At 47.4% G+C, this 67659-nt stretch overlaps 1 protein-coding gene, 3 long non-coding RNA genes and 1 other non-coding gene across 5 annotated transcripts; 4 read left to right on the plus strand and 1 right to left on the minus strand.

Annotated features, from left to right (window-relative positions):
• Positions 1 to 10256: 10256 nt before the first annotated feature.
• On the plus strand, positions 10257 to 27178 carry LACTBL1 (lactamase beta like 1). Its single transcript, XM_068171466.1, has 8 exons — positions 10257 to 10466; positions 11080 to 11167; positions 14391 to 14535; positions 16341 to 16450; positions 19114 to 19271; positions 20658 to 20905; positions 23986 to 24091; positions 25928 to 27178. The coding sequence occupies exons 2-8, from the start codon at positions 11147 to 11149 to the stop codon at positions 26904 to 26906; spliced, it is 1767 nt and encodes a 588-aa protein (XP_068027567.1). The 5' UTR covers positions 10257 to 10466; positions 11080 to 11146; the 3' UTR covers positions 26907 to 27178.
• TRNAN-GUU (transfer RNA asparagine (anticodon GUU)) lies at positions 20141 to 20214 on the minus strand. Its single transcript has one exon. It is a non-coding gene; the product is annotated as a tRNA-Asn (tRNA).
• A 35-nt stretch (positions 27179 to 27213) lies between the features above and the next one.
• LOC137461753 (uncharacterized) lies at positions 27214 to 29344 on the plus strand. Its single transcript, XR_010993475.1, has 2 exons — positions 27214 to 27593; positions 28838 to 29344. It is a non-coding gene; the product is annotated as an uncharacterized lncRNA (long non-coding RNA).
• Positions 29345 to 56868: 27524 nt separating this feature from the next.
• LOC137461756 (uncharacterized) lies at positions 56869 to 61021 on the plus strand. Its single transcript, XR_010993476.1, has 3 exons — positions 56869 to 57243; positions 57609 to 58201; positions 60934 to 61021. It is a non-coding gene; the product is annotated as an uncharacterized lncRNA (long non-coding RNA).
• Positions 61022 to 61278: 257 nt separating this feature from the next.
• On the plus strand, positions 61279 to 62481 carry LOC137461883 (uncharacterized). Its single transcript, XR_010993522.1, has 2 exons — positions 61279 to 61359; positions 62081 to 62481. It is a non-coding gene; the product is annotated as an uncharacterized lncRNA (long non-coding RNA).
• Positions 62482 to 67659: the final 5178 nt, after the last annotated feature.

The raw sequence follows: 67659 nt of genomic DNA on the forward strand, positions 1-67659 counted from the left end.
TTCCTCAAACACCATCACTCCTCTGGCCCTGGTTCCAGTACAAACTGGGCTGCCCTGCACTGTCCCTACATAGCCACTGGAGACCTTGTTTGTTCTCAACAGCAGACTTGAAAAAGCAGCTGCCTGTGTCAGCCCAGCTTCTTGAAAGGGCCTGTTGGAGACTGGGGGAAAGAGCAGGTGGATCAGAACATCAGAACTCAGGGGATAAAGACAAGTTGGCCTCTTTCAGTCACACTGAGATGATTCACTGTCCTTCTGCCCCATGCAGCTCACTGAGCACCTGGCACCATAAGCCAGCTCCAGCTCTGGGCTCGTTCTGAGCCCTCAGCCTGCTTTCTTCCCCAGTGGGACAGCCCTGCCCTCATGTTCACCCACGATCTGCCATTATTTTCTCCACCTCTCAATCCCCACCCCTGCCTCCCCTGCTGTCCAGTTGTGTCCCATGTCCATACCCTGATGCTCAAGTCACGTCCTTTACCCTCTGACAAATAAAAGTCCAATTGCATGCAGTGACACATGAAGAGCTGTGTTGTTCTCTGTTTACCTCCAGAAATTGAGAGATTTTGATCCCTGGGCTTAACTGGCACGTTGCTGTCACAGAGCTCTCCCCATAGCTGCTGGGCTCTGCGCTGACCATCGGGAGCACAGAGAGAGGTTTTGGGCTTTACACCGAGTCCCCAGAGATGGGTTTGTAGCCCTGTGGCCCACAGTGGTGTCTGGGACGTGTCCCTGTGCACATTTAGAGCAGTGGCATCATCCTCCCAACCCGGCTGGTGCTGCCTCGTGGCAAGGCCCACAGCGCATGAGGAGTTAATGAAAACTGCTGGATTAAAATCATTACATTGTCACTGGCAATCCCTGCTGTTAGCCACGGGGAAGGGCCTCGTCTGCAGCTCCCTTACAATAAAATGAAGGGTAATTTCATCCAGTCACCTGCTGCTGACCTATTTAAAGTACCCGGAGCAGGGCAGAGCAGGTCGCTGCTGCCTCAGCCCATGGCAGCCGGGTCACGCTGCTGGTGACACGTCCTGGGGCCACCTCTTTGGGGCACAGGGCACCCACAGCACCCTCTCAGTGTGGGCAGTGTGAGCAGGCAGCTGGTGCCGCTGGCATGGCCCCAGGCAGGCTCTGTGCTGGGGTGCCAGAGGTGCCTGGGCAGGGAAGGGGCTGCACAAACATCTGAACTCCAGCCCAGGGGCACAGCCCAGCACAGAGCCCCTCCTGTGCACCCAGGCACGGGGGAGCCCTGTGCCTCCCTCTTCTGCCGCTGCCCAAATCCCCCCGTCCCCCTGTGGGCTGAGGAAGAGGAAGCTTCCCTGTACTCATTGCCACCGGAGCCACAGCTTTCCAAACTGGGCTTTTAAGACTTGAATTAAGTCTTCTTTCTTGCAGTGATTTGGGTTGCACAACCAAATCTCTGCAGCAGTGACCTGCATGCTGGTGTCTCTTTGGTTTGGAAGTCAGGCTGGGAGGCACCCAGACACCAGCTCTGGGATATGCCAGAGGATACAGCTCTGCTGCAAAGAAGCACAGCTGTGCTGAACTCCCCTCCCTGGGGTCACGCTGGTCCCCAGCAGGGACTGCCTGGCTGGGCTTGGTGACTCTTCAGGGAGACACAGAGCTCCACTCTATGGAGGATGTACAATAATATTAGAAGGTTGTTACATCTCTTATAATATTCAGTCTATTCCAGCTCTTGGAGTCCCTTGGTGACTATGGGAGAAATGCTGCTTTCATTAAAAGAATTCAGAAAGCTCTTGCAGCCCCACTGGCACAGAAAAAAGCAGTGGATGAAAACCCAAGGGCTCCAAAAGGCAGCTGCAGGGGGAAACACTCCTAAAACCTTCATGGCCCTAAGCCAGTCATGAATCCACCAGTACCTTCTCTGCTGGTTGCCCTCAGCCCTCTCCATGCACACCTTCCCCTCAGGCTCCCATCTCCCTCCCAGCCTGGAGCCTCTCTAACCATTTTCTCTCCACACAAGCAAACTGATATTCCCCTTTTCCCAGGCCACTCCATAGCTCCAAATTTTTCTGGTGTCTCCCCCACTGGAGACAGGGTGGGGGAAGGCAGCGCAGGGGAGGCAGGAAAAAGGAGTTCCGGGGTGGCTGATACTGGGCACATGTGGGGTGATGCCACCACCTGTCACGGGGACATCTGGGACCACTTCCAGTGTTAACTTGTCCTGGCTGGAGATAGTCAGGGTCTTACCCAGCTCAGCCTGATCATGTACAAAGAAGCTCCAAGAAGCCCACTGCTGGCCATGACAGGGGTGATGGAGCTGCTGGGTGGGTAGAAATCATGCACTTAATTAATTAACTCATTAATAATTCATATCATTAAGGTTGGGAAAGCTCTCTAAGATCTCCATGCTCAACCATCAACCCAGCACTGCCAGGTCTGCTCCTAAACCACAGCCCCAAATACCACATTGAGATTGTTTTTAACCCTTGCAGGGATGGTGACTCCACCACTGCCCTGGGCAGCCTGTGCCAGTGCCTGACCACCCTTTCTATAAGGAATTTTACCTGCTATCCAACCTAAAACTCCCGTGGCACAACTTGAAGCCGTTGCCTCTATTCCTGCCACTTGTTACCTGAGAGCAGAGCCCAGCCCCCAGCTGGTTCCTCCCTCCTTAATGCATAAAAAGGCCTTTGTAGTGGCAAGATGTGTATTTTCTTAAATTGATGGAGAAGGAAATGGTGAGAGCCGGTGGCACAAAGATCACAAGGACAGGGCTGAGTGGAGCTGCACCAGGGCTCCCTGATGGATCCAGGGGAAGATCACTGAGACGGATAGAGGTACCCATCGGTACCCATGAGGGGAGAACCCACCACACCTTCCACTGCCTGAAGGGGCTGGAGAGAGGATGGAGCCAGATTTGGGTGTGCAGAGAAGAGACAGTGACAGTGGGCTAAGGCTGCCCAGAGCAGCTGTGGCTGCCCCATCCCTGGAAATGTCCAAGGGCAGGCTGGATGTAGCTTGGAGCAGCCTGGGGTAGTGTAAAGTGTCCCTGCCCGTGGCAGGGGAAGATGAAATGAGCTTAAAATCCCTTCCAGCCCATACCAGCCTGGGATTTGGGGTTCTGGATTACTGTACAGTGGGACACACAGGAAAACTTCTTTAGCTTGGATGTGGACAAGCACAAACACAGAGTGCCAAAAGTCTTTGCTGCAGGTTATGTGAAGTGAGTCCTGTCCTTGAAAACAGGCTTCAATTTTTTTCTTGTGAGAAAGATTAAGACCTTTCAATTTTTAAAACACATAAAGGTTTCCTGTAAAGGTTTCACATGACTCCATGAAAAAAAAATTGAAAAATATTTTTTAATATTTCAATATTAAATATTTTATATATTATATATATTATATATTTAAATTATTAAATATTTAAAATATTTTAGAACTCCAGTATTTTGAAACGTTAAAAATTGCTGTGCCAGGCCAGGCCATGTCATTTTAACACTTTTGTGATTGTGTGTGTTTTCCTGCCTTACCTGCAATGGGAAATCATCGTTTCCGAGGGCCTTTGCTAGAGGCACAAGGTGGATTACCAGACCTGTGTCCTTCGTTTAGGAATAATAGCCATTAAACTCCTTGTTGCTATGGGGCTGCAATTTCCAGAGGCGATCCCCATTATCGGAGAGCTGGCTGCTGGCAAGCAGTTAATGAGAGAGCTTTGAAATGGCTCAGTGCAAACCCAGCTCCCTGCAGGCTTCAGAGCAGCAATGAAAGAGGAGAGGGAGCCAAAGCTGGGTCCAGCTGTGACGGCCCTGCTGAGGGGTGGTGGCAGCCTCGCTGCTGCTGCACAGACTGAGGGAAGCCCCTGCTGGAGCCAGCACAGGGGATTTTCTGCGGAGATTGATCATAGAATCATAGAATTTCAGAATGGTTTGGGTTGGAAGGGACCATAAAGCTCATCCAGTGTACCAGGGGCACCTTACACTATCCCAGGCTGCTCCAAGCCCTGTCCAACCTGGGCAGGGGCAGCCACAGCTGCTCTGGGCACCCTTCTCCAGGGTCTCCCCACCCTCACAGCCAGGAATTCCTTCTCAGTATCCCATCAATCTCTGCCCTCTGGCCCTGGCATTCCAGGCCCTTGTCCCAAATCCTTCTCCAGCTTCTTGGAGCTACTTTAGGCACTGGAAGGGGCTCTGAGGCCTCCCTGAAGCCCTCTCCAGGTGAGCATCCCCAGCTCTCCCAGCCCTCAGAGCATCTCCATGCTCCCAAAGCCAGAGGCAGCCTGGAGCTTTTCAGTGGGGCAAAGACTGAACTCTCTCCTGTGTTAAAGACCTGTGGATAATTAGGGAGGTTGTGGCATCCAGGACAGGTCTGTTTGCCCTCTGGGTGCAGGTCCAGGAGCAGGGAGAATTTTTCTCTCAACGTGTGGGCAAATTGAGAAAGATAAAAAATATGTGTTTTCTGTACATGCATTAAGTAAATGAAATGTATAGAAAGAAAATGTATGCAATGAAATGTGTATCATGAAATGCACTCTTGTCAAGGAAACAGAGGGCTCCATGCTTCCTGAAGGACCACGAGCTGGGAGCCAGGGATGATGCTGTGGCCAGAGAGTCAGGGATTCCCCCAGCCCCATGGCACCTGAGCGAGGGGAGCAGAGCAGCACCAGCCTCATGGGGAGAGGCAATCCAGAATCTTCCTCATCAGGGGCTGGGGATGGTGAGGCAGATCCAGCATCAATTCACACACCAGGGTCAGGATCAGTGGAACCCACAGCCAAGGAGTGGGCATGGCTGCACTGGGGAACAGCAGAGTTACAGCAAATCCCAGGTGAGGACCAAAGGCTCAGGTTTGGAGTTAAACACAGCCCTTTGGGCCAATAGGCAGGGCAGGGAGGGGGAGGCTCCAGGTGAGGCTGGCCCGGGCCATTGGTACTCCCAGGGCCTTGGCAAATCCTCCTGGAAATGAGGCATGTCCAATCCTTAGCAGGGAGCAGTGTTCCCTGTTTTGTTTGATTTTATCACCAATCTGTTTTCAAAAAAACCCCAAATCTTTACGTCTAGGGATCATGACGTATGAAAAAAAAAAAAAAAAAAAAAAAAAAAAAAAAAAAAAAAAAAAAAAGTAAAACCATTGTGCCTCTGTATTACTTACTTTGAATAAAGCTCTGAAAACATGTCCTGGCTGCCTCCAATACAGAATATTTCCTCTCAGGCTTCTGAATTTTGCTTCCTGATGCCCTGAGCAGGGCAGTGACAGCAAATGGCACTGCTGGCCACTGCCACCTGAGCCATGCCATTGCCACTAATCCTGGACACAGGAACATGCAGCTGGAGCCCCTCTGGAACTCTGCTTCATCTTTTGACATGAAAGCTCACTTCAACTACACAAAACCATCAATAAAATGAACCAGCTGGTACCAGGACACAAAGGCTGACAATGGTGCCTGGTAGGACACAAAGGACACCCAGTGGGACAACAAAGTCCTGGCTGGGCTCTGCAATGTGGGGCCATGGGAGGGGGGGAGCCCCCCTCACCCCCCTCCTGGTTCAAAGGGCAGCAAGGAGAGAAGGGCAATTAGAGCTGGCAATTGCCTTCCCCCCACAGCCCCTGTCACTGAGAGAGACTGACAACCCAGGGAGGAGGGGACAGTGCAGCCAGCCCCCGTCCCTGGGACGTGTCACTGCTCTCCTGGCATCCATCAGTGCCTGCACTGCTGAGAGCCTCCCTTGTTCATGTACTAGTTCCTTCTTTAACTGCACAAGCATCTAGGCCTGATTCATCTGCTCAGACTGTTTTGTTTGAGGTGCTTTTTCTTCCTGCCAATAAAAAAATCTGACTACAAAATATCCCCATCAGTCCCCTCTAGCCAGCAAAACCAGACCTTGCTATGTTCCCTGTGTGGGGACCTGCTCTGAACCAGGGGCTGGGCAGCAGCTGGGGCCTTCCTGAAGAGTTATAGGTGCATCTTTTGGCAGGAAAATGGCAGGGATACCCTGCAAGGCAGAGAGATTGAACAACAGTACTGGGGGAAAGCCTTAGAGAAGAGCTTTTCCTTGTGTGATTGTGGAATCACAGAATCCCAGAATGGTTTGAGGTAGAAAGGACCTAAAGATGATCTCATTTCAACCTCCTGCCATAGTTGTGGTGATGAGAGAACCTTGGGTGAGCAGAACTACCATCCCAAAAAAACTGAGGGAAAAAGGGCCGAGAAAACTCATGGGCTGGGATAAGATGGGGAATTCAGCAATTACTGTCACAGGTTAAAACAGACACAATTTGGGGGAAAGTAATTTAATTTATTGCCTTAAAATTTGGGTAGTGGGAAACAAAAGGACAAGCATCAAACCAGCATGGTTCCTCCTCACTCCCCAGTGCTCTATCATATTCAGTTTTACTTCTTCACTCCAAACTCCCCTAATCAGCCCCCTCCAAAAAAATGGTGCAAGGAACATTGAGGGCAGCAGGTCAATGTCAGGACAAAGTTTCTTCCTCTTGCTTCTTCCTCTTCGCCTTTCCTGTGCACCAGCACAGGAACCCCACAGCCCTTCGGGAAAACCTCGTGCAGTGTGGTCCTTTGTGGGCTGTGTTTTCATCAGGAATATCCACTTTCCCTGGAGTGGTTCCTCATGGGATGCTGTGTGAGCACCTGCCATGGCATGGTCCCATCCACATCTGCAGGGAACATCTGCCCTGGTCTGAGTCCTCCTTGGGCTGCAGGGAAATCTGCAGCCCCATGGAGCCCCTCCTGCTCCACCTTGCTGCTCCTCTTTCGCTTCTCACTGTGCTCTTTCCTTCCTCCCATCTGGCATCTCCTTTGATGTCGCTGTTGAGGCAGGACGGGAACAGAGGAACTCCAAGATCAGAAGGCGAGAAGAAAACTCTATTTCAAATGCACCTCTCTATTTATAGAGAATTTAATGCAGACTGATTTCATTGGTCTTAAAGTAAAAACATCTCACACCATTGGTGCTCTGTGAATGACGCACAGTGGCAGAACAGATCTATAAACAATGTGAACAACAAGAGAGATAGAGAATTATTTACATTCCTTTCCAACTCTCTCCCAGCCCCAGCCTGGTAGAAATGTCTCTTTTTCTCTCTGACTGAACTAAGAATACCCATACTTCCCTTTTTGAAATGTTTTCACAGAGGCACCATCAGCTTCACTGGTGGTTCAGCCTTGGTCATGGAGCTGACTGGGACCAGCCCCCTGAGGGGGCTCTGCTGACTGGGACCCCTCCACTGCAAACCTCCCCCCCCTCCCCAGATCCTTCCTGTGAAAGGCCATGTGGGATGGCAAGCTGCACCCCCAAATCCAGCTAGGGAAATGGGATGGGAGAGGAACTCAAGAAGAAGGAGGACTTTCTGGAGGCAGGAGAGGTGTGGGGGGCCCAGCAGGTGCTGCAGGAGGGAAGGGGCTCTGTGTGGGGGGAATTTCCCACACTACTGATTTCCAAAGTCTCTTCATTAGTCACCTTAGTGCCAAAGGTTGTTTCTGTGCAGGGATGGAAAAATAATTCAGCTGGAGAGAGCCTGATGGGCATTCTGGCTCTCTGCTGCAGGACAAGCTGTGTAAAACACCTGGCAATGCAGCGTTCCTTGGCTGGCAGTGGAGACAGATGCAGCCAGACCAGGAACATCGGGACCTGGGCAGATCTTTGTGTTGATCTGCAGCTCAGTGTGGGGAGAAGCCTAAACAGCCCCCAGCCAGCTGTTTGTTTTGGTCATTCCCTATCCCACTGACTCCTGATCAGAGCTATTCCACGGATTGACCTTTGCAGCCCTTTGGTGTTATGAAACACAAAATCCTTTGGCTGCAGTGCCTGCCTGATGTTCCCTCCTGGCTGCGGCTCCCTGGGTCACAGGGATGCCCTGAGAGCAGGAGGGAGAGGCTGCCCTGGAAACCACAACATCATCTTACGCCCCTTCTGAGGTTTCTCTAAGCTGGGACCCAGTGGAAAACCATTCAGTGGAGGCCACTGTCAGGCGCCCCAAAGATGGGTTGAGAAATATGTGTTGTTTGACTTAATAAGTAAGTTTTAAGTCAGAATAGGTCACTTAAGCTATAACATTGTGGTTTTAGCTGCTTGCTTACCTTTCCTTTCTTAGTCTGAATAGCTGGATGTGCAGAAGCCTCAAGTCACAAGCTCTGAACTCTCACCCAGATGTGCTTTTGGGTGGAATGGAGTTCATTTTCCCAGTAATTTTCCTTGTAGCTGGTACAGAGCTGTGTTTTGAATGCAGTAGGAGGACAATGCTGCTAACACACTGATGTTTGAGCTGTTGCTGGGCAATGCTTTCCCTAAATCAGGAAGGGTTTGGGCTCCCAAGCTCTGCTGGCTCAGCAAGTGCTGAGGAAGCACAGAGCAGGAGATAAGGAGGCTCCAGCCACCAGTGGAAGCTGCAGCTCCACAAGGTAAGAGAAGTCAATGGCCTGTGTGCGTGGAGACAGAAAGAGTCCGATAAGGTGTTAGAAGACTCCAGACCAAAAATCAGCACTGGAGGCATGAAGAGCATGTGCACAAACTGCGAGGGTAGAAAAGCCCAGGGATCTCTTTTTTCAGGGTCCCTCTGCAGAGATACCTAGCTCAAGCTGTTCCCATTGCTGTAGCACTCAAATATTTCTTTCTTTTTTTTTTTTTTTCTGGAATAGGCTGTCTGAGATTCTGCTGCAGGGAGCCAAGGGCGAAGAAACCTTTTTAACATTTTAGGTGGGACCCAAGACCACAACCTTGGATCCTTTCATCTCCAAAGATCCATTGCCAGCAATGTGTGAGCTCCCCTGGGACCTTTGGCATGGGAGGCTGTGGTGGTTTAGAAATGGAATTCTCCAATTTAGTGCTCCCATGCTGCCCCTTGCTTCCCTCTCACCCTCTACATGTGGGGGGCTGAAGAGGATAACTGGAGGCATGAGAGATAAAGATGGTGGGTTGAGATAAGAACAATTTACTGGAAACAGCGTTGAGATGAGAAAATGAACAGTAACAGCAACAATACTAAAGACAAAGGGTGTAAGAAATTATTCGCTTGGAGAAAAAATACCCAATAATAGACAATACCCAACCACTTCCTCAATTGAAAGGGACCCCTTTCACCCTTCTCCCAGAAGAGTCCCTTTTCCCGGTCCCAGCAATTCCACAAGGTGGTACAGAACAACCTCCAGGTCCTGGTCATGCCCCTTCCAAGCTACTGCAAAAATTAACACTATCCTGGTCAGAACCAGGACCAAGGCACCAAAGGATGAGTGTTAAAATTCCTTCAGTAGATTTGGTGAAAATACTGGAGTGAGTTTCTCTGTACTGGGGGCTGGGGGGGTTGAACCCCTCTCCCCAGGCACAGCCTGGCCAGCACAAGGCACAGACAGAATAGGCTTTAAATCCCTCTTAGTTCCTGAAAATGACAGGAAAATAGACGCAGCACTGAGAAAAGAATGCCTTTAACAGAGGTACTACAAAACTGGGAAAAGAGTCTTTGCACAGCAGGTCTATCAGAAATGCACGCAGATACTTCATATGGAGGAGACTCGCCATTTATAACCAGAGATGAAGCCCCAGCAGAGCAGTGGCCACCACAAGGGACCTTTGACAGCACAGACTCGCATTTCTGAGGCATTGACTGTATTCCCAGGACCAAGGGATTGTTGGTATGTGTGGGATAACTGGCTATGAGGCCACCATAAAGAACGTTGGTAGCAGGGACATAAGAAAATCAGAGTTCCCAGAAATGAGAAACAACAAAACAATTAGCAAGGAGGTCGTCAGCAGCCCCATTCACCAAAATTTGGGCACAGCTTGGGGCACAGGCACATGGCTACACAGGCGCCACTGGATATTTTGGGCACTGTCAGATTCTGGGCTGCTATTGAAGATACAATAAGGAAGGGATGGTACTGGGGAGAATGCCCCTACCTGTGAAGATCTGAAGAAGGAATAGGATGGCAGGTCCCCTGAGGTGCATAATCCCCTGGATCTGGAGCATGACTGGGTGCATAACCATGGCTTCCTCTTTGGAGAGCATTTATTATGTACTTTAGAAATAATATTATAATATATAACATAATATTATATAACAAATTTGTATATAATACAAATATAATAATATATTATGTCATTATATTATATAAAGTATAAACATATAAACATATATAATATGAATATTTATATTATATTATATTGTATTATATTATATTATATTATATTATATTATATTATATTAATAGCAGTCTAATATCAACATTTCCAGCTCATAGTATGTTATGGATGCCCACACCACAGCACCCCATTTTCCACTCTGCAGTACCACTGGAGCCAGGAAATCACCAGCAATCCTCCCTCTGGCTGCATCGCTGGACAGATGCTGTGCTGCTTGTGGAGGGTGAGGCCTGGCCCATTAATCTGTACTCAGAGAGGCTGGCAGCTGGATTAGTGCTTCAGATGCTCTTAACATCTGCAGCTGCAGGACAGCCCCAAATTCCTCAGCTGGAAGCCGGAGGTAGCAGCAAGGCTGGTAAGAGCTCTTTTTATGGGGCTGGGGATTGAATTGCGGCTGCCAGGTAGATGGATGAGGGAGATTTTATGGCAGATTTTGTAGGAAAGATGGTGGTGGTGCTCTTATCCTGGCACTTCCAATCCTGTCATGCAGTCCCTTGGCTGTGGGTGTGATTCCCAAGCATAAGGGGGTGTTGTTGGCTGTGTAGAGGGAACCAGGCGAAGGAGCCTTGCAGGGGGCTGGAAGGATCCAGTGGAGGAGCCGCAGTGAAAATGTGCCAGCCCTGAAGGTCTCAAAGCTTGTTTCTTGTGTTTGGAGGTGCGGTGAGGATGGTCAAGGGAAATGGGAAGTCCCAGAGCTTGGGAGTAAACATGAAATGCTACCAGACCAGAGGCAGAGAGAGGAAAGGTGCTGCTGAGGATTTTTGTGGTTACTGTGGTTTATCTCATGGAATTATTTGGGTTGGAAGGGACCTTTAGGACCACCTCATTCCAATCCCCATGTCCCCCCATATCCCTCATGACCCCAAAGCCAGTCTTGTACCTGCAGCTCTTCTTAGTTGAGCTGGGCTTTGTTACCTCTTTGTTCTGACTGCTTTTTTCCTGCACCAACTCTGTTTTCTTCATCACAGGGGTTTATAGGCTCTTTATTTGTGGGGACCAGCAGTGCAGGGGATGAGAAGAGCCTCCTGAGCAGCCATGGAGGGGTTACAGCTGCGGGTAAGGATGCCCTCATGCATCTCCAACTATCCTTCAGAGTGCCTGGCAGATAAGGTGGAAGAAATCCCAGCTCCATCTCTGTCCTGTGAGCCTGGAGCTGGGAATGACTCCCTTGTCTGTCACTGTGGGAGAACTCCAGGAGGCTGTTCAGGATTAAGCCCAGAGAGTGCTGAGCTCCCGGCTTAGCTCTCCGTGTCCCCTCCCCTTGAGCAGCTCCCCAGGCTGGCTGGAGGCACTCAGGGACTGGCCCACTCCTGCTTAATCACCTCCTGTTCCGATGTCAGGAGGAGATGAAGCTGCTATAAATAGACGGTGAAGCCCTCCTGGTTTCAGCTGTGATTCACACACATGGCACAGAAGCATTAGGAAGAATTAACATCCAATCTCTCAGGCACTTTCCTGTGCAAATGCCATGCTGTCCCTGTCACTTAAGCTCCTTTCCAAGGGGAGATCAGCAGCACTCTCTGGAGGTCCTGGATGGGCCAAATGGATGGGGAAACCCGGAGCAGGACTCCTGGGAAGATAAAGCTGGAGCAGGACTCGTGGGGAGAGAAAGGCGGCTGCTCCAGCCGGTGCCAGAGCAGCGCCTGCCCGTGACACAGAGCTGCCTTTGGGAGATGCCCAGGGCTCCTGCTCCCCCCTGCCCGGGGCTGGGGCTGGCCAGGATGGGGCTGTTGAAGTGCCCACACGCCTGGACGAGGAACAACAGCCTTTGGGACTGAGGCAGCTCCTGGAGGTGGTACGTGAGGGGCTGGGGGTCTTTCTGGCTCTCCCTAATCCCTGCTGAGCTGTGCAACCATGTGGGGCAGGACAGTGGCCTGGGTGGTCCATTGGGAATCCCCAGTTTTTCTCCCCATCCGAATTTTGCAAAGCTCAGGGGGAAAAAATATATCCTACTGCTAGGCTGTCCCCATGGGAAGCACTCATTCCTGCAAGTGTTTGCATTCATTTGCATGTGTTTAAGTGCTCAGTGTCCCCCTCCCCCTGCCTTGCTGTGTCTGCTCTAAGCTGTGACAGTCACAGAGACGCGGAGTCGGGGGAAACCAGAGGAAGGTGAGACCAGACAGGTCCTGGAGTGGGAATTGTGATGAGGGTTTAGGGGGATCTATCCATCTGCTTGCCTGACAGTCTCCCAGGTGCAGGGGAAAAGCAGTATTTTCCCTGAAAAGTAGTTTGGAGGGTAGAGCATTTCTTCAGGTGGACTAATATTTCTCACACTTCAGGTATCTGGTGTCCCATCAATAAGGGAGAGATCCATATCTCTAGTCCATGGTATTGCCAGGGTTTCTTTGCATTCCCACCGGATCACTGGGTAGAGAAGGAAAAAAAGCCTTTCAGAGCCCTCATGATCCACATGAAGTAAAGGGGAGTTTGGACAGCAGGATGAGTTTGGACTAGAAGATGAGCTCAAAGTCGGTATCTTTGTGTTCTCAGTTAGTGGCCCAGAGAGTATGGAGTCCATGAGATGAGGAATACACCAGAAAATAGTCTTCTCACCATGTTCTTTGGCACTCAGGAAGCAGGGCTTCGCAGTGAAGCAAGAAAAGAGGCAGAAAAATTGTCAGAGGAACTGAAAATTGGTGGAGGACTCAATGTTCTTAAGATGGGACTAAATCCAACAAAGGCACCCATGAGCACTCCAGGGCAGGGGGCCCTGTCCCACTCCTTGCTGCAGGAAAACAGCTCTGGGTGACATCCCTGAACACACACTGAGCCTTGCCAGTGTGAGGGGATTAAAGAGATCTCAGCACAGGCTTTTCCTTGGGTGATGGAATCACCTGCATGCTAAGGTCCTGAAGGAGGTTGGTTTATCCAAACAAAAGTGGGATTGGTGTTAGGATGGAATTCCCCTATTTAGAAACAAGTCACAGGCTGGAACAGGGACCTGGAGCGCTCGGGCAGGCTCAGGTGTGAGTGGGTCTGCAGGCATCTGCACAGTCTTAAGCCATCCTTGAATTTTAATTATGTTATGGAAGAGCCTGACATAAGCTGCTTTCAGAAATTCCCTATAGAAATGCCTGACCAGGCTGAAGGTTTTCAGGAAAAAATATGATATATTTCTGTTATTATGTAGAAAGTGGAACTGCAGCTCAGAGTTCCAGTGAAGGCTGGAAAACACAGCTGGATCCACAGAACCATGTGCAAGTCTGGGAGAGGCTCTACAGATTCCCTGGCTGTGAGTGACAAGGCTCAGTTGATTTGCAGAAGCTTTTGCATGAACTATCCTGTATCTCAAAAACAGAGGGGGAAAAAAGCCTATGTGGAAATCTAAAGGGAATATTTCAATCTGTCTATCCTACAAGTGAGTCCAGACAACCTGAAACAGCATAGGAATGTGGAGCATATTGGATGCAAATGGCAGGCCATATGTTTTATAACATTAATTGCCAAACTTTCAAAAGCACCCTCCTGACCTCCTGCAGGCAGTGAAGGAGCACAGCTCAGGCTCAGGCACCTCCTCATTTGTCATCTGTTCCTTGTTTTTCTTCAGCATTGATCTGGTTCTCTCACCAACCTGGATGGTCTCCAGTGTTGTGAGAGCTGCACACGCTAAAATATCAGGCAGTTTTCCAAAACATGGCATCTGTAAATGCCAAGCTTACAGATGGTACGTGATAGAATGGGATTTACAGGCACAACAGAGAAGGGGAAGGGCAGCACAGAGTGAAAAATTCCATCATTCATCTAGAAAAGCTGGATCTGCTCAGATGGTCTGGCTGGTGGCTGCCATGAACAGATGCTGGACTCTGGAAAAAGGGGCTGGAAAGATATCCAGGAATAAGTCACGGTGATTGAGAAGGGAGGAAGTGAGAGCTGTAACTGAGACTGCTGCCAGGCTGGGATGATGAGTTCACCTGCAGCAAGGGGAGAAGGTAAAAGGAGTGGTTGGTGTTCCACAAGAACCAACAAGGGGAGGAGAGTTAATGGCTCACAGAGCTCACTGAAAGCCAGAAAGTAATTTCTGGTTCCAGTTACCTCAGCATAGGCTGGTCTGCCCTGCCCTGGTGCAACAATGGTACTGAAAATATCCCAGAATAGTTTGGGTTGAAGAGACCTTAAAGCTCATCCCATTCCACGCCCTGCCATGGGCAGGGACACTTCCACCAGACCAGGTGAGTCCTGTCCCCACAGCAGCTTTGTTCTGCAGCACAGGGGCCTCTCTCCCAGCTGACACACCGAGGTGTTTTCTCTCTCTCCTAGCACATTGCTTTTCCATTCCCAGCAGGCACCCTGCAGCCGGAGCTTCCTCAAGCTCACTGCCATGGAGGTGAAGTGGATCCATGTCTTGGTCATCTTCCTCTTCCTGCTGTCCATGGCCATGACCGGCTGCTTCCTGTGGCAGTACAGCCTCCCCAAAGTGGAGCCCAGTGAGTAGGGGGTTTAGCCTTGGTCATGGTGTGGCACAGAGATTTGGAAGACTAATAAAAGCTACCTTTCCATTTCTCCCCAAAGAGCACTTTCCCCAACACAGATTTCCCCAGAAAGCAATAAAGCAAGGCCACAGAGGAGGTGAAAGCTGGCTTGATGGAGGCACCACATCACTCTGCTAGCGTCCAAAGAAGCTCCATCACTCCTGGCCTAGATTTGGACAATTGCTAAGGAGGCATTTTATTTTAGATCCCTAATCTTTTTTTTCCCTATTATTACTCCAGTTAGTTATTCCCGTTTAGAAACAGGTTTTTTAATACCTTACCATCTGCTTCAGCTTCAGGGTTTGCTCTCTTTCCTATTCCCCAAATCTTTGCCCTGGATTAAGCCTCCTGGTTCACACTAGAATTCATGGAATCACAGAATCATAGAATAGTTTGTGCTGTATGGACCTCAAAGCCCATTCTGTTCCACCCCTGCCATAGGCAGGGACACCTTCCACTATCCCAGGTTACTCCAAGCCCCATCCAAACTGGCCTTGGACACTGCCAAGGAGGGGGCAGCCACAGCTGCTCTGGGCACCCTGTGCCAGGGCCTCAGCATCCCCCCTCACAGCCAAGAATTCCTTCCCAATATCCCACCTATCCCTGCCCTCTGGCAGTGGGAAGCCATTCCCCTTTGTCCCTGTCGCTCTATCTCTTGTCCCAGGTCTCTCTCCAGCTATCCTGGAGCTCCTTTAGGCCCTGGGAGGGACTCTAAAGTCTCCCTGGATCCTTCTCTTCTCCAGGAGAACACTCCCAGTTCTCCCAGCCTGGCTCCAGAGGGACTCCAGCCCGTGGAGCATCTCTGTGGCCTCTTCTGTTGATGACAGGAAACTCAATCAATCCACTCAAGGCACTGCATGCACAAGGATTAAATATACACAGTGTCAATGGATCAGAGTTTTAAGTAGCTGAAAGGTGGAATAAAATCTATGATGAAGGTGCTGGAAATATTCAGAGACCAGGGTCTGGAAAGGTTTCAAACCTTTCTGAGTACCAGACTGCCTGTAGGCTGTGTGTATCCATCCCTGTCCATCTCCAAGATTTCCTAGTGCCATTTCTCTCCACATCCCAACTTCTGATGCTTCATGTTCACCTGGCAAGCAAGAAGATGGCATTTTGTCCCCAGCTGACAGAGCAGGGTAGCTGTGTTTATGAACACCTTGGGATCAGCTGAGAAAATAGTGCCTGCAAGTAAGGGAGTTTCCATCTCTCTCAAAGTTTAAAGATCTTTGCTGGCCACAAAAATTTAAGCTGCGGGATATGGAGGATGCAGCTGACTCAGGAAACAACTAATGGAGTGGGTGTGGGGCCTACCAGGTGGTGTTAGTGCTGGATTTCAGGTGGCCTTCACAGGTCATTCCTGGCCCCATTCCTGAGGTTATGATACAGGGATGACTCTTTGCCATTGTTGTCCTGAACCCCAGCTCAGACTTTCCTTTAGACATGGGCAGGCCCTTCCAGGGGGCTAAACCCACTGCCAGGCACCCCAGAGTCTTCTGCAGCCCCAGTTCTTTACTCTCCAGGCTGTAGAGTTTGTTGAAGTCCGTCCTGTGTCCATCCCATGTTGGAATAACAGGGCACAGTGCCCCTGCCAGCCCTGTTTTACATCAGACAGAAATCATTCAGTATTGTCCCTTCCCTATGCAGAAATTTCCCTTAAGCCAGTGCAAGCAAGAAAGCTCGTGGTGGCTGCTGGGTGAGGTTCAAGCTAGCCCACGTGTCTGCTGAGGTCACCTGTGTCACCCTAAACTGTTTTCCAGATCCATCCGTGATGGAGGTGAGGTCAGAGTCTGTGCAAATGTGTCCCCGCTATCCTGAGCCGGTGCCACTGGACCACCCTCTGCCCATCCTGAAGGAAGCACTGGAGAAGGTCTGTGGGGAGGAGGGACCAGAGGGGGACACAGCTCTTGGCTGCTGTTCTCCAGGGGTGCAGGGGAGATGATGGAATTTGCCACTGAACATCCTGAGGAAGGAGGTGGCGAATTGAGGAGGGGGAGAACACGCAAAGCTAGAAATGGATGTGTAAAGTCCTTCAGTGCACAGGTCAGTGAGCAGTTCTCTTGCCCAGAGGGTAAGCTGGGATGGACAAACTCCATCACTCGTCCATCAGAAGGTATGGTGAGCTTCCACCAGCAGAAAATAATGGCTCTTTGTATCTGGTCCACTATTAGGCATCCCTCATGTCCTGGAGAGTACCTGGCTCAGGTGTTCTCTGGTTCCAATTCATCAGCCAGTGCCAAATTTTCTTTTTGTTGGCTTTCCCCCACACCCCTGTTTAAAAATTTAAAAAGATGCTTGTACATAACGCCAGGGAAGGGAGTGGAGAGGAAAGGAAGGGGGAAGGGGAAGGGGAAGAAGATCTGTATCTGTCTGGAAGAGGGTGTGATACACTGTCATTATATCCTCAGTACGAGATGGATCTGACATTTTAGCACTGCCTGATCTTCTGGCAGGCTCCATGTGCTCTGAGGAAACTGCAGCATTGCTCTGACTGTGTGGACCATAAGGATAGTCATGTTCTGAGAGGACATTCCCTATTTTTAGCCCCTATCACCTGCTCTCTCTCTTGTCTCCTTCTCCCAGGTAGAGGGCAATCAGCAGTGTAAACAATACACAATGTGTAAGTGAATCAGGGTGAAAAAATTTTCATTGAGTGAAAAAATTATATTATCTGTTATATTTTATATTACTTCTCTAATAATCCCTTCTATTTTATTTGCCTTTTTGTCTGCCTTAAGGCACTGAGCAAATGTTTCCATAGGAACATCCACCACAGCCCTGAGGTCCTGCTGCTGAGAGCTCAGGATCAGGTTTGGGCAGTTTCCCTGCACACACATGGCTTTTTCCACACTGAATTTCAATTCCCATCACTTCACATCCACTTCACATCCACTTTTATGAAGTCTCTGCCTGTCTGCAGGTCCAGGCAGGTCTAAAGGTCAGACTCTGAGAAAAGGAGGACCATGATTGTTGACATGAATCTTAGAGTGACATGGCTTGGAAGAGACTTTAAAGCTCATCCAGTGCCACCCCTGCCATGGGCAGAGACATCTTCCACTGTCCCAGGGTGCTCTGAGCCCCGTCCATCCTGACCTTGGATGCTTCCAGGGATCCAGGGGCAGCCTCAGCTTCTCTGGGCAGCCTGTGCCAGGGCCTCACCAGCCTCCCAGGGAAGGATTCCTTCCCAATATCCCATCTAACCATACCCTCTGGCAGTGGGAAGCCATTCTCCCTTGTCCTGGCACTCCATCCCTTGTCCAAAGTCCCTTTTCATGGCCTCCATGCAACAGCCTGGTCAGAGAAAGCAAGCCAGATAAACTTTCCCAGGACTTGTTCTGGGGAGTTTAAGAAGGCTGAGACAAAGAATCATAAAGAGTCTTTGCAGCTGGTGTTTTGAACAGTTGTTTCTCATAATATGGTTACCAAAGGGTGGTTTCTCAATTAGCCAGTGGTGACAGTGTTTTGATTAAATGACCAATCAGGTCCATCTGTATCGGAACCGTGTATAAAAAGAATGGGTTTCCTAATAAATTGGATTATTAGCTCCTGATCACGTATGGAGTATGTGTCTCCTATCCTTCCCGTTCCTGACTCAATAGTGACATCCATGAGACCAGACCCTTCTCAGGAAGCGCTGGGGCACCAGCTTACACATCTACAGATGTACCTGATAGGCCACTGGTCCATGGGGAGGGAAAGCAATGGACCCTGACAGAAGGGTTGGACACCAGCTGGATGTTTCCACTTGTTGCTCTCAGTGCATTTCCCCTGGCCATTCACTGAACACATCCCAAGGACATGACTCATTTTGGCTTTCCTTGCCCCAAATGTTGGGTCTTAACCATGGTGTGCAAAACAAAACCTGTGCCTGAAAATGCAAATTACATGTGCAAGATGATGACATAGCTTTGAAAAAGTCCCAGAAGGGCAAGATTGATGCATTCTGCTTGCAGGAGGTAGGTGGTGCAGATCTGATGAGGAGTTCTGTAGAGCTCAGTGAGGAGTTCTGCACAGCCCTGGCACAACAGGGAGCCGGGAGCAATCACAGCCCTTCAGTTGCTCAGAGCTGTTTCTCAGGTTGTGGTTTAAACAGGAACCCAAGCTTCAGGGTGTTTCATGGCATGGGAAGTGTCATGGGATATCTGAAAAGTCTTTTTCTCATACATCTTTGACCCTAAAAATACAAGTGCAAAGAGCAGATGTGCAGAATACAAATTAAAAAAGAAGAAATTGAAATTACTTACATGTTGATATTTGGTTTTAATCAGAAATATTACAAGCATAAGCACCATATTTGTCTACACAGTGGCTATGTAGACTGAAAAAGGACACAGGATAATTCAACAGAAGCAATTTCAGAAGAAAGAGAAAAACAGTTAAAATACTTTTTTTTCCAAAGCACCGTTCACAGGATCACTCTCAAGTGAGTGGGAGTAATGAGGGCGGATGATCTGAGCCTTCTATTGCTTGGTACAGACTGGATGCATTGTAAGACTCTTCTTTTGGAAGTTCATGGTTTCCCTTTCTGCCCAGGTGGATCAGATGCTGCGGCAGAAGATGCACAGCTCCGGCCTCCCGGCCATGTCGGCCATCGCCATCTACAACGACACTGTGCTCTGGACGGGCAACTTTGGCAAGAAGAACGCCTCTGACCCTGCCTCGGGGGTGCCCAACGAGTACACCATCTACAGGTGAGACACCTGGCACAGATGTGAGATCCAGGAAAGGGCAAACACACCTATGGAGAGCTGGTACCTGGAATAGAGACGCCGTCACAAATTGCAGGTCCACGCTGGAAACTCTGCTGGTTTATGCTGGAACTTAGTGAGACAAAGTGAATTCCCAGGTTGTATATGCTGGTGGCTTACTGTGTTACTTTGGATTTATTTATGTATTTTTTCATTTAATTCTGACAATATTTTAAATTGGAATAGCAATGACCCTAAAGAACCTGAAAACATGCTGTTCCTTACATGGGAATGGCTTCATGTCCAGGGCACAAACCTGAAGACCAAGAGCTGGCACAGACTGGGAGAGCAGAGAGGAGACAGTGCCACAGGATTCAAAAAAAAAAAAAATATCAGTTAAAGAAAAACTGATGTTTGGGATGAATATCTGCAGAACACATAAAGTAGACCCATAAGCTTATTTATTGTTCCAGTGAAGTCAAACTCATATTTACTGTTATTTTTTAGTTTAAGATAGAATCAAGCGCTTAATGTGTGCTAATAACCAAAAACCAAGATGAAGAAAATGCTTCCTTCCTCTAAAGACCAATTTTCTGTGTACAATTTATTTTTTTAAATTTAAATTTTTTTCTGTTACAATTGTAACTGTGTTATCTAAGAAACATGAGCTGCACTCTGACTATAACGTTTTGTCCTTGGAATGAACAATTTTGGACAGTTTTGGCGGCTGCAATGATCTGTTTTTTCCCCATCTGTATAATGGTAAAATTACCTCCTGCTATTTTCCTCCAGAACCATTGAATGATTTGGGCTGGAAAGGACATTCAAGGCCTTGTTCCAAGCCCCCCACCACAGGCAAGGAGTCAGGTCCACGTCCCTGGGTGGGCTCGAACCACCAACCTTTCGGTTAACAGCCGAACGCGCTGACCGATTGTGCCACAGGGACAGCCTGGACAGACCCAAAAACTGTGGGAATCTGGTATTTAGGGACAGTTTGGTAGTGCTGGGTAAATGGTCCAACTGAATGATCTGAAAGGTCTTTTCCAACCTAAATGATTCTGTGATTTTAACCTTAAAATTCCAATAAACTACTTGAGAGTTTTTATGGTATTTACTAACCAGTAATTTACAATTTATGTCGCTTTATGAATGCTAAGTGAATAGAAAGAGGTCAGCAGCCCACTGCACTGCTGGGGACATTCAGAGGTTATATTGCAGTCTATAAAGATTCAGATTTAAGGATATTAATTTAAATTTCCTACCTGTATTTTAGCCATTCCCTCTGGAATGAACAAAGGTATAACATGTAAAATCATGGTGATCTCTTCTTTCCTCTTGATTCATGGGCTTCTTAATGCTAAATTTCTCCAAATGTTTCTTCCCTGACAGAATTGCCAGTGTCTCCAAGATCTTCCCCACCATTATGTTGTACAAGATGTGGGAGGAAGGAAAAGTCACATCCCTTGATGACCCATTGGAGCGCTATGCCCAGAACTTTGTTATTAAGAACCCTCTGGGGAGGTTCAAGGACTCAGAGCAGAGATACACAGCGGACGGCCTGGTGTTTTTGGAAAAAGGCTCGATGCCCCTGAAGCCATCCCTGGTCACCCTGCGCAGAATGGCCAGTCAGCTCTCAGGTGAGGCAGCTCCCTGCGTGTCCCTGGACCTCCCTGCCCTGGCAGGACACCTCAGAGAGAGCAGATCATATTCCAGGAATAAAAAAAAAAAAAAACTGCTGGGAGGCTGTTTCCCAGTCTGGACCCTGCACTGTGCACTTTCCAGGGATCAGGCAGGGCTCTTGGAAGCAGGGTGTCAGCAATTCCATGGAGTTCTCAAAGGGAACTTTTGTCCAGGACACCTGCCAGGAAAGGGGCTGAGATGAGGAGGTTTTTTCCCCTGCAAGGTGAACACAGATTCCTTTCAGGTGAACACAGATTCCTTTCAGGTGAACACAGGTTCCTTTCTCCTCGCTACCATGACCTGAAATCAGGTTCCAATTGCACAACTGTATTTTGTACTCCAGGCCCGACTGCTCTCATTTTTCTGAGATGTAGAGTTGAGGGTCAAATCTCTTTGCTTTGAATAGAAAGACCTTGATTGCTGAGCTAAATTTAGCTGTCAGTGTGGTTCCTGATCCGGGATTCCTGAGCTATTAATAACTTGGCATTTGCAGTCAGAGAAGTGTTAATCTGCTGCTACCTTCAGAATTGGGAAACTCATACATTAAGGGAGAAGGAGATCACAAGACTAAGAACTTTACCCTTTCTCTGAAACAAAGCTGCTAATACTTGACTGAGGGATTACGAAATGTAATGGACAAAGAGACTATGCTGATATCACGTGTGGTATTTTGGTCAATCTCTGTAACACTTGCATTTTTCCAGATTGGAATAAATGCCTTAAAATTAGGACCTAAAATCAAAATAGCATGTCTGCAACTTAAAAGATCTCAGGATGGGGTACAGCATCATCTGAAGTAAGCCAATATGAAAATGAGGGCTCCCCAAAATGGAATGATACTGAAACCTGGAAAGAAGCAGATAAACAACCCAAAATGGCCAGTGGCCACATCCCTGCCCAGCCCCTCTCCCTGCAGACAAGGTGTGGCTCCATCCAGCCTGATGTTGTCTGCAGGGGCACCATTTCTGCCTGGTCCTCTCTGACTGTCATGAGCACCTGAAGTTGCTCTGACTGCTCCTGTCACCCAGGGAGGTGTGACATGCACCCCAGAAATGCTGTAAGGAGCATAAGTCAAAAGAGTACCTGGTCATGGCATAATTGCTTGTACTGTGCAGCCTTCCATTGCTTCCATCACTGTGTTAGATTTGTGTCCCTGCTCAGCTCCTTTTATGCTCCTATGTATTTTTGGATTTTAGAATGTGGCCCAAATTTCCCAGAGCACCCCCAGAGGGCACACCAACCCTTGGACCCTGAAAATTCAGCAGAAGGAGATGTACAGTTTCAGAATTCCAACTGCAAATCAAAGGAATGTTCCGGTTCCACTTTACGTTTGCTGTGTGTCAAACCCTAAAAAGGAATAAGTTCTGCTTAGCACTGGGATCAAAGCCACTGCATGACACATTGAAAAGTGGGTTTCATCTAAATTCTTCCAGTGGAAACTGATCTGTAAGAGATCCTCATTATCTGGCCTGTCCGTTGCATATTACAGAAGTAACTCCAAAGGTTTTTTCTCCTCAGCACTCAATGGGCCCATTGCTGGAGGGAAGCTCCAGCTTGTTAAGACTGTGGTTTTCCAGTCCACACAAATGACAGGATGGGATGCGATTGTAAATTATTAACAACGTGCTTGTCACTTCAATTAGCAGCCCATGAGTTAGAAGTCAATGACTCTGGATTATATTATGCTCTGGTTTATCATTTCCAATGAACCTCAAGGAGACACTGCACTTCTGTCACAGAGCTGGTGAACTCTCCCACTGCTCCCACATTTTCTTTGCTGCCACTGGGGCAAGTATGTAATGAAGGAGCCCATTGTCCACTGGAAGGTGTCAGTGCATCTCTCATCTGGTCATGCAGCTGCACGAATAACCCCAGAGCAGGGGCAGAATGGTGCTCTCACTCCAGCCCAAATGCCAAGTTCAGGCCAGCTGAGAAAAACAAGTATTGCTGCCACAAGAGAATGGGGCCTCATTCAGCCTTGCCAGGATGCAGGACAAGAGGAAAAGGCCTCAAGTTGCACCAAGGGATGCTTAGATCACATATTAGGAAAGAAATTTTCAGAGGAAGGGTTGTAAAGCATTGGCAAAGATTGCTCAGGGAGCAATCAGTGGAGCCACCATTCCGGGAGGCATTCAAAAAATGTGAGGAGTGGCACTTGGGGACATGGGTTAGTGGTGGACAGGACAGTGCTGGGTTAATGGTTGGATTCCATGATCCTGGAGGGCTTTTCCAACTTTAGTGAATCCATGATTAAGACATGGTCACTGAGCACACGATTGTGAGTAATTTTTCTGTCAAAAACATACATTTCCCAATTTCCTTCCAAACATCCACATCGAAGCAAGTTGCAAATGGCAGCAAGGATTCCATTCCAAAAGTGATCCAAGTTCTGGCCTGGGCAAGCCATTGATACTGTGCAGAGGAGCTGGGGTGATTAAAAAAGTACTGACCAAAAAATTTTAGGGAATCCATTTTCAGTGAGGAATGAAAAGTGAAAAGAACTTGATATTTTCTGCATTTAGAAACCCTGAATAATTAAAAGTGGAATGAAGTTGGTTTTTTTGATATTCAGAAACCCTGAATAAAAATACTTTAGGCCAAGGCTGGAGTTGTCCAGGGAAGTTTAGGCCCTCTGTGGTGAAGTATGAAGAATGAAATCCTGTTAAAAGGAGCTGTTACACACATTTGTAGCCCAGAGAATGCACTCACATGGAAATACAGGGATTTCCCAACACCCCATCTGCCGCTCTCTTCCAAACCACTCTTGGGGATCCAGGATAATTTCCATCATTCCTCGACATGTTTTCACTGAGATGCAGCAGCCCAGAGTTAATGCTGGGGTTGGACCTATGTAAGCCAGAGTCAGGAGTCCATGACTTGATGCCATGTGCTGCAGCTGAGCAGGAACAGGCCCTTGCTGTGTCTCTGGAGCTCTCATGTCCACCACTGGTGCTTCCATTTTGCCATTGAATCTTGCCTTTGTCCTGTCTTCACCAGAGCCATAATTTCCATGATTTCTCTGTTTCCCATGGCACAGGTCTGCCCAGGAGGCTGCGATCCACCAGCCTGCTCTGGAAGGGCAACACACAGGATGCCCTCGCGCTGCTCAAAGACGATGTCCTGGTGGCCGACCCAGGAACCAGGTCAGATACATTCCTTTAGGAGCTTTTGGTCTGGATGTGTTCTCCACCCTCAGCCCCATCCCCAGCCTCCATGGCCAGTGGATAAAGGCAGCCATTCCCAAAGAGAGCTTCAGCCATCTCCCCACACGCCTGGCAGAGGCTGGGAAAAAAAGACTGTTGGAGGTGTCAGGGTTGGGTTTAGTATTTTAAGCCCAGATGGGCCAAATTAAACTGCTACAGTTCACTTTATGAGCCTTAAATTATGCAGGTTTTCAAAAGTGGAAAGGGACTTTAATTTAAACAATTTAAATCATCACAGGTTTCAGTTAAAATAATGCCTGTGGTGAGTTGTGTATATCTAAATTATCTAAAAGGTCTATGAATGTTTGTTTCAATTCCAGTAGCCCATTAAAAGTCTATTACCTGGGTTGCAAACATTCAAAAATATCATGAATTCATAGAATCCCAGACTGTGTTGGAAGGGACTTTAAAGATCATCTTTTTCCACCCCTCTGCCATGGGCAGGGATACCTTCCACCATCCCAGGTTGCTCCAAGCCCTGTCCAACCTGGCCTTGGACACTTCCCCACATCCTTCAATAGGATCCAGTGGACAGCAGATGAGGGAAAGAATTCAAACTAACTGGGAAGAAACTTCCTAAGACTGCAAAATTGTTTGGTAATTAATTACAGTCTGAAATAATTTACCCAGGATGGCTGAGGATCTAACTCTCACTTGTGTTAGTTCTGTCCCACATCATGTAGGAGGCTACAACAGATATTCCTTAAAGGATTTTAGGATTTTAATACCATCGTCTTCTTTGGTATTTTTATATCTTTATTGTAACTTATCTCCTATGGTATCTTTATTTTGTGATCCCCATGAAGATAAATAGGGACATCCCCCACAGTCTCTCAATGCCTTATTAATTATATGTTGATAGTTTTCACTCTTTCTCCCTGTTCCTGGTTATGCTTCCCAGCTAACAGATCATTCTTCCCAAAGGAAGTTCCCTTTCACTGATATAGATGTTTTAACATATTTTTCTATGTTGAAATTCAGCTCCATTTCAGATACAAGGTTTTACATACAGAATGTGCTTATTCTTAGGGTAAGAATATATACGCTCATCGTGCTTTTATTCAACTAAATGGTCTGGAAAAGGTTGAAGTGGTACCAAATTTATGATTTAAATAGGTCTCAATGAGATGTGTGGCATCACACAATTAAAAAAACCAACAGGGTTGAAAATGTAATGAATTTTGAAAACGTATTTTTAAAAAATGCCCCTTCACGTTTTCATGCCTTTAAACTTCATTCAATTCCAAAGACATAAATCACTTGATAAAGACTGGAGTACTCAAGTTTCTTTAATGATTCCGCATTGCTGGATGCTGCTTTGTGGGCTTTTAAGTGCTCTTTAAGTACTTTTACCATCTTAAGGTAGCTTAGGTATCTAAGTGATTATCCCATGGCAAATCCCCAAAGAGGTTTACCCAGGATTTTGAGACCTTTAAGGTGAGCACCTGGAACTCTCCATGCTGCTCTTAAAAAGAATGAATGGTGAACAGTTATAAACAGCAAGTCAGGTTATGCAAATATAGAGGAGTTGTTTCTTTTCCATCTTCAGCTCTCTCTGTATATCAGGGTTAAATAGTTCTGCTGATGTTCCTGTAAAACATTTCTCTTTCTTGATTCAACAACAAATCATGGCAGCAACATGCAGCTTTTCTCTGTCTCCCCTTCATCTGCCATTCCATAAAATCTGAATTCTTCCTTAAAGAAGAGAGACCCAGCCACTGATTTTTGCATATCACCGATGAGCAGCTGATCCCAATATATTCCTCTTCCTTCCAGGTGCCACTACAGCAACCTGGCCTTCTCCCTGATGGCCCACGTGCTGGCTGACCACGCAGCTGATGGGCACTACCAGCACTGGATCTCGGAGAACATCCTGGATCGCCTGGGCATGGAGGACACCGGCTTTGACATCACGGCGCCCATCCGCTCGCAGATGGCTGTGGGCTTCTACGGCAGCCAGCAGCCAGCCCCGCTCTACGACCTGGGCTGGTACCGGCCCTCTGGCCAGATGTACTCCACAGCTGCCGACCTGGCCAAGCTGGCCATGGTCTTCCTGGGAACTTACCACCGCCGGCTGCTCGAGCCCGACACAGTGAAGACGATGCTGACACCCCTGTTCAAGTGCTCCGTGGAATACTTTGCTAACAAGACAGGCACACCCTGGGAGATTAACGAGCAGTTGGGATATGATGTCATCAGGAAGGATGGGGACCTTGATGGTTACTCAGCAACGTTCTCTCTCATCCCCAAGCTCCGCCTGAGCTTCATTGTGCTGATGGCAGGGCCCAGACCTCAGGGTGGGGACATTGTGACTCAGACATACGAGTATCTCATCCCTGCTATGGAGACAGCGTTCAGAGAGGCCGACAAAAGCTTGGTTCCTCCTCCAAACCCAATCCCTTATGTTGGCTACTACACCTATTCCAACCTGACTTTCTATGAGATCAAAGTTGGAATTGGTGGGGTGCTGCTCATGCAGCAGTTTGGGCCTCATGTGGAAGAGCTGATCCCTGAAAAGTATCGGACAATCAAGCTCCACCACCTGGAAGATCGCGTTTTCCAAGTCGTTTTTGACAAGGAGTTCCCATGTGTTCTGCACCTGGGCTCTGCCTCCATTTCACTGGAGACGCAGAATGGGCAGCTCTTTAACTTCTACCCCTTCGACCGCAAGGGTTTGTCCCCTGGCTTTGACGCCCCGGGGCTGAACACCTACAACGTGGTGCGTGTCCTGCGCAAGCCCGTGTTCTACAGCTAAACATCCCACGCTCTTCCCTCCACTCCTGGGAGCTGGCTCCGGATCTGTGTCTTACCAGACTCTCCTGCCTGTGTGGCATTGTGGATGCCATTCAAAAGGGAAGGATAGAGGCAAATGACTCTTTTGCCAAACAAATCCTTCCCACTTTTAAGACTACTTTAATGACTTGTCGTTGGCCCCCAGCAGCGTGCAATAGGCCAGCTGGCACCTGGACACACCTGCAGGAAAAAGAAATGGGAACGTGCTGGACGGGTGTGTTTGGATGCCACAAAAAAAAAAAAAAAGCTGAGCACTAAAGTGCTCCACTCTTATATTGTCTGTTTGATGACCACTGTGGTGATCAACTGCTATCATCAAAGGGCTGAGAGTTCCCTGGGTCTCTCAGAAAATGTCTCTTCATCAGTCCAAGGATTTTTCCAGGGCTTTTCAAGAGCCCATCTATCACAAACAATATCCCTTTCCTGGGATTGCCAAAAACATTATGTGCTAAAAAATGGCACCAGTCTGACACCAGGCCCTGCTTGGGATCCCCTGGAAGTGAGAGTCTGTTTCTTTCCTGGATCATAAACTTTGAAAAGTGCAGAGCAATGTGGTTCTGTCTTGGCTCCTTGGCTGATCCTTCAAAGGATGTTGGAGCAGTGTAGAAGCTGAAGGTCACTGCTGGGTGCAGGAGCACAGGAACATAAGGTGGGATGCTCCAGCTGGACTCAGCCCTGTGGTGGTCTCAGTATCCAGGAAAGCGCATGAGCATGGTGTGGAAATTCAGGAATGCATGGGAACCTTTCTGTATGTTTTGTGCAGGATGTCTGGATGCAAACATACCCACTGGGAGTGAGGATCTGAGGGAAAGTGCATCAGCCTGGGGAGCACCACCTTGGCGACAGTGCCGCTGCACCTACAGAGCCAGTGGCGCATTTCGTTATCCCTTCCTGTGCCCACGCCATGCCAAGGCAGGCAGGACAGGGGATATGGGTCACTCCAACCTCAGGCAGTGCTCCAGGTGTGGGGCAGAGTGCCTGAACTCCTGCCCCATGCAGGAGGAAAAGGAGGAGGATGGCCCTGGAAAAGAGGAAAAGGCCCTGGAGTTGCTGGTGACAGTGGCTGAACATGAGCGCAGGTGTGCCCAGGTGGCCAAGAAAACCAATAGCACCTGGCCTGTCCCAGCCATGGTGTGACCACTGGACCAGGGCAGTGATTGTCCCCTGTGCTGGGCACCAGTAAAGCCCCACCTCGAATCCTGGGTCAGTTCTGAGCTCCTCATGACAATAAAGACATTGAGGGGCTGGAGCATGTCCAGAGAAGGGAACAGAGCTAGGAAAGAGTCTGGGGCACCAGGAGTAGCTGAGGGAGCAGAAAAGGGGCTCAGCCTGGAGAAAAGGAGGCTCAGGGGGGACCTTGTGGCTCTGCACAACTCCTGACAGGAGGGGGCAGCCAGGTGGGGGTCAGGCTCTGCTCCCAGGGAACAGGGACAGGACAAGAGGAAACACCCTCAAGTTGCACCAAGAGAAGTTTAGGTTGGATATTGGGGAATCATTTTCTCAAAAACAGTGTCCAGGCATTGGAACTGGGCAGTGGTAGAGCCACCATCTCTGGAGGTGTTCAAAAGATGTGTGAATGTGGCACCTGAGGTCATGTTTAGTGGTGGCCCTGGCAGGGCTGGAGGAACAGTTGGACTCGATGCCCTTGAAGGTGTGTTCCAGCCTCAGTAAATCAATGATTCTGTGCTGTCAATGGCCAACACCACCTCACTGTGATGAGGACAGTGTCAGACAGGAGGGCAGACAGGACCACAACTGCACAGTCCTGGCTCCTCAATGCCTCTTCAAAATTAGGGGATATTGTGATTTCAGCCGTGGGTGCAGCTGAAATAAAAGCAAGCAGAGGGGCAGGGCAGGATAGTTCTGACCTTAAAGGGAATATCCAAACTGCAGGGCATGGCAGATGCTGCACAGCATAGAAATCCAGAGGGAAGTGTGACAAGGGCATTGCACAAGGGCTTATAGAGACTTGCACAATCAAAGGTCCTTCCAAGTGCATGTTCTGGTATGAGGTGTATCCTCTTGCAGAGCAACATCCTGCTGCTGCTGGTCCACACAGACTCTTGGATGTGGACATGTCTCAGACAGGATGAGGAAAAAAAACCCCTCTCTGCTCCCTTCTCTCTGGTTCTCTCAGTGTTTTCACTCTGTGGGCTGTTCTTCAGCTTCAGATTTGAATAAAGAGACCATCACTGAAGGCCCAGAAAGTCCCTGCCTTTTCTCAGATAATTTCAGTTCCCTGATCAGCACCTGGAACCATGCAAACCTTGCCTTACAGAGCTGCTGCTGTGTTGGTTTCCTCTGGAATTTGTAGAAGATTACATCCCATACCTTGTACAATGCCGTATGTTCAATATTTAGGCTGGGCTATAGCAACAGCAATAAAAGCTGTGGAAATGCCACTGTTCTGTGTGGTCATGCCCAGAGGGATGAGTGCAGGCACATTTGGTGCTGATTTCCTGAGGACAATATCACTGCCATAACACTCCTGACACAGCCAAGCCCATGGGATGGGATGTCTGATTGCAAGATCCTGGAGTGGTCTAATTCCAGTTCTTTTGAGTGAGGGCTATGAGCCAGCGTGGGACTGTCCTTCTTGCACTGAAACAAAAGAAATGATTGTTTACCCTCAAAAGCTTCCAATAAAACTTAGGATTTATATCCCATGTCACTCATTGGCCAGGAGGAAACACCACACTGGACAACCTCCATCTGTGTGATGGAGGTTGGAGATGGTCAAGTTTTCCATCAGAAACGCAGACACCCATAAGTCTTTTCTAGTGAGTCACCCTCACACCTCTTCACCAACATATTTTGGGGGCTCTAATTCATTCTCATTAACAGCAAATCATGTTCTTTGCCACTCCTTGAGTAAAATTCATTTCCTGAGCTTATCTCACCAAAGCCTGGCTCATGCTGGGATGATGAAGAAGAGCTCAGTGTGGGCAGGAGAACCCTTCCCTGACACACAGGGGGAAAAGGGGACCTTGAAAGATCTGTACAGAGGATTTGGGAGAGGCCGTGCATGGCAGACAGGAAAAGGTGGAGTTCTGGGGTAGTCCAGTCAGTCATAGGGAGCAGCCAGAGTCACAATCCTCAGTCCAAACTTCTCTTTGTAACTTTGTGCCAAAACAGCATCCTGAGAAGAGCAGAACCAGCTCTGCCACTGGGGGTGGGGAAGGTACCTGACTCAATTAGCAGGTGTTTTACACCAGCTCTAACAGCTCTTTGTGAATTTGCCTTTTTTTTAACTTGAACTTTTACAGAATCTAAGTTACCACTATGAATAATGTTTAAGCTTTTGTGTATGCTTGCTGCTGAATTTAAAAATATCCCACTGTTATTTCACCCGTGTCAGAGACTGGCTCCACAATCCATACAACAAACATGCAAACTCTGCCCATCTGCTCACATTTCATTGAATCTGTGCTTTAAAAAGTGACTCAATGCATCTGCAACAGCCTATAGAAACACAGACCTTAAAAATGTTTTCAGAATTACTCATCGGGGAACCAAATAAATAGAAAATGCTTCATTAACATTCCCAGCATCAAAAACAGACAAAAACAAAACTCACTTTATTGGTTTAAGAGACTAAATTCTGCCCTAAGGAGCAGTAATGAAACCACATAATATTGTAATAGTGTCCCTTAAACTGTAGTTACTCTACAAGTTAAAAGACTCTGGACCACTAAGAATGAGAATAATCTGGCAAAATATAAACACCTACATCTCAGAACCCTTTGAACTCCTTTCTTCATGAGTTTTAGTGACTCCAGTCAGTGGAGTGGATTCCTCTCACGTCAAAGGGCATAATTGGAATAAATTGATGACTCACACTCTACAAATCCCCAGCCCCCAGCTGGCTGGGATGGACCCAGGCCCATCTGTCATAAGCATCTTTCCAGTTGGAAGGGAAACACTTCCAGAACCTGCTCTCAGGTAAGGACAAGTTCTCAACTTGCTCATCACCATTGCCCTGAAGACATGAGGTTCACAGATTAACAGCTCAAAACAAAACAAGGTGGTGCTTGTGGTCCCCTTCTAAGATGACATTGGTTACAACAACTTCTTCCCCTTTGCAAGGACTCTGCCTTCAGGAGTATCAGCTCAGATAAGGATCACTCTGATATCTGATATGCATAAAGGGATGGCTGTGCTCCCATTCTCTCTTGCAGCTACACCTCAATGATGAGGACTTTGCTCCCATTCTCTTTTGCAGTTGTGTCCCATTTATCCCCAGCCCTCACTGCTCCAAGCTCCCTGTCCCTCCAGCCCATGGAGCCCTCACCTTTCATCCCTTTCCTCTCAGAGCCTGAAGTGGAGCATATCCCCCAAATTAACATTATCCACATTATCCACCTCATTCACATTATCCTGAAAAGTGCTCTTTCCTCAACATGCTGTGCTCTGGCACACCCACCCCAGTCCCTCATGGCTAATGAGCAAACATGTTTTTAATGGTTCAGGTAGAATTATTGCACAGACAGAGCTGAAATACAGTTCTATTACAGTCGCCAGCACTAGCCAAGTTGACAAAAATTATGAAAAAACAATAAAAGTAAATGGATGTTTCATGCCCAGAAACACTCAAACACATAGAAACAGAAAGAAAAAATATCTCTTCCCCCTGGGCAGGATTCAAGGCCCTTTTGCAAATACAAACAGGAATTGCAGGAATACAGCATAGTTGATGTATAGTCACCAGCTATCCCTGAGATGGTGTGTGTAACCTGTAATTAAGGGTCTAATTATTTACCATGGGCACTTGGGAGTCTCTCAGACCTGCCCATTGCACACACAAAGGTTCCTGGTCTCATGGCATTTTGAGAGCTCTGGGCATTCATTCCAAGCCAAGACACAAACATTACCACAAGACAGAGCACTTACACATCAGGACAGTCCTGCTGCTCCTCCAAACTTCTTGGAAGGAATTTGGGTGGAGTTCGCAAGTCTGAAGCCTTGCAGCCATGCAGCCTCTCACAGGGATGTTGCAGAGTCCTTCTCAATGTTGTGGTCTGGGTGACAAGGTGGTGTCAGGTCATAGGTTGGATTCAGTGATCTCAAAGGTCTTTTCCAACCTAATTGATTCTGGCATCCTTGGAGTGTCTGTCTCTCACAATTCCTGCATTTCTCCATCATTCCCACTCTGTTCTCTTCAGCCCAGGTGCTGCCCAGTGCCACAGCACAGGGTAAGTATCTTCTTCCCCTCCTTCCCACTCGTGGTCTGGCTGTAACTGCTCTGGCAGGTGCTGAGCCTCCCCTGGCAGCCATTCCTGATGCAAACCCAATTATCAGGACTGTGGGTTGATGTCAACTCTGCCTGGCAGCAGCTCCTGTTTAGTTCCCAATTTATTCCTCCAAGGAGTGATATTTCTGCTAGGGATGGGCAGGCACATTTCGTTTAATTTCAGCTCCACCTGAGCACCATGGGTGAGATGTGAGAGCATCCTGCTGGCAAAAGGTTGTGGAAAAACATAGGAAGAGAGGAGTCAGCAGGAGGATGGAATGAGCACAAGAGGGAGCCGAATATAAAAATGTCCAGCCACAATTTCCAATCACTTCCAGTTAATTATCAGATATACTGATGAAGATGTAAGAAAAGCAGTTGGTTAAATCAAAAATCTGAAAGATGGGAACAAAGTGCTCCCAAACAGGAAATTGGAAAAAATTTTGCCCTGCAGCCCACAAACTGGGAGAAATGAGCTCTGCTGGGAAAAGCAGGTCAATTCCAGGGTGACATATAGGCTGTTTCCCACAACCTGTGGAAGAAAGCTGCCACAGCTCCTCCTGGGGAACTGGTAAAACTGGGAAAATCTTCACCATTCCAGTGTCAGTTCTTTTGGCTAGAGGGTTTAGTTGCTGTTGGTTTGGGTTCAGCCCCATTACTCCCAAAAATCTGTTGACACTATGTTTATTGCAAGAGATGAACCCCCTCAGGGGTGTCACTCTGGGTCCTCACCTGCCATTGCACCTCGGTGCTCCTTCTTGTGAGGATGCAGAAAAGCCTCTGATCACATAACACCATGCATGTTCCCTGGTGCCTGCCAGGAAATCTGGGACAAACTGGGATACAAAATGTCTCTGGAACACCTCACACACTGATGGGAGTTACTGGCTGGAGGGTGAGACACATTGTGGGACACAGAGCATTTGAGGACTACACAAGTCTAAAAGACTTTTCTGGGGGAGGTGAGGAAAGGACCAATCAAGAGGTTTTGGAGAGCAACAAACAGTAAAATTAAAGAGATAAGGAAATAAAAGGAGCCTCCACCTTCCCTTTCATTTGCCCAAGCTGGAAGATGTCAGACCTCAGTCCGGCCCTTCCTTGTGCCATCTGATGCTACATGAAGTCCTGTATCTGCTGAGATGTCCTGACTGACTTGTGAGAGTCAGGAGGGGCAGGACTTCACTGGGGTAATGGCCACTGCTTGCCATGACAGGGAATCCAAAAATGGGAGATGTCCCCAAAAAGGATGTGCACAGATTTTGGGATGGTTCCCAGGATGGCAACCTTCCTGGATGTTCAGAGCCAACACTGACTGATCTAGAGAATCACAGCACATGGAATAGTTTTGGTGGGAAAGGACCTTAGAGCTCATCCAGTTCCCCTCCCTGCCATGGATAGGGATGCCTCCCACTATGCCAGGTTGCTCCAAGCCCCATCCAGCCTGGTCTTGGACACTGCCAGGGATCCAGGGGCAGCCACAGCTTCTCTGGGCACCCTGTGCCAGGGCCTCCCCACCCTCACAGCCAGGAACTCCTTCCCAATGTCCTACCTAACCCTTCCCTCTGTTAGTGGGAAGCCACCCGCCTTTGTCCTATACATGGAAGAGGATTTAATGCATCCAGGAATCAGTGGTTTCAGCATCAGGATTACTGTCTTAATCCTTTTGTTGTATGTGCTTGAAGGAAGCTCAGGTAACATCCATCTGTCCTGACACCCCCAGTCATGTCTGAAACAAAGAGTGAGGTTCTGTAAGGTGATTGGGGTGTCTTCAGAGTGATCCCACGGGAGCTGTGGTGCTGCTGGCAGAGACCAAGAGCTCATGTGGGATGTGAGCTCAGGGCTCACAGAGCAGGGGCAGGTTCAGAGAGTGCAGAAGCCCCTGAGGAGCTGGGAAGAGAAGGAATCTGAACCAAGGCTACAGTGGAGATTCACAGGCACAGGGGGAGCAGGGCACCACAGAGTGCTCCTGCTCAAGTGCAGCTGGGATTTAATCTGTCGCTCCAATAGCCTGGAACATGAGCAGGATGGAAGCAAGCCAGGCCACGCTGCATGTCCTGGAAGCCACCCAGGGCTCCCTGGTGCAGAAAACAAATGCTCGAGACAGTCATGGGTGCAATCAGCAGTTACCCCTCATGCAAAGGCAGGGCACATCAGACAATTCCTCTGATGGAGTTGAGTCACTGTATGCAGAGGTGTTGCTGTGACACTGTGACCATCTGCAAGGATGGCCCCTGGAGCCCTCTCAGAATAAAGGAATGCTTGGAACAGCACACTAATCCAATAAAAATTGGGGCTTCCATCAATGGAGGGTGAAAGGGAGGAGGAAGAAAAAAGTGAGGAATATTTGAACACAAGGTGTGGGAGAGGGGCTGGCAGTGCCAGCAGGACTGAGAGGAGTAGAGGCTGAGTGGTGAGTAGCTGCCTGTAAGGGCAGCAACCACCCTGGAGACCCTCACAGGAAGACTCAGTGTGTGCAAAGTGCTCATGGCCACAGCAGTGCTCCTCTGTGACACAGCTGGTGCTCTGCTCAAGGGGCTTTTGTTAGCAAAAAAAAAAAAAAAAAAAAAAAAATTAGCAGTATGGTTAGATTTGGGGGAAGCTCACAGGGAATGCTCTTTTGAGATGCCAGTGTTGCTGTTGGTCCCTCAGCACACTCAGAATGTGAGAGGTGACCTCAGAAGTCAACAGCAATCTTTGAAATTTCTCAGCTGTGCAACATAGTCCCTGGGCCAAGTCTCCACTCAGCCCCACAGACTCTCTTCACCCAACAAACATTGAAGACTGATTTTTTTCTCAGACTCTTTCTCATTTCCATCTTGTCCTAGAAAATTGTCCATCGCTATATTCCCTCTCTAGAATGTATTTTTTGAGGTAAGAGACCACAGGAACTCCTGACCTGCTGCTTGTTGGGAAGATTTCTCCACCCAGCTTTGGTGCAGACATTGAAGTCATCTAGAGAGACAAAATATTGCTTTTCTCACAGAGGAATTGAAGACTAGGATGGGGATTTCAGCCCTTCATAGCTGTCTGAGGTTTCTCCCTAAGAAATTCCTTCCTATTCCAGTTACTGTGAGGAAATCCTCACACTTCACAATGCTCTGTTTGAGCATTGATTGATTATTTTGCAATATCTGCATATCAGCACTGAAGTACTACATCTGGAAATCCACTGGGCCCAGTAGTTTTAATTTTACAAAGTCCTTTTCTTGACAAATAATGTAACTCAGAATCCCAGGAAACCATTAAGCAAATTAAAATCCGATGCACAATAAACAATTCAGCTTTAAAAAATACATGGCGCAATAAATGAACCAGAACTGGCCCCGTTCCCATTCACAAAGGAAGATTAGTGGGAGCAGTGTGACCTCTGCAAAGCATCAAAATATCCAGGAGTGCAGTATAAAATTGTCCACCCACTTTAATTGCTGCTTTTCCTTGATTGAAAAATATCAGATATTTTCTGAAAGGGACCATAAACCTCCTATAAATTTTGTTTCAGAGAAATGCAATTCCCTTTCTGTCAGTAACCCAGCACCCAAAGTGGGCCCAGTGCAGCTGAGCTCTTGTGGAGAGGAGATAAAGGCCACAAGACCTGACCTGGATTCACCCTCCTTTTCAAGACTGAGAGGCACTTGGACCAAGTGTTCCAGGAGAACACAGCCATAACTCCTCAGCTCTTTGAGAAAACCTCTTTAGTTCAGTGCCTCACTGTCCTCTGTGGCTTCTTTCCCTCTACCCAGGAAGATCCTGAGATGCTGAACAACTGGAGGATAACCAAGACAATCATGGAATCATGGAATGGTTTGGGTTGGAAGGGACCATAAAGTCCATCTTGTTCCAAACCCCTGCCATGGGCAGGGACACCTTCCACTATCCCAGGGTGCTCCAAGACCCAGCCAACCTGGCCTTGGACACTTCAAGGGATGATGCACTTCCATGGTCATGCCTGGATCACAGGGAGTACAATGAGAGGTGGTGGGATCTGAGCTGGGTTAATCAGATGAAGGTTGAAGGATGGATTTACCAGGAGCTACGTCTACTTGGAGGACAATGACAGAAGAGGACAGAAGAGAGCTAAGTGGTACCAGACAGCCCAACAAGGGGCAATAGTCCCAAATTGCAGCCTGGGATGTTGTCATGGTTTGACACTGGCGCAATGGCAGCGCCCCCATGGAAATGCACCTTTCCAAATAATTGCTGTGAGATGTGATCAGGAACAGAGCAGAGCAGGCCCAAGCTTAATAACAAAGGAAAAAAACTTTATTCAACTACTACTACTATAAAAAACACAGACACTAAATTCAGGACGAAGACCCTCCAAAACACTCCTCCTCCCACCCAATTTCCAAAACAACCACAGTGAGATACCACCTAGGATTCCTGATCAAGTTGCCACCCTTCAGATAATCAATACTTGGTCCCTCAAAGGAAAGAGGAGTGTCTCTTGCACCACAGACTCCCCCAGGAAACACAATTGCCACCCTGTCACACATGGCAACCGCCCGGAGAAAATCTGCCAGTGTGACACTCCTTTCCATGTCACAGTGCTCTCACCACCGTGCACTGACAGACTGCTCATAGGGCTCTTTTAAGGATGCTTTGCCACCCACTAAAAGAGACAACAGTTCAGCATCTCCTCTTGGGACTACAGTCTCCCCCCACCATTTTCCCCCTGGGGTCGAGGGTCTAAGAACAGAGATCATCTTCTTCCTGAAGACAGAGGGCGTCACCATTCCCTCCTCAGCTTTCTTCTGTTCCCTCCATTTCTGTGCTGGTGGTTGCTGAAGCAGGTCTCTTTCCTTCACCACTGCATCCCGGTAAATTGCAGTTTTTTATTGCAGGAGAATTGGGTTCAGTCTATGGTTAACAAGAAAAGTCCAGCCACAAGCCACTCTATCATCTCCTTCCACCCAAAAATTTCCTCTTCCAACATCTCAGATCCCAGACTGTCTCTCTTGTACTTTAAATCAAGGAGGAGTAGTATTTTACAAAGCCTTCATTTCTCAGGAAAGGGTTAAAAGCTCAGACTCCCTGGAAGGCTGAAATCTCTGCCCAGCAGCTGATTCCCAAGGCCAAGGCTGGGCACCTTCCCCCCACCCTTCCTTCTCCTCCGCCGGCAAAGTTACAGGTGCTGTCCGGACTCTCTGTCTCTTCCCTCTGAGTGGGGGGAGAACAAAGGCATCTCCGCTTCTCTCCACCCTTCCGTCCACAGGAGCTGGCTCGGTTCCAGTCCTTCTACCCCTCGGCTCACCTCGACCAGGCCTCATGGCTCCCCCTCCCCATGGCTGGGCAGGGGAGGTCTGCACAGCACCCTGACCAGAACTAAAGAGAAAGCTCCCCTGGCAGTTCCTGCTTTTAATCCCCTGTGTTCTCAGAGGCGTATCCACACCTTCAGTGGTCACTCCAGGTGCCAATATCCAAACCTGACCACTGACTGGTTTGACCCAACTTCCTGAAAAAATCACTTCCATGTCAAACCATGACAGATGTTCAAGGTGGCTTTTTAGGAAAAGCTCTCTCCCCCAAATTTCTCTGCAGCCCTTGCACAGGTCACCAAAGAGGTGAGGTACTTCCACCCTCACATTGGATATTCCATTCAATATTTGGACTGGTAAAGGCTCAGCCACCCTGATCCAGTGTAGGGAACTGTGCTGTGAGTGGGAGGTCCATCATCCACAGAAATTCCTGTCGCCAGGTTGGATCAGCCCAGCTTAGAATTGAAGGAAAGAGTAGGAGCATTTCTAAAACACTGGGACATGGACCTTCATGAGGAGCAAAGTGGTACAAGGACATAAGGATCCTCTGCCTAGCTCTTCCTGAGGTTCTAAACCTGGGATTTGGCTTTGCAGAATTTATCCACATTATGTAAGTATTGCCTTCTATGGGAAGAAGAGTGATGGAGTACATCTGATTAATGCTTTTCCCCTCACGCCAATACGGAAAATGTCGGGCCAATCCCCATTCTGGTGCTTGGCATTTTGGCAGCACTCAGGACATTTTGACAAACCTTCCTGGAACCATGACAAACCCTGCCCATGTGTCTTCCCTCCTGCAAGTCATGTTCAGCCTCTTTCTAAAAAAAATCCAGACACATCTGGGGTGAGTGACTGGAGGCCTTCCTTTCTTGGCTGAAGATCCAGCCCCATATTTGAGGCAGTGTTGACAGAAATCTGACTATTCCCGTGTCTTTGCCCTGGGAATCAATGTCAGAAGAAGGCAGAGCTTTCATCTGACTTTGCCAGGAATGGTGGGGTTGTGCTTTCTCAGGTACCCACTTCCCAGCTACCCCATTCCCCAGTACCTGCTTCCCCTGCCTCCTCTCTTTTTAACTCATGGGATGCTGTGAAGTGTCCAGCAGGAATTCCACAGGAATGGAACCGCAATGGGTCCACCTGGCTGTCCTGGTTTAGGGCAAACTTGGGAGAAAACCTCCGGAAGGAGCCCCCAGAAAGCAAACCCCCACGGCCCCTCCCCGACCTGGTTCGGGAAGAATTTCCTCAGAGAGAAGTGGAAAAAAAACCTGTGTATTTAACAGACAAAGCACTCCCCAGCACCAAAAATGAACAACACCAGATGACAAAACTCTTTCACCGCTCTGAAGAGATGACAAATTCAGAAAGTCTCTCCTGGGAGTGGTCGCTCTGTTATCGGTCCCTCTGGCGCTGGGGATGGCTGCTGCAGGCCACAAAGTGCAAAACTCCCAGTGTTTCCCAGGTCCCAGTCTGGAGCAGGTTCAAATGGTTCCAAGAAAAGGGAAAGAAAGACAGTCCAGGGAAAAATTCGGACTGCCCAGCTAAACTAACTAACAAGCAAAAAGCAAAAGCAAGCAGAAGTAGGAGCAAGAGCAAAGAGCAAGAGCAAAGGCAAAGGCAAAGGCAAAAGCCAAAAGCCAAAGCAGCACTATGTACCACCGTCTGTGTCCAGCAGACCATGGGGGAGTGAGTAGGCTGATAACAAAACAGAACTCTGCTTTTCAGAGCCAGTCTTGAAGGCACAGAACATAATGTCCAACATAAACAGGAGAGACAACTGGGGATACGAGCATCATAACGTCACCCTAGGACACTGGCAAAATCAGCAGCTTTATGAGATTAATTTTATATCGAGGAGTTTGATAATGAACGAGTTGCTTTGATTGTATCTAAGGCACTTTTACCACCTCCTCACTATCAGTACAGAGAAGCTGTAGCTGCCCCATCCCTGGAAATGTCCAAGGCCAGGTTGTATGGGGCTTGTAGCAACCTGGGATAGTGACTCCATGGAAGGGGGTGGAACTGGATGGGCTTAAAGGTTTCTTCCAACCAAAATCATTCTGGGATTCTGTACAATTATATTTATTTAGCCTATTATTCATCATGGATCCAGGATAAACTTTGACATTTCTGGCAAAGGCATGAATTTTCTTAAAAGTCCTTAATTTAAAAAGTACGCAGTAAAAATACAGGATTCCTGTGTAACAAAATAGATTTGTTATAATTCCCTATACCCAAAATACTGGCAAAGCAATTCCTACAGCTCCAATTTCTGTCCAAAGGACTGTGCTGTGCCCACAGGCAGAGCAACACTGAGGGTTTCACAGCCCACTTTGGGACATGGTGGTTTGGGAGCTGTGTCCATGACCACAGAGCCCCAACACCTCCCACTGCCAGTTGTATTCCATACAGATTTTTTTTTTCTTTTTCCCTGTTTTGACTCACATCTTTTGGAAGATTTACAACAGCTCAGCACCTGGGAAGGGATTCTCAATTGGCTTTTTATTTTTTTATAACCTGACAAACCTTAACAAATTCACTTTTCCATCTGTTCCAGAGGTGTCCATGGGCAGGGACACCTTCCACTATCCCTGGTTGCTCCAAGATCCAGGGCCTTGGACACTTACGGGGTGGGGCAGCCACAGCTCCCCTGGTCCTCAGAGAGACAGTTTGGATGGTGGAACCCCAAACAAAATACAGGAGATGGGTTAATTGTGAGGAGTCCTTTGATTGTGTGTCCAGCAAGGCTGGATTTTCCTGTTTTGCACATGGAAAAATCTACCACAGAAGTGTTTACAGTGAAGTCTTTTCTACTGATTTATTACAATGGGAATTCAGGAGCCATCTGTGCCTATTTTTTTGTAATATTAGAAAAGGTACTAAGGCAAGAGAGCCAAGCTTACTAAAATAGGAAGTTTCAATTGCGTTGTGTAAGGACATTTTTCTTGGTTTTTTGGGCTGTATTTTGCTAATGCTTATTTTATTTGAACAACTGGAAAGCATTTTCTGATCCTTATTTTTTATTTGGAAGCTAAGAACAAACTGAATTTTTTTATCTACACCATGAGATACCATAGTAAATATATTTTTAAAATATTTTGTTTGTGGAGATAAATGTGTACAAAAACTGTAAATTCATGTAAATGTATGCAAATATAGTATCCTGAAGACAAAGAAAATGCTGTTTCAGGTGTTTGGGTGGTTTGGATGAATATGACATAAGCATCTCTTTGCTGTTGTTTATGTGGTTTACCACAGAGATAAAACAACAGCAGGTTGTGGCAGAAATTCCCACAATTTCCCACTTGTGATTTCACTTCTGATCTCACAATCAAAATTTCAGAAATCTTTATGAACTAACTACGGCAAATACTCCTCTGGCTGCAGGTAGGCAGAGATGATGTGAGGATATCACCCAGACATCCCCCAGAGGGTGCTGGGCACTGCCCAGGCTCCCCAGGGAATGGGCACGGCCCCGAGGCTGCCACAGTTCCGGGAGGGTTTGGACAAGGCTCCCAGGGATGCCCAGGGTGGGATTGCTGGGGTGTATGTGCAGGGCCAGGAGCTGCACTGGAGGATCCTTGTGGGTCCCTTCCAGCTCGGGACATTCTGTGATTCCATGTGGAAGGTGCTGATATCCCTGAGGGCAGGGGGTGGGAATGAGATGATCTTTAAGGTCCTTTCTGACCAAACCATTCTGTCATCCTCTGGTTCCTCCTTTAGGGTGAGCAGTGATGCAGCCTGGCCCAGCCCTGCTCTGAACTGAGGCTATGACAGCCTGACAGCCCCAGGGCTCTGCAGGTCACCTTCCTTCTCCCAGAGGTCACTTTTCTTTTGTGCCCTACCACAACAGAGGCAAGAACCCACATGGGACCTGTCCTTCACATTCCTCCTGGACTCAAAAAGGGAGCACCATTCCTTATGTAACCTCACAAAGGATTAAATTACAATTTCAACCCAACCCTCACAGAGGAAGAGCTTTGCAGAATCTGCACCTGAAGCAGATCATGGTGACCATATCTTACAGGGATTTGCAGGGGGAGGTGGGGGGGAAAGCCAATCACAAAATCAAAGTTCAAAGCCCAAAACTGCTGAGTGCTATTTCACTTTAGAGGGTCACACCAGGGAAAATTGAAGACGATGCTAAGGAATTTCAGATCCTGGGTGAGGAGTTGTGGGAGGGGGATGTTATCCCAAGCGTCTCTCTCTGAGGACTATATTTACATCAGAAAATTCATGGGTCCAGACTTCTCTGGGAATTAGCAGAGCAGTAGCAGCTTCCCACAGGGTGACAGAAGGTGACACAAATCACTGGGTGGAGCTGGATTTGGAGCGCTGTTCCCGTTAATCCCAGGGATTTTCACAGACAACCCCAGTACAAGCAGTGTGCTCACCCTGGGAGCAGTGCTGTGAACTCAGGTGGATCTGTGGGGAACAGCAAAGAACACAGAGAAGAGAATCCAGGAATCTTCCTCCTTTCACTTCAGGTTTGTGGCAAATGTCATCTGCTGCTGGGTCAATATTATTTATAATTTTGAGGACACAAGAAGTGGTCCCCAGAATACAAGGTGCTTTTTTGTGCTTTGAATGAGGGTCTGAATTCTTCTGTTCATTATGAGCTATTTGAGTACATTCTCCAAATATTCCTGCAGGCAATTCCCATGAAGTTTAGAGAGCTGTATAAATTTTGTGCTAAAAATCTGCCAGAGTGTAGGGTTGGATGGGATTTTGGGAGGAAATCTTTTCCTGTGAGGGTGGGGAGGCCCTGGCACGGGGTGCCCAGAGCAGCTGTGGCTGCCCTGGATCCCTGGAAGTGTGCAAGGCCAGGTTGGACAGGGCTTGGAGCAGCCTGGGACAGTGGGAGCTGTCCCTGTCCATTTCTTTTTTCAATTTCACATCCCACATGAAAATGTAATCCATAATAATCCCCAGGTTTTTGCAAAGCTGTTCCACTTCTGCTGAACTCCTGCTGGATTACCTGGCATGTATCTGCTCATGTTTATTCCTTAAAAAATACAGGACTGCACTTCCAGGCTCCAGAGCAGACTCTTCCTCTGAAACGTCTCCCTGCACAAATCATCTCTCACAGCCTGGTTTCATCTGCAAATGTCAGCAAAGTCTGTTCAATACAAGGTGTTAAATGGAAATATTGGATCATGCTGGCTCACACAGATTCCTGAAGAATCACACTTGGTGCAACACCCTGGTTTGACAGGGAACAATTCCTAACTCCTCTCTGAACATGGCTTTTCCAATCAGCTTTACAAGGATGTTGTGATTGCTCTGTGATGAGATAATTTTCTCCAAACAAGCACAATAAACTCAAATTATTCAGTTAAGGTTACACTTGAAAGACATTCAAATATGGATAAGTGGGAAGTACGCAATCCACACAGCCAGATCTGGCTTTTTTCACAGCTGAGTTACTTTTTTAGGCTCAAAATATTGCAGAACATGTGGGTTTGTTTTTAAAGATAGCACGAGTTGGCAGCAGAGCCACAAAAACACTTCTCATCACTTTTGGTACGATTTAGGGCAATCTGAAGAACTTGAACATCTTTTCTTTCCTAACTATGAGTGGATTATTTTGATGTGTAGTATTCCCTTGGAATTTCTTGACTTTATCACACACAATATCCCTGTGGTGGTTTTTAACCCTCCTCAACTGGTCTTTTCCTTCAGTCTGAACTCTGCTTTAATACAATCCTTTGTAAGAGCTGCTCATTCTTTCTCTCAGTGAGCAGATTTCTGATTTTAATTATTGAAGATTCCCCTTTCAGAAAGGCTCATGGCCCTGGGAAAAGCTGTGGAAGCAGGTGCTTGAAGCCTGAACCTGGAATGGCTGCTTTGCCTTCCCATCTCCATCTTTTGTCAACCTTCTTCACAAAAAAATCACATTCTCTTTCCCATCTCCATTTTATGTCACCTTTCTTCAAAATAAAGATGCACTTTCCGTCCCCTCTTTCTAATCTTTAATAGCCCCATGTATAAATGACCCCACCACAGAGATGTAAATAAAAAGATTGTCATCTGGAACAATTTTCCACAAGCCCCATCACAGGCCTGAGCCCATGCTCCCTGGGATGCTCTTCCCAATTTCCCTTTGATTTTCTACCTTTAGTGAAATAAAAAGAATCAAAACAGCTACATCTCTAATATTTTTTGGCCTTTTTCAAAAAAAATTTTTATACAAGGTCTTTGTCTTTCAGGAGGTCATCTCAGGGACCTGGTGAGGAGATGTAATGACATTCATTATCTCAGCAGACAGAAGCACAGGTGAAATCTCAGTTTGGAATTTTAATAGAAAAATAAAACCCCAGCCTTGCTGATGAGCAGGTCCTGGATTTGTCTGTCCCAGCTTGGATGGTCTTGTCAAGTCAAAGACGTGGAAGCATGGTCGGCAGTGAGCACTGATGAGATATTTTGGAATAAATCTCCATTAGGAGCAATAGAACTGGCAGTGTCCATCACCTGGAGTGGGGGAACAAAGAGGGTGAGGAAGACAAACCCCCAAATCAGATGTCATCTTCATTTGCAGTAAAGAGTCACACGTGATAAAAGGGGCTGATTTTCCACTTATTTGTTTTGCAAACCTGCTGATCCCATTGTGAGAGACACACAGACACGTGGGGCAAAGGGAGTGCCAGGTTCTGCCTTCTGGAATGTGCTCAGCTGGCTCCAATATTCTGTTTACCTTTGTAAAAAGGTGACCCAGAATTCCTCAGCTCATCCCCTGCCCCCAACAGCAAGGCCAAAGGAGCTGCTCTGTGTGAGGGCTAAGCCAGTGGGCAGAGCACCCCAGAATCCCAGAATCAATTAGGCTGGAAAAGATCTCTGAGGTCATTCAGCCCAACTTACAACCCAACACCATCATATCAACCAGACACTGGCACTGAGGGCCACACCCAGGCTCACCTTAAATCCCTCTGGGGATGATGACTCACCACCTCCCTGGGCAGCCCCTTCCAGGGCCCAATCACTCCTTCTGTGAAGAACTTCTCCCAAATGCCCAGCCTAAACCTCCCCTGCTGCAGCTTTAAGGCTGTGTCCTCTGGGATTCCCCAAGTGAGGATCCTCTGCTGCACACAGAGACACAGATCTGGAGTCAGGGTGTGCTGGGCACTGATGCAGAGTCAGCATCTCACCTCTCCATGTCCTCTTGCTCCATGAATGGCTGGGTAGAGGCTCCCAGAGCACCCAGGGGTCTAAAAAGGAGCAGTAACTCCATGTCTGTGCTGTCCAGGGTCTGGGAGGGATCAGCAGCTGAGACTGGGCAGCTTTCCACCAGAGAGCTGGGATGCAGCTGCACCTCACATCCTGGAGCAGTTCTAGGGTCCTCAGGACAAGAAAGACGTGGAACATGTCCGGGGAAGGGAATGGAGCTGGGGAAGGGGCTGGAGCACCTGGAGCAGCTGAGGCAGCAGGGAAGGGGCTCAGCCTGGAGAGAAGGAGGCTCAGGGGGGACCTTGTGGTCACAACTCCTGACAGGAGGGGACAGCCAGGGGGGTCGGGCTCTGCTCCCAAGGAACAGGGACAGGAGGAGAGGGAACAGCCTCAGGCTGGGCCAGGGCATGGTCAGGTTGGACATTAGGGAAAGCTTCTTCACAGTGGGCGGGCACTGGCACAGGCTGCCCAGGGCAGTGGTGGAGTCACCATCCCTGAAAGAGCTCAGAAAACATGTGGGTGTGGCACTTGGGGACAGGGGTTAAGGGTGGACCTGGTACTGCTGAGTCAATGATTGGACCTGATGATCTGGGAGGTCTTTTTCAACCTCAGTGATTCCTTGATTCTATTTAGGCTGGAAATGTGGAGGGCAAGGTCTTTTCTGGCAGCACATGACTGATGAAGAAGATGAGTGAGATCCATGAGGAACAGATTCCATTCCCCAGATCATGGGAGGACCCATCTGCCATTTGAATTTGGTAGGTCGTTATTCCAGAGCTCCTGCAGGACACGCCTGGAGATGTTTTTTTGATGTTCCCTTCCTTGATGAGAAGTGACCATGAACTGCAGAAAGGTTTCTGTTCATTTGTTTTGCTTCCAGCAGGTGCCAGGATGATTTTGGCAAAGATCAGCTAAAAAGCAGACGCATAATTCCATCATGGCATAAAGAGGCACTGTTTGTGTTTTGCACGATTTTGATTTTCAAAAAATCCACAGTGGAACTAAAAATCTCATTTTCCCAAAGACAGAGCAAGAAGAAAATGTCATGTTTTCAACACCATTTAATTTTAAGTGGTCCCACTGAAAGTTAAATACAGATTAGTTTTTCCCTTTAACAAAGTAATTTTCAACATTAGTGGGACAGGCAGAACAACTGATTCTGCTTTCACGTGTCTGTCCATGATGTGAGTCTGGAGCTCCTCTCTGCTACTTCAGGAAGCTGAAATTATCTTTTCTTACCCCATTTTCAGTTGCACTGCATTGCATAGGGGGTTGGATCTCATTTTGTCTTGGACAGTTTGAGAGTTTTCACATTAATTTCTTCCTGCTGATCCACCCACAACCACTCCATCTATGACAAACACCTATAATTGTACTCATGTGCATGGTACAAAACAGGTTCAAAATCTTTGGGCCATTTTTTCATTTATTTGAGAGTTGCTCAACAAAAATAATAATTCTTTCAATAACCAATGAATTATCAATGGATAACCAAACCATCCAGTGAACCACATGGTATGTGTTTATACAGGTGTATTTATGTTTTGAATCCCCAACTATAAACTTATCTACTCCATCAAATCAAGTATGAAATTCCTGAAAACCACTTTCATGGCAGTGGTGATGATAAGTATAAATTTCCTGGGATTTTGATCACTTGAAGGACAGTTTATATCTAGAGTGGGACCCCTATGGCTAACCTGGTGTGCACACATGCCCAGACACACAGACACTGGAACAATTTTCACTCCATGGGTTTTTCACAATAACTAATTCCAAGTGAATTAGGTCACAGATCTTTAGTCATTCCCAGAAACAAACAAAAAAAAAAACTACAAAAAAAAAAAAAAAAAAAAAAAAAAAAAAAAAAAAAAACAAAAAAAAAAAAACAAAAACAAACCAAAAAAAAACCCATTGGAATTAAGGATTCTGCATTATGACAAAATGAGGGGGTTTTAACACAGTGAGATAAATGAGCTGCTTGTCCAGGTGTTTCCCTCAGATCCCAGACACGCTGTATCCCAGATTCCTGCTGGGGGGAGAAGGTCATTAACCTCAGCTCCAGCAGAGACCGATTCCTGCCAAAGAGAGAACCAGTTCCTGCCAATTGTCCTGTCAGACCTTTTTTCTGACCTTTGTTCTACATATTCCCCTTCCACAACATCATCAGCTGAGCTCAGACTCCTCCCAGTGCACATTTTATCTCCTCCTGAACGGAGGATGCTCTTCAACTCCAGAGCAATTACATGAAGCCTCAGAGAATCCTGTGGCACACCCCTCCACTGGACACAGCTTTGACCTCTTACTCCAAGAAAATTGGAATAATTTTAAGCTAAAAAAAAAAAATCTCCAAATTAAATCTAGAAACTTATTTGTCTGAGCAGAAAACCCAAGTGGCCGCAAGAGAGAGCTGGGCTTACAGGGGAAAGACCTGACAAAATACTTTGATTCTGGTTTCTGGTGAACACCCCTTTCTGCTCCCCACTGAACTGTTTCCAGTGAAAGTCTCCCCTAACAGGGAGAGCAGCCCAGAAAAAAATAGCAAAAATTAATCAAAACATTAAAAGGTTCTACAAGCATAGTTTTAAAAGGCTCTATAAGCATTTACTGAAAGGGGGTTTTCACTTCTAAGAGAAAACTATTCTTTTTTATATATTAAGCAGTTTATATTTCAGTTGTTTTTGTTCCTCACTCAAAGATTCTCTTCGCTGAGGTCTTTGGTTGATTGTTTCTCAGTAGGGATGCTGAGCCAGATGAACACAATTGTATTTTAAATTTCTTTAAACTTAAGAACTTTTTTAGCAGAGACCGACCCAGTTGTTGTTAAATTCTATTAAATTCACGGTGCCTGTGGATGCTAATCATGTTCTGGAAGAAATATTCCAATGCAAAAGCCACACTCAATTGCACCTGAATCATGCAAATTGCAGCTTGAAAATACCAAAGATCTCTTTCTTCTCTTAGTTGTGGATGTTGCTTTGATCTGGGAAAGGGTTTGTGGAGGTAACTTCATGGCTTATTCACCCTCACAGGCAATTAATGTTGAATTCCTAAATGCTTGAAGAAATTCCTAGGCAGAGCTAATGGGTAACAACAAAAATCCTTCACTACAGCATTTCAGGGTCAGAGACAGATTAATGTCCTTTTAGTAGTAATTTGGTTTCCACGGTAATCTTGGAAACAGTTACATAGTTTAGATTCTTGATCTGGCAAGTGAGATTTTTTTCCACACATGATCTTTATTTGCAGTGGTGTTATACTTCTCTGTGACAAATGAGATGGAAGGTCTTTGTAAAATGAAAGGGCAGCTGTTTATATACCTTGAAAGAAAAGAAATATTTTTGTATCATTCAGTATGTGCCTTTTGCCTCTGATGTTCTGGAAAACTCTTGAATTCATTAAATTTAGACTCCAAGCAGAGTGAGGTGTGCAAAGACCTCAGGAATAACACAAAAGAAACATTTTTTTAAAATAATGCAGCAGATAAGGTAACCTGGTTAAACCTTGACTTTTTAAACAAAGAAACCACAGAGCAACTTCTGGGAGTGCAGATTTTATAGTGTGGGGTAAAGAAGGTTGGGTTGGCTCTTCCTCCATCACAGCCTCATTGGAGGGCAGGGATAAGGTCACTGGTGCTGCTGAACTCTGCACTTGTCTAAAACATGCCCTTGGTGTTTGGGGTCCTTATTTTTGTTGGGGATGTGTGAAATATCTGTAAGACCTGTAATATCAGTCTGAGCTTACTTTGGAAACTGCAGAAGACAATTAAGTTGTTCAGATTCAGTCTTTGCTCCCCTGCACAAAACCCTTTGAACAGCAGATCTAAGACCTCTTACCATGAGCCTTTTCCTCTCCTGCCTCTTAAAGTTATTCAGCTTCCTATGAAGTAGTTAAATATTCATGAAGCTAAAGACTGCTCGGGCTGGTAGAGCAGGAGCAACTTGCTGGAAAACAGCCTTTAAGTTGCAAAGTGCATGTGAGCAGGAGGTGGGACAGCTGGCTGAGGACACAGAGGGAGTTGAACAAGTCTCTTGCAGCAGAAAAGCTGCAGAAAAATACCCCAGGAAAGGGGGATGTCCCTGCCTTTGGGGTTGGCCACATAAAACACCTTCAGGTTGTTGGCCATGTCATGTCTGGTACCCCCACAGCTACACGGGCTGGGCATGATGCACTGCCAAAGTTCCCTGATGGATGAAAGAGGGTTAGATGGGATTTTGGGAAGGAATTCTTTCCTGTGAGGCTGGTGAGGCCCTGGCACAGGTTGCCCAGAGAAGCTGTGGCTGCCCCTGGATCCCTGGCAGTGTCTGAGGCCAGGTTGGACAGGGCTTGGAGCACCCTGGGATAGTGTAAGGTGTCCCTGCCCATGGCAGGGGGTGAGACTGGATGAGCTTTAAGGTTCCTTCAAACCCAAACCATTCTGGCATTCCATGACCAGGCAGCCTGATGCTTGCAAGGTACCTCCACATCACATTTCAGGTGTCAGTCCAGAGCTGGAGCAGCTCCAGCTCGCTTTCAGCCAGTCCAACACACTCTGCCAGTGCTGCTGCCTGAAATCCCTGTGCTCTGCTCCACAGCCCCACTCCACACACAGCCACAGGACAGAAGCAGGAGCTTTGTGGCTCCCTCTGTCCCAGTTTCCATCCTCTCCCACACACAGACTTATAAAATGTGATTATGGTGATCTCATTTTGAGGAATTCAGTCCTCCAGTCCCAGTCCTAACCTCAAACCTGACACTGTCATCCCATCACTCCTGCCTAACATCTCCCCAACAGCTAGTGCAGCCCTTTCCACCCTCCTCTGCTCCCAGATGTTTTTTCCTTTTGCTTTAGCCAAAGGGACATGTGACATGAAACCCAGCCTGACACATCACTGTGTGCAGAGCAGGAGAATTTACAGACAGCAGGAAAGGCCTTGGCTGTAAATCTGTAAGATTTTGATCATTTGGATCAGAGCTCAACAGCTCTCAGATTTTTCCCAGTGTTTAAACATCCATCACCCAGCAGTGACTGTCCTTGGCCATCACCGGGGCTCTTCTGCCATCTCCTGGGAGAGGTGGATTTTTACATCAGTAAACCCAGAGTTACAGAAGGGAACTTGAATGTTCATTTCTGCCCTTTTCTTAAAATAAATAAACACATAGACCCACAAAAGCACCACCAAAAAAACAGGCAAAGTGCTCCTTAGTCTTTCTTCAAAGGAGTTCTAACACTTAAATAATTTGTGCTTCTTGGGCTCAAGGAGTTTGTTAGGCCATGTTACTTTTAAACAAAAACTAATGCTCAGCTGTGCACCTAGTCCAGTCCAAACTGACTGTGAGCCACTCAGCAAGACAAAGAAAGTAAAATATGCTGGGAATTTTTTGGTTTTTTCTTTACCCCAAACCAATGGTAACAGCATGTCCATCACTGGCATGATGACTGCCAGGATGTCTTTAAGAAGATGAGTGAATTTCTTACAAATGAGTGGATTACTTACATTTTAATCACTCTGAACTGAGAGCACTGTGGGTTTTTGGGATCTCACCTCCAGGTTCCCAGCCTGGCGTCTCCCAGCCTGCCCCGATGGGGAGCAAGGTTTGCAAAGCTATTAAGCTGAAATAACTGCTTGTTCCCAGACAGGTCCTCCAGCTCTTGCTCAGGCACTGTGAGAAAATTGTTGCTGAAATGAAATTTCACACTTGTACCGCAGAATCATATCAGAGAATTATAGAATGGTTTGGGTTGGGAGAGACCTTAAAGCTCACCCAGTCCCACCCCTGCCACGGGCAGGGACATCTTCCACTATCGCAGGTTGCTCCCAGCCCCGTGCAGCCTGGCCTTGGACACTTCCAGGCACAAATCCTTTCTTGCTTCTGCCTTTCTGGCCAATGCAGCAGTGAGGAAACCCCACCTGCTGATCTTCAAGGTCCCTTCCAACCCAAATAATTTGATTCCATGCAAAGGTCATTGATTGACACCTCTTTTCCTGGACCTTCCTTAGCTCTGTGATGCCCAAAAGTACCTTCCTGTAGGGACTGATACCTCACTTCCCATCTCCTGCTTCAGGCAAGGAAAGGTGATGAAAAGGTGCCTGATCCAGCAAGTTAAAGGCAGGTCCTGCTAAGCCAGGCTATTCTCCAGGGATGACTCTGCATTCCCAGGACATCCTTGGCTTGGTGTCCATTTCATTGAGCACTTCCCTGTTTTCCAAAGAGGGAATACATATCCGTTCACAGAATCCACAGAATCCACAGAATCCACAGAATCCACAGAATCCACAGAATTCATAGAATTCACAGAATTCACAGAATTCACAGGATGACTGGGTTGGAAGAGACCTTCAAGATCATTGAGTCCAACCCAGCCCCAACACCTCAACTAAACCATGGCACCAAGTGCCACATCCAGCCTTTTTCTAAACACATCCAGGGATGGTGACTCCAATTCCAGTACTTGATCACTCTTTTGTAAAAAAAACTTTTTCCTAATATCCAACCTGTATTTCCTTTGATGCAGCTTGAGACTGTGTCCTCTGGTTCTGTCAGTGCTGCCTGGAGAAGGAGACCAACCCCACACAACCCCACACAACCACATTGCAGGAGCTGTAGAGAGTGATAAGGTCACTCTGAGTCTCTTTTTCTCCAGGCTAAACAACCCCAGCTCCCTCAGCCATTCCTCACAGGGCTTGTATCCTGAGTCCATAGGATAAAAATGTGGTGATTGCAGCAGAGCAGCACTTGCAAACCAAGGATTTTGGGATGTGTTTCCATGATTATGAAGTGCCAAAGGGAAACAAAAATGTTGACAGAAGTGGAGTTTATTTAAGCCAAAGGGCTTTGATCAGAGATATCTCAGTCTAGGAGTTTGTGAGCTCAGGGGCTGCCACAGCAAAGAAAACTCCATCATACCCAGAACCCAAACTTTAGACAGTCCCATAAGCAAACAGAGGTGCAAATATTCCTTAGATAGCAGGGACACACGCAGGGAATATATGGTACTTCCTGAGCACAGCACTGTTAATTTTTAACAGCTGTAAACTGTATTTGCTTTATTAATCTGACTAACTGCCCATCTGTACCCTCATATCCATCGGGATGACTGTGCTCTGTGTGGAATCCACAGATAAAAACCTGCCTGCTCATGGGATGTCATTATCCAGAGAGGTTTCAACCACCAAAGGAGCATGGTCCTGGGAATTTCCAGCCCTGGCAAAGTCAGGGCTTTCCAGCAGGGACTGCACAATTTCACAGTTAATGCAGCAACTTGTAACTGCCTCAGTCAAGTGCTTACCCAAAGGGTTTGAAGAGTTATGGAATTCAACATTTAACCCTCTTCCATTAGGCACAGGAAGAGATTGATAAAATGTCTAAATATCTCTTCCCATCTGCTTCTGTCTTTCTGTAGACTTTCTTCAGCAAAACCTATAATTAACGTGTGGAAAGGGAGTTTGTTCATGGGTTCACAGGCAGGGAAGCATCTTGTGGCACGCCCAGAGCTTCTCCAAGATCCAGAAAATCTTCTGGAGCCCAGGATAGGTGCAGCAGAGATGCTCCTTTCAGAGCATGGAAAATTTCCTTGGGATGGAAGTGAGAGGAAGTGTGGGCTAGAGCTGTTGATGGGCAATGGATCCCCAAGGTCAACCTGGAGCTAATTCAGAGACCAGCTCTGGATTCCCACTATTTGCTCCAGCAATATCTTTTACTCAATAATTATCACACTCCACATTTTCACCAACCATTCTTTAATTCCAAACTGATTTTAAAAATTAAGTGAAACTCAGCACAGCTATTTTCAGCCAGAACTTGGCAAGAAATTCACAGTTTCTAGTTAAGACTCAAAGAAGATGGTGAATTTCCAAAGTATTTCTCTATTTATCTTCTTTTTTTCCAGTTTTATCAGTTGGTTTAATAAAATTACCTCACTCTGCAAATCTTCACTTGCTGGCATGGGAATAGAGAAAGTGTAAAACTTCTCAGGGTATATGATATTTTTCCAAATACCATTAATCATTAAACACCTTCTATATGATCCATTGCTAAATATTATTGAATGCCAGAGGGTCTCTGAAGGAATTCTGGAGCAGCTGAGCTTACAGGAGAAGAGTCAGGTGTGAGCACCCATTTATGGAATCACAGCTTCATGGAATATCCTGAGTTGAAGGGGCCCACATGGATCGAGTTCCACTCCTGATGCTACAGTTGCATTGAACAGAAGCAGGTAAATCGAGTCAAATTGGGGGGGGGGGGAGGAAAATTATTAATCCAGAGCTCAAGGCAGCATCTGGAAAGCTCTGAACAGGGTCACAGGACCCCTTTCTGGCACATCCACAAAGCTGTCTGGAGAATGTTGTTAAAAATGGGCTAAATAACATTTCAGGGGTTGTTTGGCATTTGTTTGCTTTGTGATAGGAAACCTTTACCCTGGGCCCAGATAAGATGTTTAATGGTTTATTAAATAATAACTCCACAACTTCCTGACAGACTCTGCTTCCAGAAGACAAGGGGGATGAGAGGAAACATCCTCAAGCTGTGCCAAGGGAGGTTTAGGTTGGGTATTGGGAAAGTTTCTTCACAGAACAGCTGGTCGGGCACTGGCAGAGGCTGCCCAGGGCAGTGGTGGAGTCACCATCCCTGGAAGTGTTCATAAAACATGTGGATATGGCACCTGGGGACATGGGTTAGGGTGAACAAGATAGTGGTGCTGGGTGATGGTTGGACTTGATGATCTGAGAGGTTTTCCAACCTAAATGATTCCATGATTCTGCGATAAACACGCTTCTGTTGGACTAACCTGGTTGGCATGAGGGTACAAACAGTGCCAGGTGAATTCCCCATCCTTCTCTTCCAGAGAAGGAAACCCTGCCTGGCTCTGGTAGGGACCTGCTGCTGACCCTTCTCCGTGCCCAGGGAAGCCTCATGGATCATCCCCTGCAGTCCCAGCCCAGCCATCAGCTTTTGTTTGTCACATTCCCAACAGCATCACCTGTCTGGGAGTCACCTCTCCCAGCACAGCTCCGCCACCCCAACGTGCCACAGTTCCTCTCTCCCAACTACAGCCATGGGTTTGCTCTTTCCCACCATCCTTCATCCCCAGGGTAGGAAGGATGCCATCCTGTCCCTTTCCACTGTCCATGGCAAGGGAGAGTGTCCATTCCCACTGGAGAGGCTGCCCAGAGTGTCTAGGACACGGCTGGAGAGGAAACGTTTGCCCAGGAAGGAAAAGCCACTGTAGAAACTGAGAGAAGACAAGAAGTTCCACAGCAGGGACCCCAAACCCGCTCAGGGAGTAATTGTAATTGTGCCCTGGTGAGCCGCAGCAAAGGTACCACCACTGCTGAGGGGAAGGGAAAGGCGTCTCTCCCCTATTTCCAAAACTGCCAGAACTCTACAGGGTAAATAGACGCTTCAAATCCCCTGTCAAGTGTTTGTTGAAATGAAAAGGGGTCGATCCCAAATTTTGAAAAGGAACATAAAAAGCTGCAAATGTGATGCAGCAGCTTCTGAATGTGATCACACTGGAGAAGATCTAGGCAAGAGCCACCTAAAGGTACCAAAATAAAACACAAATTCAGGAATCCCAGCTAAACGTGAAAACTGACCCCAGTGATGAATAAGAAAGAGAGAGCTTTGGACAGATTTCAGCTGCCAAATCTGCTAGATGCACCTGCAGAACATTCTGATACTTCTGTAACCCCAACATTAACACAAAAGAAACACTAACCCTAAACCTAATGTTGATCCTCACCAGAAAAAAAAACATAGCATAATATGAAACTGACCCTAATCCAAACATTAGCCCAGACCCTGGCATAAGCACAACCCTAATACCAACCCTAACTCTACTCCTAACCCTAACTTGTCATCCCAGAGGATGAGGGAAATGTCTGGGTTTAAGTTTGCTCAGTCCAAACCTCATGTTACACTGAATGTTTACAGAAATCCTTTGAGGGACATGTCAACAAAAATCCACCAAAGGGCCCATTAACCTCAAAAGCCAGGGGAAAAAAGGATTATCCAGTCAGAACATTAAAATCTGCTGTAATGGGATGGATCACTGTGCTATGAACCCTAAAAAATACTTCATCTCATGAAACAGAAGGAGAAAAATTAGAAATTTAACAATTGGAATAAGGCAAAGAAATTTAAGGTGTGGACTAGGTTAGACAATCCCAAAGCAGGTTTTGGGATCACTGAGATGCAGTTGATGGGCTTCTTATAAGAAGCACAAAATAAGGAATACTAATAATGACCTTGGGCTAAAATTACATTTCACTTTTATTTAGAAAAATGTTCTACTCTGGGCACATGAATAAATCAATGTGCAGCACATCTGCTTCACGTAAGTGTAACCTGACAGTTTGGAGTGGCAGCTCCCCCCAAATTAAGAGTTACTCCAAGCCCTGGTAATGGGTTCATCAACAGCCCATCGCCAGGTTGTGCATATCCAACCCACTGATTTTATGACAAACCATTTGTCAAGGTCCCTGAAGGTGAGAACAGATTCTGAGTTCTCAGCATTTCTGAAAATGTACACAGATGTCTTTTTTATTTTTTTTTTAATAAGAAGAGTCTACTGGGGATTATAATGATGTTACGGGAGTCAAAAAACAGTGAGCTGACAAGAGATGTTTAAAATTATTTTATCATGTGAATAACAACAAGCTCTGCCTCCAGCACTGGCAGATGTGGACTGGGTAAGCAGAGCAGGCACCACTGTCCAGCTCCCCAACACCCCCATGACAACAGTGGCTGGGTGCAATGGGAGCCTTCTCCTCAGGAAGGACAAAAGAGTTAAATCAACGTTATCTCTGTGCCCAGCTGTAGTGGGATGACCCTGGCTGCATTCCAGGCAACCACCAAAGCCTTTCCATCACTGCCCTCCACAGGTGGACAGGGCAGAGAAAATAGGATGGAGGATTCCTGGGTTGAAATAAGGGCCAGGAGAGATCCCTCAACAAATACCCTCATGGGCAAAACAGGCTGGAATTAGAGATATTAACTGAATGTATTGCTAACAAAATCAGAGCAAGATAATGACAAGAAAAAGAAGACCTTAAAAATACCTTTCTCCCACCCCCACTCCTTCCAAGTTCTGCCTCCTCCCTCCACCAGCACAGGGAATGGAGGTTATGTTCAGTTCATTACGTTATTCCTGCTGCTGCTCCACCACAAGGGCCCTCCCAGGGGAGACAGTCCTCCATGGACTTCTCCAGCTTGAGTCCACCCCATGGGCAACAGCTCTCCACAAACTGCTACAAAGTAGGTCACTCTTGCACAGGGTCAGTCCTTCTGGAGCTGCTCCACTGTGGTCCCCCACGGGGTCACAGGTACTACCAGGACCCTGCTCCAGCATGGGCTGCACTCCCCATGGGTCCCTGCCAGGACCCAGCTCAGCACAGGTTTCCCACGGGCTCACAGCTCCTCTCAGGCATCCCCCTGCTCAGGCCTGGGCTCCTCCAGTGGCTGCAGGTGCATCTCTGCTCCCCACAAGCCCTCCATGGGCCGCAGGGATACAGCTGCCTACCCATGGGCTTCCCCAGGGAATCTCAGAGCAATCTCTGCTCCAGCACCTGGAGGAGCAGCTCCTGCCCCTCCTGCTGCCTTGCCCTGGTGTCTGCAGAGCTGTTCCCCTCCCATGGTCTCACCCCTCTCTTCTCTGGCCACAATTCCAGCTGTGCAATAACCTGGGGACTTTTTCTTCTCCACTCTGTTATCCCCAAGGTGTCCGCACCATTGGTGCTGGCCTCGGCCCGGGCCAGAGGTGGCTCTGTCCTGGACCCAGCTGGAATTGGCTCTGCTGGACATGGGGAGAGCTTCTGGCAGCTGCTCACAGGAGCCACCTCTGCCACCCCCCCCGATACCAAAACCCAGCCAGGCCATCCCAACACCCCCTCACATACAGATGGCTGCTGAAGGGACATGGAAAAGCCCAGGTGACAACCAAGCACAACACACACGTTCATTCACTCACTCCTCTCCCGGGTGAGATGGGGGAGAGAATCAGGACAAAAAGGATAAATTCATGGGCTGAGATAAGAGCAGTTTAATAATTGGAGGAAATAATAATAATAACAATAATAACATCAACAAAGGACTGATAAATAAGGCCCAAATTAGATGTAATTTCAGCCCAATAATGTTGCTCTCCACCCATTAACTGTTGCCCAGTTAATCCTCAAGCAACAATGGACTCAATGGATCAGAGGATTACAGCCCACTCTTCCCAGTTTATATACTGGACATGACATTCTGTGGTCTGGAATATGCCTTTGGCAGTTCAGGTCAGCTGTCCGGGCCATGGCCCCTCCCAGCTTCTTGTGCAGAGCACGGGACCCTGAAAAATCCTTGATTTTAGGGAGCACAACTCAACACCCACTGACACATCTGTGTGTGACCAACACTATTAGAGAGTCTCAGACTGGGTTTGAAGGAACCTTAAAGGTCCCCTGGTCCAACCCACTGCCAAATGGAGGGACAGTGCTCCCAATCCCAGAACACTGCCCTGTACCAGCTGCTCGTGAGAGGATTTAAACTCTACCCCAGCTGAAATCAGGGCTGAGCGTGAGGAGAAGCTGGAACTCAGCTGTAGTGACCATCCCGTTCCCTTGCCGTGACAGCAAAATATCCCCAGCTGAAGGACCTCAGGCAGCTCTTCTGGGACTCCTGGTGGAAAGGTGTCCTTGCAGGACATCCCCTCGTCCAGGTAATAATTAGCATTGACTCCATGAATCACAGAAGGCTGATCAATCTCATTATTATATCATTTTTAAGAAACCCATTGCTTTTATAGACAGTTACGATACAACTGGACCTAACTGGCCCACCAATCCAAACACCATCACCATTGGCTAATTAAGAAACCACCCTTTGGTAAACAAATCTCCATAACACATTCCACATGTTCACAACAACAGGTGCAGCAGGTGAAGAGAAGAATTGTTTCTCATTCTTTTCTCTGATCTTCTCACGGACTTCTCCCCAGGAGAATGCCTGGGAAAGTTGTTTCTCTCTGTGGCCAGAGAGCTGCTGCCACTGAAAGGCAGCAACTGGAGCGAGTCCCAGTGGAGCTGGTGCAGCCCAGACGGCCCTGACATGGCACAGGTGGAGTCCTGTCCTGCAGAAATGTGTCCTCTGCCTGCAGGAAAGGCAGCCTGGCACTCCAGGAGCGTCATCTGAAGGGACTGGGAACTATTGATGACTTCAGAACACAACTGAAGGGTTTTTCCTATCAATACAGTTTCCTTCCAAATGAGAGAAAGACAATGTGTTAAGCAAATACCTGACAGAGCAGCCGAGCTTACAAGGTGATTTTTACAACGTTCCCTGCTCTCACAAGGGAAAGTTCTGGTGGAGTTAAAACAACCTTATAGCATAAGGTTTGTGTTTCCCAACACCCACGGCAGCTTCTGCTCTTGTTCCCACATCGCTGTGAACGTCCTTGGGTTTGTACTGACTCAGCCACCCCTTGAATTGAAACAGGAACTTCTCCTAAGATATTCAGACTTATAAAGAGACATTCCTTGGACACAAAGTGTTCTCCAGCATGGACAGAGCACTATGAAGCCCCACCACGTACCTTTGCTCCTGAGGCTTCTTCCCTGGCTTGTCAGGAAAGCTGTCAGGTATTTGGGGGTGGGTGTTCTGTTCTTTGGTCTTTGCCCAGTTCAGATTAAAATATTTTTGAAGTGTCTTACATATATTACTACACTTTAAAACTTTAAATTTCAAGTTTTTTATTATGTAATATTACACATTTTAAATTAAATTACATATTTATATTTAAAATGTTAGTTTTATTATTTAATTTTAAAAATTTTCTTCACAACCTCAAGTTAAATGTAGTGGTTTTTTGAGAGTCTGTACCTTTCAGTATAGAAAGTCTAAAATTCTCAGTATCTAGGACCCTAACAGAAGTGTTTTAAAATATTATTCTTAGAAGCTGGTTCATCATTGGCCCTTGTGTGTTTAGTTTATTATGTGCAAAACTTCATTTAGGGGGAAAGTCTCCTGTTCTAGGTCATTAGATGGTGATTTTTGGTTACAAGTTTAGTCCCCAGGGTTTTTTTTTCTTGTGTGTGTGGGCTTTTTAGTTTGAGGCTTCTGTCCTTTTTGCACTTTTGGGTTTTTTGGGAGTTGGAGTTTTTTCTTTTTGTTTTGGGGTTTGGGTTTTTTTGCTGTTTTGAAGGTTTCATTTTGTGGAAAAGGTTTTTTTGTGCCACTTATGGATCTAAAGCTTTTGCTTTCCTTTCAGTGTACTCATACTTGCATAAAAAATGTGTGTGTGCATTTGCGTGTATACACACACACTTATATAAAATTATTATATGTATATATTTATATATAAAGTTATATAATAATTTCTTATCTCATAACTTCCTCTCAACCACTGCACTTATGGGCAGAAACTGTCATCCTTGGGCCCTGCACTCTGCAGGATGAGCTGTTTTTCTGATACTCCTTTTCTGTTCCCTATTCCCTGGTATCAGCTCCCATTCAGTGCCATTGGAATGATGGTGGCTGATGTCTCAGCTGGTAGAAATATGGTTTGTGAGGGTCCAGCATGTTGAAAAACATTATTGTGGTGGGGATGGGTTTAGTGAGGACATTTGAAAACCATCTGATGTATCAAGAAAAGATAAAGAACAGGACAAATGTAAGGAGTTGATCCTGTGATCATTCTGACCATGAAATGTGCATTTTCCTCAGCAGCCTTCCATGGACTGTTCTTCCATGAGCTTTTTCATTCCTTTTTTAAACCCCTATAAATATCTGCCGACTGACCCTGCACATGACAGATCCACAGATAATTATCATTTGTGGGAAGAGAAATTCTTCGGTGTGTTCTGCACCTGCAACCCCACAGTTTGGCGTGGTGCTCTCCCATTCTTGTGTTAGAAGTGACACTGAGACATCACATCCCATCAGCCTTCCCCAAACTTCAGCACTTTTCCTGCCTATTTCCCAAACCCTTTGGCCTTCTCTGTTCCAGTGAGTTTGTGCCTGCCCAAAGCACCACACAAAAATGCCATTTCAGATCCGAGGACTGTACTGCTGTCAGTGGTTTCATCTCCTGCTGGTTTTGTGATCCTGCTTCCTCTGTTCTCTCAGTGCTTCTGAGTTAACGGCTGGACTCAATGATCTGAGAGGTCTTTTCCAACCTCAGTGATTCTATGATTCCATGAACAGCACAGTTACCTTGTGCTCAGGAGTTTAAGCAGCAAAATCCTTTCTAACCAGTGGTAGTTTTTCCCCCTCTCCTAGTGGTGTTTCTTATTCTTATCCTACCAAAACTAGGTTTTAACCAATTTCCCACACTTTCTGAAGGGACTCTGGATCAGGAGGGGCAGTTCCTCACTGACCTGATTTTCTCTCTGGGACCAGAGATCTGGCAAAAGGTCTTTTTAAAAGCCTTGAGCTGCATTCTGAGGACACAGATCCTTCTTTCCCTGTGGGAATCCCTCCTAGAGAAGGAACACCCCAACCCTGCCTCCCCTGCATGTAGGAGCTGAGCTCTCCTTGCTGCTCTAACGATTCAGTGAGGTGACAATATTTTTGTAGTGATATTAATTAGAGCCCCTTGAATGATATCAGTGCCCAGGGCTCGCTGAGCAGCAGTTTAAGCTGTGGGTGTTCAGAACCAGGTGCTCAAGGGCTCCTGGAGGTTCTACATCTGCAAGCATTCAACATCAGCCCCTGAGCTGTTCCTTGAGCACTTTGATGGCCTCAGGAGCCTGTGCTGAACTTCTGCTTTAGATCCCTGGTAACATATCCCAGTTTCCTTCTTTATCCCAGCAGTTCTGCCTGTCTGAGCTGCTTTCTCACAGTGGCTGGGACTGGGACATGACTGTCAATCTCCAGTGCAAGCAGACTTTACTTCAGTCACACAGCTCGACGTGGCACTGTTCAGTCTGGGCACTGGATGCTGGGGCAGGCACTGCCCAGGCTCCCAAGGGAATGGGCACAGCCCCGAGGCTGCCAGAGCTCCAGGAGTGTTCAGACAATGCTCCCAGGGATGCACAGCGTGGGATTGTTGGGGTGTCTGTGCAGGGCCAGGAGCTGGGCTCTGATCCTTGTGGGTCCCTCCCAGCTCAGGATATTCCATGATTCTGATTCTTTTCCATTAGGGGAATTCTGCTGCTTTCCTGCATTCACTGTGTGTGGGGAGATGGATTCACTGTCCAGTTCAGTGCTTACACCTGAAAAAGCCTGTCCAGCTGCTCCTTAGTGAGGTTTGTGGAATGAAAGAAGCCACTGACTGCATTTTCTTGCTGGCAATGGACTATTATGGGCTGCATTTGCTGTCACAGAGGCTGGAAAGTTTCATTTGTTAAAGGATTTTTCACCCCTTTCACTCCTGTGAACAGGTCTGGTCCCAGGGAAGGATGTGCTGAAGAACAACACAAGTGCAGCAGCTCGTGGAATCATGGAACCATGGAACCATGGAATCATGGAATGGTTTGGGCTGGGAGGGACCTTAAAACTCATCCAGTTCTGTCCTAGGGACACATTCCACTAGACCAAGTTGCTCCATCCTGGCCTTGGACACTTCCAGGGAAAATGCATTCCAAGGCTGCATAAAAGACAACTTAATTGATAGAGGAGGAGGCACTGAAAAATTCCTTTATAAATCCAGACCAGAAGTGAGGCTCCTTTGAACTCAGATCCCAGCCAATTCAGGCTCCATTGGCACCTTCCTCTGGGCATGGAATCATCGTGCTGTGGTCTCTGGAAAGAAAATGAGCCTGTGTGTGAAACCATGTATTCCATAGTGTCAGAAGACATGGGGAAGGGTGAGGTGCTCCATGTTTCGTGCCAGCCCCAGCTTTCCTGCTGAGTCTGCCCTGAAACACTCCTGGCAGGATCTGTGGGAGCGCATCCCACAGCGGGGGAAGGCACAGCTGGGCATCTCTGGTGCCTGTGGGACACACACAGCCCTGTGGGATGGACACACAGCCCTGTGGGATGGACACACAGCTCCGTGGGATGGACACACAGCCCTGTGGGATGGACACACAGCCCTGTGGGATGGACACACAGCTCCATGGGATGGACACACAGCCCTGTGGGATGGACACACAGCCCTGTGGGATGGACACACAGCTCTGTGGGATGGGATGGACACACAGCTCCGTGGGATGGGATGGACACACAGCTCCGTGGGATGGGATGGACACACAGCTCCGTGGGATGGGATGGGATGGGATGGGATGGGATGGACACACAGCTCCATGGGGTGGGATGGGATGGACACACAGCTTTGTGGGATGGGATGGGATGGGATGGACACACAGCTCTGTGGGATGGACACACAGCTCGATGGGATGGGATGGGATGGGATGGGATGGGATGGGATGGGATGGACACACAGCTCCGTGGGGTGGGATGGGATGGAAACACAGCTCCGTGGGATGGACACACAGCTCCATGGGATGGGATGGGATGGACACACAGCTCCATGGTGAAAAAGGAAGTTCCTGAAAAGTAAACCTCAGCATCTCACCCATCTTCCAGAGGAAACTCAAGAGGAAGTCTGGGAACTATGAGCAAGTCAGCCTCACCTCAGTCCCTGGGAAAGTCCTGGCAAAGGATCCCCATGGAAGCATTTTATAGCCATATACAAGAAAAGAAGGTGACTGGAGCAGCCAGAAGGGAATTGTTGATGAAAGATGCAAGGAAAAGTGTAAAAAAAAGCTTTTTTAAATTATTTTCCTTTCTATTTTGAGTTCTGTTCTGCACTTTAATGCATCTCCAGTCCAACAGGAATGTTTCCCTTTGCACTCTCTGGTAGGAAATAGCTCTTGAGAGCCTCTTTAACCTTTGTCAGGGAATTTCAGCTCATTTCCCACAAATGACAGGATAAGATTGCCCTCATGTGGCTTAAAAGAAAAATAAAGGCAGAAAAAAAAATTAAATTAAATTAAAGGAAGTAAAATAATAAAATAAAATAAAATAAAATAAAATAATAAAATAAAATAAAATAAAATAAAAATGAAATAAAGTAGTTTGGCAAACTCTGGTTCCTGCTGTCCTTCTCACAGACATTGCCCCTTCCGTTATCGTATCCTTTTGTATTCATTGAGAAGCACCTCACGGAAGATATGCAACAGCTGCTGTGATTCCAGAGAGGACAAGTGTCCCTGGAGGGACAGACAAATGAGAGAGGACCAAAAACAAAAAGCAGAATATAGATATGACTGAGGTAAGGATGAAAACATTCCTTGGATTTGTAGGGACTTGATAAAATACAGCTGCCCCATCCCTGAGAGTCTCCAGGTCCAGGCTGGATGGGGCTTGGAGCAGCCTGGGATAGTGGAAGGTGTCCCTGCTCAGGACAGGGACAGAACAAGATGGGCTTTAAGGTGTTCCTTTCAACCCACCCATTCTGGAATTCTGGGATTCTATGAACTGTGGTAAAGGGCTGATTCAAAGAGAAAAGGTTTCAATAACAAATATGGTGAAGCTTTGGACATTTATGAAGAAATTGTAGGATTTCCCAGGTTTGTAAGGCTTAAGAATGAATCAGACAAGCACTTCCCAGGAACAACCTGGAAAGAATTGCTTCTGCTTTTGTAGGAAAATGTAAACCTGTAGTTCAATGTAAATCCATGTGGATCAAAAGAGCATGCAGATCTATCAATGGATGGATCTACCTATCCATAGATAGATCTGTAGATCACCACAAATCTGGATGAACAGATCTGCAGCTCACCAAATGCGAATCAGTAGATCTGTATCTCACTATAAATCTGCTTGGATCGATAGATTTGCAGCTCACTATAGATCTGTCTGGATCAGAAGATCTGTGGCGGAGCAGCCATGTGAGCTGCCCTGGTTTCACAGGGACACATCTCCTGTAGCTCCTGGTGGCACTTGCACCCTCTGTTTCTGCCCTTTCACTCCCAACGCACTGAACCAAGAAAGCAAGACCCACCCACAGAGCTGCACATTCCAGATGTGAGCTCTGGAGTCAGACCAGTCCGTGGCAGGGGCTGGAATGAGATGATCTTTAAGGTCCCTTCCAACCCAAACCATTCCCTGATTCTGTCTCTGTGTCCAGTGTACAAAGAATCACAGAACATCCTGAGCTGGAAGGGACCCACAAGGATCATCCAGTCCAACTCCTGGCCCTGCACACACACCCCAACAATCCCACCCTGTCCAAACCCTCCTGGAGCTCTGGCAGCCTTGGGGCCGTGCCCATTCCCTGGGGAGTCTGGGCAGTGCCCAGCACCCTCTGGGGGAAGAACCTTCCCCTGATCTCCAGCCTTTCCCTTGGTGCTGTCCCTGCTCAGAGAGCAGAGATTGGAGCTGTCCCTCTCCACTCTCCAATCTTTAATCTCACTGTACAAATCCCTCCCTTCACTTTCCTCTGCCTTAGGTACCTCTGTCTATTGTAAAATGCAGGCGAACCCAGTGGGAAGGAATGCTGATGTCCAACTCCAGTTCAGGAGGCTGAATGATTTCTTTATTATAACTATGCTATAATACATTAATATACTATATAAAGGAAGATACTCAAACTACAAACCTACTTTCTCTATCATATCTAACTACTCACAGCTTGTGACCCTGTTCTGGAGAGTCCAGCCACAGGTGGGTTGGATTGGACATCAGGCTCAAACAATCCTCACCAGAATCCAATCAAGCAATCACCCCAGGTAAACAACTCACCAAACACATTCCACATGGGAAAAACAAGAAGCAGAAATATAACTTGTTTTCTCTTTCTTTCTTTCTCTCTGTGCACCTCTATGAAAAATCCTGAGAGAAATGTGCTGACACATCTGTCACCACCCCAGGGATTTTCTCTCTCCCAAGACATTTTCTAGCTAGAGGCTCTTCTGATCCTCCCCTGACTTGTGTCCTGGAGAGACACCTGTGACCCAAGTGTGGGACATGCTGTCCCACAGCAGGGCCCCCAGAGGATCCCCACAGGGAAGGATTGTGCCCATGGGACTGCTGTGACCCCCCTGGGGACAGCGGGCACAGCTTCTGTAGGCAGCTTCTGGAACACCCAGAGGTTATGTCACAGTCCTGTGCAGAGCTTTATCAGGCAATAAACATTAACAATCCTCAGCCCAACTGCCAGACTGTTGCTGGAATGGATTTGTTATTTTTACGAAGGAGAAGATGAAAGGCTGGCAGGAGAGAAGGTCCCAATAACCTGGATACCTCCTGACTGTACAGCCATAGAACGTCACCACAAAGGAGAGTGTTTTGTACCTGGCCCTGTGTTGGTTTTGAGTGACACAGCCTCAGTAATCAGGATCTGCAATTGCCCCTATTTCATACAGAACAAACATCATTCCTGCCATAAACTCTTTGAGGCAGGGCTTCTGTTTCATTGGCATTCATTTGCCCAGGCTCTTTTCCAAGCCAGCTCCTGACATCCTGTAGTCACAAACCCCACAAGTGACTCTCAGATAAGTCCCTGACTAATTTAACTGAGGGCTCTTTTTTGCTGCTGTTTCTCGTGGGGAGCTGCAAATCTGGGACCCCAACAGAGGCAAGGCTGCCACAGGCCCACCAGGCTCAGCAACACTGACTGTGCATCTCCAGTAGCTACACATCAACCCAGTAGCTGCTCCTGGATCTTCCCAATTGACCGCTCCAGACTCTAAAATCTCTCCTGCAGTTGGCCCAGACCCCTCCCCCACCAGAGCTTCTGGCAGTCAACTCCTCTGGTGCTCACACCCTCACACACCTGCAGACTCCTGGCTCCCAAGGCTCTAACCCAGCTGGTCAGCTCCTCTGGCAGGACACTCCTTGGGATCACATCCCCACAGCCCCACACAGCTCCAACCCCTGGCACAGCAGCCCTCCAGCCACAGTCCCACTCCAGGGGGGCTCTCAGACCTCCCTGCAGAGGGAATAAACAGTCCCTGACCCAGGAGAGGATTTAGGAATGGAGGTTGATGAGAAGGCAGGTCACAGTGTGCTGGTCAGGATCAGGATCACACTACCCAGTAAGCTCTTTACACAGCACTGGCCACTCTCGTCCCCATGGCCTTAATTTTTTTCCCCTGTATTTGTCTCTCTCCAAATTCCATCAGCCCCTCCATTTCCCCTCCTTTGCTTCCTCCCCTGAACTTCCTACAGTAAATCTAAATCTAATGAACTTGACTCCCCATGAGCTTCATATTGTTTTCTACATCCCTACACAGAGAGAGAGAGAAGAGAGGAGAGAAAATTCTGTTGGACTCATGGCGATGGATTTCACACCTTGACTACAGAATTGTGGAATATCTTGAGAGGGAAGGAACCCACAAGGACCATCCAGTCCAACTCCTGGTCCTGCACAGACCCCCCAACAATCCCACCTTGTGCCTGAGAGCTTTGTCCAAAAGGATCTTAAAGTTAATCCCGTTCCACTCCTGCCATGGGCAGGGACACCTTCCATTGTCCCAGGCTGCTCCAAGACCTGCCCAACCTGGCCTTGGGCACTTCCAGGGATCCAGAGGCAGCCACAGCTGCTCTGGGCACCCTGTGCCAGGGCCTCACCACCCTCACAGACAGGAATTCCTTCCCACTATTCCATCTATCCCTGCCCTCTGGTAGTGGAGGCCATTCCCTGTGTCCTGTCCCTCCATCCCTTGTCCCCAGTCCCTCTCCATCTCTCCTGGAGCCCCTTTAGACACTGGAAAGGCTCTGAGCTCTCCCTGGAGCCTTCTTTCCTCCAGGTGAACACCCTCAGCTCTCCCAGCCTGGCTCCAGAGCAGAGGGGCTCCAGCCCATGGAACAGCTCCATGTCTCCCAGAGGCCTTTGTTGACTGGCAGTGACAAACCAGGTTTTGGTCACATCTTCCACATGACATGCCTGAGGTGCCCAGAGTTGCTATGGGACAGTCCCTTGGCACAGTCTATTTTCTTCCTGGAACAAAGAAGAGAATTCTCTGTGTGATGTTCTGTGAATTCCCCACTCTCGGGTGATCAGTTATCTCTGCTATTGAATTATCAGTGTTCAGACCTTCCACTCTCCCCAAAAACAACCTGTTCAGCAGTTGGATTCCTGGAGTGGCACCTTTATTATTCCTGCAAGTTCCGTGCTGTTCTCTGTGCCTTTGTGTGCTCACTCAGCCACATCTATTCCTGCCAGCCTCATTCAGAGCCATCACAAGTGCTCTGTGAAGGTCTGAGTCAACAAGAGATCAAAGAGAAAGAGCAGCTTTAGAGCACACAAAGGCAAATGACACCAGACAAGGGGAATTTACCGAAATGATTGGGCAGCAGGTTCAGAATAATCATAAATATTTCTTTTTCACCTACAAATATGCACCACGCTTGTTGAAACTTGAACACAAGCTTCAAAAAAAAAAGAAAAAAAACTTCCAGAGCTATTAAAAGCCAAGCAGTTCATAAGCAAACTGAGACATGGATCCTTGAAGGTGTCAGAGAAATGTCACTGGATGTGCCTTTCTGAAGGATCTGGAAATAACACACCCTCCCATGATTAACCTGTCCCTCACAGTTGCCCCCCTCACCCTTCTCTTCTCCCCTTTCCCAGATTAAAGAAGTTCATCCCCCTCCATCTGATGTACCACAGACCCCTCACCACCTCGGTCACTCTGCACTGGATTTTCCAGGTTTTTTCCCCAGGTATCTCCCAGCAGAGGAGTTGGACGTCTATCATGAGATACCAAAAAATCAAAATTGCCTGGGGTGAATCACCTGAGTAAAATTCAGGCCCCTGCTGGGACACACCAGACTGTGGGGTATTTGCTATTTAAAGCAGCTGAATGCTAACAGGAATATTGGGATTCACTGTGTTACCTCATCCACTGGGACAGCAAAGCAGAATATTTACTGCTCCGCTCAAAAAGTGTCGTACCATGACAGGACTGGAAACAGCAATAAAATACATTTATCATTAATTGTGATTAGTGAAATATAGTGAAATACCCGATAGTGAAATATCCCAGGCAGAGGAGAATATGGGATTGGTCTTTCAGACTCCTGGGGAAAAAAAAAAAAATCCTGGAAAGATCTAAGAGTATTCCTAACCCAGTGATGATAGTTTTTTTTATCAGAACATGGCAGTGATGCAAAACATTTAATGCAGATTCTCCTTGGCTGTGCCGTTGCTTTTATGG

This window comes from Anomalospiza imberbis, chromosome 23 (assembly GCF_031753505.1).
Source record: "Anomalospiza imberbis isolate Cuckoo-Finch-1a 21T00152 chromosome 23, ASM3175350v1, whole genome shotgun sequence".
Lineage (NCBI taxonomy): Eukaryota > Metazoa > Chordata > Aves > Passeriformes > Viduidae > Anomalospiza > Anomalospiza imberbis.

What these genes read in the sequence shown, in the direction of transcription:
- LACTBL1 (XM_068171466.1), top strand. Translation starts at nt 11,147, where the DNA reads ATGGAGGGGTTACAGCTGCGG. An exon ending in TGAAGGAAGCACTGGAGAAG is followed by an intron (nt 16,451 to 19,113) that starts GTCTGTGGGGAG and finishes CTTTCTGCCCAG; the next exon opens with GTGGATCAGATGCTGCGGCA. An exon ending in AATGGCCAGTCAGCTCTCAG is followed by an intron (nt 20,906 to 23,985) that starts GTGAGGCAGCTC and finishes CCCATGGCACAG; the next exon opens with GTCTGCCCAGGAGGCTGCGA.